General features: G+C 45.1%; 1 protein-coding gene and 1 long non-coding RNA gene across 3 annotated transcripts; both read right to left on the reverse strand.

The window, feature by feature from the left end:
* Positions 1–15276: 15276 nt before the first annotated feature.
* Positions 15277–23075, reverse strand: LOC120995391. The gene is made up of 3 exons (XR_005777585.1): positions 20639–23075; positions 19124–19272; positions 15277–15629 (listed from the first exon to the last, which is right to left on the reverse strand). It is a non-coding gene; the product is annotated as an uncharacterized LOC120995391 (long non-coding RNA).
* A 1093-nt stretch (positions 23076–24168) lies between these two features.
* KHDRBS1 (KH RNA binding domain containing, signal transduction associated 1) lies at positions 24169–43917 on the reverse strand. 2 transcript variants are annotated; one of them, XM_040424561.1, is made up of 9 exons: positions 43699–43917; positions 31716–31843; positions 30063–30179; positions 29827–29973; positions 28890–29029; positions 26831–27026; positions 26325–26392; positions 25726–25784; positions 24169–24743 (listed from the first exon to the last, which is right to left on the reverse strand). In XM_040424561.1, exons 1-9 carry the CDS (start codon positions 43790–43792, stop codon positions 24649–24651), a joined length of 1044 nt encoding a protein of 347 aa, XP_040280495.1. In that variant the 5' UTR covers positions 43793–43917; the 3' UTR covers positions 24169–24648. The 2 variants fall into 2 exon arrangements, with proteins under 2 accessions (XP_040280495.1, XP_040280496.1); XM_040424562.1 differs by having other exon boundaries at positions 28890–29005; positions 43699–43916.
* Between the last annotated feature and the right edge of the window lie 28172 nt (positions 43918–72089).

The following is a 72089-nucleotide window of genomic DNA, read 5'->3' on the forward strand; positions in this document are numbered from 1 at the left end:
GGGGAGAATGCATGGGGCGGACCGCATCAGGGACTACATGAATATGGATCGGGCGGGGGAACTGCATCAGGGGCAGGCGCGGACAGGGAGGTGTTGGAGGCGCACCAGATCGGGGGCCACAGAGACACTACCGTAGCGCAGATCAGAGCCTGAAACCGGCATTTTTTTCACTGCCGCGATCCGATTGGTTAGTCTGCACAGACTAACCAATCGGATCGATTGTCAGCAAGGGGCCACTCTGATTGGTCCCTTGCCGGCATTACTGCACTGTATGCTGTCCGTGACAGCAGCAGTGCAGGGGCAGAAGCTTTAATCCAGGCGCTTTGCAGCGCTTGGATTAAAGAGCTGGTTTGACGTTTATAGACGTGATAGCTGCACGGAGCATGTGCAAATATCACGTATATAAACGGATTGCAGTCGTGAAGGGGTTAAGGACCAGGCCATTTTTTGCAAATTTGACCAGTGTCACTTTAAGTGGTGATAACTTTAAAACGCTTTGACTTATCCAGGCCATTCTGAGATTGTTTTTTCGTCACATATTGTACTTCATGACAGTGGTAAAATGAAGTCAAAAAAATTAATTTTTATATATAAAAAAAATACCAAATTTACCCAAAATTTTTTAAAAATTGCTCATTTCCAAGTTTCAATTTCTCTACTTCTATAATACATAGTAATACCTACAAAAATAGTTATTACTTTACATTCCCCATATATCTACTTCATGTTTGGATAATTTTGGGAATGATATTTTATATTTTGGGGATGTTACAAGGCTTAGAAGTTTGGAAGCAAATCTTCAAAAACCCAATTTTTAGGGACCAGTTCAGGTCTGAAGTCACTTTATGAGGCTTATATAATAGAAACCACCCAAAAATGACCCCATTCTAGAAACTACACCCCTCAAGCGATTCAAAACTGATTTTACAAACGTTGTTAACCCTTTAGGTGTTCCACAAGAGTTAATGGCAAATGGAGATAAAATTTTAGAATTTAGATTTTTGGGCAAATTTTCCATTTTAATCAATTTTTTCCAGTAACAAAGCAAGGGTTAACAACCAAACAAAACTCAATATTTATTGCCCCGATTGTGTAGCTTGCAGAAACACCCCATATGTGGCCGTAAACTACTGTACAGGCACACAGTAGGGCGTAGAGGGAAAGGTGTGCCATACGGTTTTTGGACGGCAGATTTTGCTGGATTGGTTTTCTGAACGCCATATGTTTTTTATTTTTCTGCCGATCGTCTTGTGCAGGGGCTCGTTTTTTGCAGAAAGTGTTGAGGTTTTAATTGGTACCATTTTTGGGTACATAGGATTTTTTGATCATTAATTATTACACTTTATGGGGCAAGGTGACCAAAAAATTGGCTGTTTTGGAACAGTTTTCATTTAATTATTTTTACAGCGTTCATCTGAGGAGTTAGGTCATGTGATAGTTTTATAGAGAAGATCGTTATAGACGCGATGACACCTAATATGTGTATTTTATTTTTTAATTTTTTTTATAGGAAAAGGCAATTTATTTTCTTAATTTACATTTTTTTTTTCATTTTTATTATTTTCACTTTCTTTTTTTTTTATGGTGTTTATTGGACGGGGTCTATCATGTGATATATTTATAGAGACGGTCGTTACAGACGCGGTGACACCTAATATGTGTATTTTATTTTTTATTTTTTTTATAGGAAAAGGCAATTTCTTTTTTTAATTTACATTTTTTTTTTTTTTTTTTATTATTTTCACTTTCTTTTTTTATCAAGTCCCTCTTGGATCTTGAAGATCCAGTGGGGCTGATGACTGTACTATACTTTGCAATGCTCTTGTATTGCAAAGTATAATACTATTAGATGCCATGTAGGTGGCAGCACCGGACGCCTTTGCCATGGCAACCATCGGGCGCTGCCATCACAGCGCTGCAGCCCCGATGGTTGAGAGAGGGAGCTCCCTCCCTCTATTAACCCCATGGATGCCGCAACCGCGGCATCTATGGGGTTACAACAGAGTGTCAGCATAGAGCTGACACTCGCTGCTGATGGCGGCGGCTCAGGAATGGAGCCGCCGCCATCACACAGCAGGGGGACCGGGGGCAGCGCTGGAAAGGGGGGGGGGGAGGGGGGTACGGCCGTCAACTTTGAGGGAGGCTGGGGCACGAGGGGCGGGGAGAATGCATGGGGCGGACCGCATCAGGGACTACATGAATATGGATCGGGCGGGGGAACTGCATCAGGGGCAGGCGCGGACAGGGGGGTGTTGGAGGCGCACAGATCGGGGGCCACAGAGACACTACCGTAGCGCAGATCAGAGCCTGAAACTGGCATTTTTTTCACTGCCGCGATCCGATTGGTTAGTCTGCACAGACTAACCAATCGGATCAATTGTCGGCAAGGGGCCACTCTGATTGGTCCCTTGCCGGCATTACTGCACTGTATGCTGTCCGTGACAGCAGCAGTGCAGGGGCAGAATCTTTAATCCAAGCGCTTTGCAGCGCTTGGATTAAAGAGCTGGTTTGACGTTTATAGACGTGATAGCTGCACAGGGCATGTGCAAATATCACGTATATAAACGGATTGCAGTCGTGAAGGGGTTAAGGACCAGGCCATTTTTTGCAAATTTGACCAGTGTCACTTTAAGTGATGATAACTTTAAAACGCTTTGACTTATCCAGGCCATTCTGAGACTGTTTTTTCGTCACATATTGTACTTCATGACAGTGGTAAAATGAAGTAAAAAAAAAATATTTTTATATATAAAAAAAATACCAAATTTACCCAATTTTTTTTTAAAAATTGCTCATTTCCAAGTTTCAATTTCTCTACTTCTATAATACATAGTAATACCTACAAAAATAGTTATTACTTTACATTCCCCATATATCTACTTCATGTTTGGATAATTTTGGGAATGATATTTTATATTTTGGGGATGTTACAAGGCTTAGAAGCCCAATTTTTAGGGACCAGTTCAGGTCTGAAGTCAATTTATGAGGCTTATATAATAGAAACCACCCAAAAATGACCCCATTCTAGAAACTACACCCCTCAAGCGATTCAAAACTGATTTTACAAACGTTGTTAACCCTTTAGGTGTTCCACAAGAGTTAATGGCAAATGGAGATAAAATTTCAGAATTTAGATTTTTGGGCAAATTTTCCATTTTAATCTATTTTTTCCAGTAACAAAGCAAGGGTTAACAACCAAACAAAACTCAATATTTATTACCCCGATTGTGTAGTTTGCAGAAACACCCCATATGTGGCCGTAAACTACTGTACAGGCACACAGTAGGGCGTAGAGGGAAAGGTGCGCCATACGGTTTTTGGAAGGCAGATTTTGCTGGATTGGTTTTCTGAACGCCATATGTTTTTAATTTTTCTGCCGATCGTCTTGTGCAGGGGCTCGTTTTTTGCAGAAAGTGTTGAGGTTTTAATTGGTACCATTTTTGGGTACATAGGATTTTTTGATCATTAATTATTACACTTTATGGGGCAAGGTGACCAAAAAATTAGCTGTTTTGGAACAGTTTTCATTTATTTATTTTTACAGCGTTCATCTGAAGAGTTAGGTCATGTGATAGTTTTATAGAGAAGATCGTTACGGACGCGATGACACCTAATATGTGTATTTTATTTTTTTTATAGGAAAAGGCAATTTATTTTCTTAATTTACATTTTTTTTTTTTCATTTTTATTATTTTCACTTTCTTTTTTTTATGGTGTTTATCGGACGGGGTCTATCATGTGATATATTTATTTTTGGCAAATTTTCCATTTTAATCTATTTTTTCCAGTAACAAAGCAAGGGGTTAACAACCAAACAAAACTCACTATTTATTGCCCCGATTGTGTAGTTTGCAGAAACACCCCATATGTGGCCGTAAACTACTGTACAGGCACACAGTAGGGCGTAGAGGGAAAGGTGCGCCATATGGCTTTTGGAAGGCAGATTTTGCTGGACTGGTTTATTTACACCATGTCCCATTTGAAGCCCCCCTGATGCACCCCTAGAGTAGAAACTCCATAAAAGTGACCCCATCTAAGAAACTACACCCCTCAAGGTATTCAAAACTGATTTCACGAACTTTGTTAACCCTTCAGGTGTTGCACAAGAGTTATTGGCAAATGAAGATGTAATTTCAGAATTTAAATTTTTGGTAACCTTACCTCACAAAAATGTAATATAGAGCAACCAAAAATCATATGTACCCTAAAAGTAGTCCCAACAAAACTGCCACCTTATCACGTAGTTTCCAAAATGGGGTCAATAAAAAAGGCCATCAAAATCGGCCTTCCAGAAACCATGTCGGTTTACGTCCACAAATGTGGCGTTTCTGTAAATTGCAGTATCAGGGTAATAAATATTAAGTTTTGTTTGGTTGTTAACCCTTGCTTTGTTACCGGGAAAAACGGATTGAAATGGAAAAGTGCCAAAATCAAAGGACGGTTTTATTGGCACTATTTTGGGTGCTATATGACTTTTTGATCGCTTGCTATACTTTTGTTATTTAAAGGTGACAAAAAAAGTTCTTTTTTTGCACTTTTTTTTTGGACCGTGTTATTTTGGGGGGTTAGGTCATGGGGTATTTTTTTTACGGTTCAATCATTATTTTATTAAATCGTATAATTGAATAATGTATAAATACATCCAATGAGTATACACAACAGTAAAGTACACGGTCAAAAACTGAACATACCAATAAGTCTGAGGTAGTATTACATTCAATAATTAGTCTTATGGAACAAAATTTCAAGTATTAGTGCCGTTGGGGCTTCCATAAATGAATCTAAGAGCATACACGGCATTTATTCTCTAACTTCCAGACTAATAACCACATAAGACCGGGAAGACATCACAAGACATGACAGACCAAAACCAAGACATATACACAAGGGAAGGGGAGGGGGAGAGGTGTATAGGACAGGATAGGAGATTCTACTTAGTTTAGTATTTAGGAGCTATCACCGGGTACAATACCTGTTGTCAACCAATCATGGAAAGATGTGGAGGTACGAAATTGATTCCATGGGTCCCAAGTCCCCCTAAAGGCTGTAGCAGATCCTAAATCCCTAGCGCTTAATTCTTCCATATGAACTAGTGAGTCCAGGGCGTTAGACCAGGTCACTCTCAAAAGACTCTCTGTAGACCTCCATTGACGGGGAATTATCTGTCTCATAGCTAGGATAAATAATCGGAGGGCTCCCTTCTTAATCTGTGAGATCCGCCCTGAGAACATGGATAGAAGAGCTAACGCAGGTGAGGGTGTAATAGTAGCTTTGTATAAGAAATTATATAAGTCAAAGATCTCCTGCCACAGTGGGGCTACACCCGGGCAGTCCCACCAAATATGAGTCATGGATCCCCTTGCATTAAGACATCTCCAACATGCATCAGATACCTGAGGATAAAATTGGTGTAATCGCACTGGGGTCCTATACCATCTGCTAAGGATTTTATAGTTGAGTTCCTGTAAATTACAAGACACCGTTAATTTGTGAGTGAAGAGGAGAGATCTGGACCATTGGTCTACAGAGAAGGTGGCTCCCAGTTCCGATTCCCAATCAGACATGAATTTGAGTTTAGTTCCCTGGGTATCTGTGGAAGAGTCCTCTTTCTCCCCAGAGTTCAACATGGCATATAAATGAGAAATAGCATGATCAGGAGCTGACCTCGCTGTGCACATCTTTTCAAATTCAGTTAAGGGGGGACATGACCGCGATCCAGGTATCAGGGCTTTAATGAAGCTTCGCAACTGAAAGTAGAGGAGCCAACGCCCAGGGCTTGCAGGAATAATGTGGGAAAGATCCTCCAAAGGGAGTAAGCCATTCTGTTTATATATGTCTATTAATTTGATTGGTTGTCTATTATGGTCTCCTAAAGCTGGGAGTTGACTCAAGCCTGTGGGGAGATCTGTATGACCCGTGAGTGTCGTGAGAGGACCAGGAGAATGTATAAGGCCAAGTTTACCCGCAAATTTAGCCCAGGACCTAGCCAAGGAATATAGAAGCATCGGGGATTGCGAATTAGATAATGAATTCAAGGAGGTAGGGGACAACCAAAAGATTCCAGTGGCTAAATGTGGAGCCATTTCATGCTCAATTTCTACCCATAGTTTAGTAGAGCGGTTGTGACATAGATCAAGCACACAATTCATGATTGTCGCTTTATAGTATGAGCTAAAATTTGGTAGTCCCGTACCCCCCCGGGCTTTAGAACGAGATATTAAGCTATAACTTAGTCTAGCTCTGGGTGCTTTCCATACAAAAACCGATACCATTCTCCTGATCTTAGCGAAATAGGTTAAAGGGATTTTGCATGGGATCGTCTGACACAAGTATAGAAGACGCGGTAAAATGTCCATTTTCACCACATTAATCCTCCCAAACCAAGAAATCTGGAGTGAAGTCCATTTATGGAAACTGGATTCAATAGCTCTAAGCAAAGGTAGATAGTTAAGTTTAAAAACATGTGTCAAGTTGGCTGGGATATGTACTCCTAGATATTTAATATGTTGGGAGGTCCACTTAAAGGAGAAAGAGTCCCTTAAGGAATCTGCTTCCCGTTGGGGCATGTTTATGTTCAAAATCTCTGATTTCTGCACATTGACTTTGAAGTTACTAAGGCGCCCAAAAAGATCAAATTCGCGAAGAATCGAGGGCAGGCTAATCCTGGGAGAGGTTAAGTAGATAAGCAGGTCATCTGCGAACAGGGACAGTTTGTGCTCTTTATTGCCCAGCTTGAGACCCGCGATGGAGGGATTTGCCCGAAGAGCATTAGCCAGGGATTCCATCACAAGGGTGTATAAAAAGGGGGACAAGGGGCACCCTTGACGTGTTCCATTCCGGATCTCAAAAGGGGCAGAAAGAAGTCCATTAACACGGACACAGGCTGAAGGGGAGGAATAAAGAGCTAATATCCTATAGATCATTTTGTCTCCTAGGCCAACGTGGCGTAGGGTCTCCTCTAAGAACCGCCAGCTCACCCTATCAAACGCCTTCTCAGCGTCTACAGCGAGAAGGCATAGTGGAATTTTGGTTTGTTGTGCTCTCGCTATTAATCCTAGCGTTTTAAGTGTATTATCTCGGGCTTCTCGTCTAGGTACAAATCCTACTTGCTCTTTGTGTATGCAACCTGGAATGTGGGGATGGAGCCTCAGAGCCAAAAGCTTGGCATACATTTTGAGATCCACATTGAGCAAGGAGATAGGCCTGTAATTAGAGCATGACGCTGGGTCCCTGCCTGGTTTGGGGATGACTGTGATATGTGCCTGGAGTGCCTGTCGTGTAAATGGACAATCTGGTGCGATGGAATTAAAGGTTTCAACCAATAGGGGTGTAAGGTCTTCTCGGAGAATATTATAGAACCGTGAGGTCAATCCATCAGGGCCTGGGGATTTCCCATTCTTCAGGTTCTTGATCACTGACTCTAGCTCAGGGAGGGTGAAATCATCTTCCAACGTGGCTGTATCCTCGTCAGATATAGGTGTAGGGCCAAATTGGGTTATGTATTCACGAGTTTCATCACTAAGGGGTTCTCGTGAGAGAGCGGATGCTGGTAAATTATATAAGGATGCATAATAGGATTGAAATTCCGCTGTGATATCTACTGGGTTGTGTACAGAGCTTCCAGTACCTGTATTAATTGATGGCACGTGAGTCAGAGCAGTTCGGGGATGTAAGGCCCTAGCTAGCCAGCTTCCACATTTATTACCATACTCAAAGAACCCGTGTCTAATTTTATCTCTAAAACATAATGATTTTTGGTCTAGGATCTGCAATATTTGGTGTTGAACTAGAGAAATGTCTGATTTTAGGTTGTCAGTAGGGGAATTTTTGTTTAGGTTTTCTTTTATGGCCAGGTCAGATATAAGAGATTTCAATTTGTGGGACCGTTCCTTCTTCAGTCTGGATCCATGTGAAATAAACACCCCTCTAAGCACGCATTTGAGGGCCTCCCATTTAATAGGGGGGGCGGTCAAATCCGTTAGATGATCATTAGTAAAGTTGGTAATAGCTTTCCTAATGTCTGCTAGGCAGACTACATCTGATAACAGGTTATCATTCAGTCTCCATGAGAAAGGCCGGGTGTAAGAAGGTTGGGAGGAAATAATGCCACACACCGGTGCATGATCAGACCACAGGCGAGTGTCAATAGAGCATTTAGGCCCAGAGTCCAGCAGCTGTTGAGATATAAATATGTGATCGAGTCTACCATAGCTATTATGGATTGGAGAGTGGAAGCTATAATCCCTGACACCTGGATGCAAAATGCGCCATAGGTCCACCAGGCGAAGTGCCATGAGCTCGGATTTAAAACTGCGCAGAGAACTCGGGGAGATCGAGGACTTACCAGATGAGGAATCCAGCAGTGGGTCCATCACCAGGTTGAAATCACCTCCAAGTATGATTGGGGATCCATCTGCAAATTTGGATAGTTTTTTCAGGATCTTGGATCCAAAAGTTGTTTGTCCCTGGTTAGGAAAATAGACATTAGCTATAGTTATGACAGACTGATCCACAGAGAGCTTAATGAAAACAAACCTGCCCTTTAGGTCTATCTCAGAGGATAAAACTGTATAGCTGAATGATTTGTGGAGTCCTATAGAGACTCCCCCTGATCTGCTAGTGGGATTAGGACCATGAAACCAATTCTGATAATAACGGTTGGCATATTTGGGAACGGCGCCTGCTTTAAAGTGAGTCTCCTGTATCATAGCAATCATAACTCTCTTCTTATGGAGGTTGTATAGGATCTGACTCCGTTTCTCGGGTTTATTGAAACCCCTGACATTAAAAGTGCAAAACGATATGGGTGCCATTTTGAGGAATATTAGTGAGAGGGAAGCATAATCTCCCATGTTCTGCCAGTACTATCTGAGATGTAGTAGGAGTATGGGGAAGGACACATGAGGGAAGGAAGACAACAAGGGGAACAATTAAACACAGAGCAGTGCACATATAAAGCAAATAAATCTTATTTGGAAGAACCAACATCGTCGGTTCCAAGGGTGCTAGGTGACAACTGAGGTCTTTCGCAGCGGTGTGTGCTGCGGTCCCTAAGTGGGGTGGGGAGAAAGCAAGGACCAACCGTCTCCTTACTGGACTCCAACTTATAATAACGCAGAAATAACATTTGCTGAATATATAACAGGACAGGTGTGTGTATAGGTCTAGGAGACCTATACATAAGAAAATGATATGCATATAATTTCTATAACAGTATAGAACAATAAAGGCAACAGGAGGGTGTAGATCCCCTCAGGTGGGTGAGCGAGAATGTCCCAACAGTCAGTCGTTAGGGTTAGGCTCACGTCTAGAGGTCCTCTTCTGCTTAGGTGAGGTCGTCTGCCATCTTTCCCTCTGTGGGATGGGAATGGGTTGCTTCGGACTAGGCCAATCCGGCAACTCCAGCAGCGGGATATCAAACGCTGCACAGAGGTTGGCGAGGTCATCAAGGGATCTGAATACAGCTGACCTCCCTTCTTTAGTAGCGGACAATTGAAATGGATATCCCCATCTGTAAGGAATGTCCTTGGCTTTGAGTGCTGTCAGTAACGGTTTCAGTGCTTTGCGTAGCTGCAAGGTACGCCTGGCTAGATCCTGTAGAATGATGACTTCTTTGTCAGCATGCATGATTTTGCTTGCAGATCTGGCAGCTTTCAGGATGGCCTCTTTATCTTTAAAGAAATGTATACGGCATATGACATCTCTGGGGCGATTAGGATCGCTTAGTTTAGGACCAAGGGCTCTGTGGATACGATCTATTTCAAGAGATTGTCCTGGTTCTCTGGACATCAATGTATTGAAGAAGGAAGTGGCCCATTTCTCAAGATCTTGTGGTAAAATATCTTCAGGAAGGCCTCTAATGCGTAGGTTATTCCTCCTATTTCTATTTTCAATATCGTCTAAATGTGTGATGATATCTTGGATCTGCGCAGAGTGTGTCTGGATGACTTGTTGGTGTGACTCCAGGACCCCCAGCACTTGTTCCTGCATGGATTCTGCCTCCTCTACCCTCTGACCCACCTGCTTTAAGTCATGCTGCAGGGCCTCCATATCTCTTTTATGAGAAGTTTCCAGCCTGGAAAATAAGGCATCTATTTCATGCCTGGTGGGGAGGGATTTGAGGTGAACCTTCCAGTCCCAGTCCTCATCCTCTCTCTGTGGGGTTATGGATGCCCCTGACTCCAAGATCGAGGTCTGGGAGCAGCGGCCTCTAGAAGAATGTCCCTGAGGAGCTGCTGAGAACGACCCTGTGTATGGCGGGGATGAAGCCGCCGACGAGCCGGAGCTTGCTGCCGCAGCATAGGATACCGGCGAACCGGTAGGTGTACCCCTCAGCTGTTGTGGTGACCCTGGGGCTTGTGGGCCTGCATCTTCATGGTGCGTGGGGGACGCCGCTCTGACCTGTCTCGCCGCCATCTTGGGAGAGTTGTCTTCCCCTCGGTCAGCGTCTGTCTGGCTGGAGGGGACGAAGAAGCGGGAAATCGTTCCCGTTTTGCGGCGTGTCGGAGCGGGCGTCGATGAGGGTCTTCTCCTGCGACCTGTCATGTGGTCAGCGAGGCGGATGGTGTCCTGTCAGGCTTTAAAGTTGGAGTCGGTCGGGAGCCGAGGTAAAGCACGTCTTACCCGGCCATTGGTTAGCTCCGCCCCCCCCGGGGTATTTTTTTTAAAGGAGATTATTACCGACGCTGTGATACCTAATTTGTATACTTTTTTAAAATTATTTTAGTTTTTACAATTTTTTTTTTGGTGTCGCAAGTCTGAGAACAAGTTTTTTTTATCCGATTGTCAGTGGCTAAATTGGGATATAAATTTAGTACTCCATGGAAGTGTGGTATTCCCTGAAGCAACCGTCAATGCAGAGGCCGGGATGATCGGGGCACGTGTCGCACTGAGTAGTGGTGTCCTTCCGTATCCCCCTCCTGTAAAACACACCACTTTTTTTGGGTTCATCCCTTCTTTCCAGTATGGGGGACCACACCTGGAAAGTGTTGGCCAGGGACGATCCAGGCGCCTCCAGTTCCCGTACTCCATGGAAGAGCTGCTCGTACTAGGGTGGGCCACAGGGTCCCTAGCATGACGGTCCCCTGTCTCCGCCGCCTTGGGGACTCATCGCTAGATGACGCGGACAACAGGAAAGTGGGGTCATCCTCGTCCTCACTAGGACTCTCGGACTCAGAGGCAAGCTGGGCGTATGCCTCCTCGGCCGAGAACATCTGGCGGGCCATAGGGGAGTGTTTGTCTGCGTGTGTGTGTGCACGCGTGCGTGTAAATCTTTATTCAGTGTGTGGGGGCACAGGTGTTCATGTACTTATCCCTAAAACTAAAAAAAAGAAACGTGATTTTTTTTAAAACCGCTGATCAACCGTCCGAAGTTGATCAGCGGTGGGGTGTGCGATGCGCTAACAGTGGCCGGACGCTAAGAGTGCCGGCCACAGTCAGGGTATCCTCACACAAAAAAAAAAAGCATGCACCCCAAAAAAGTTGTGGGGGGGGGGGGGGGGGGGGGAGTCTAGGGTCACACAGCTGTGGACCCCAGACACCCTACTTAGGGCGATTCAATAAAAAAAATTCACACTAACTTACCCTTTATTATTCCTGCCTAGCCCAACCTTTCACTAGACTTTCCCTAATTACCTGCTGATCAGATGGGGGGTGCTTGGGCACAGATCGGGTCCTGGGGGCAGGGATGGGTGCTGGGGCACAGATGGGGTGATGCTGGCTCAGATCCACATGTGCAGCGGCAGCGCTCCTCTCTCCTCGGGCTCCGGACACAAAAGGAGGAGAGGAGCGCTGCTATGATTTGACTCTCCCGCCGGCCCGCCCACCTACCAATCAAAGGCGATCCTGAGAGGTGATGTCACCATCACCACTCAGGATCTAAGGATGGTGATTGGTGGGGTAAACACATACCACCAATCACCATCCTGTTCCAGGTTATCAGGTCCTCAGAGACCTGAATAACCTTGAAACGCAGCAAACCGCAGATCTGAAATAACCTGCAGTTTGCTGCGATCGCCTACACGGGGGGGGTCACAGGACGCCCCGGCACATTTGCCCCAGGTGCCTGCTCAATGATTTGAGCAGGCACCGGGTTCCGATCACCGCCCGCCGGAAGAGGTTAAAGATAAAAATGACTTAAGGCTCTTTCACACTTGCGTTGTTGGGTTCCGGCATAGAGTTCCGTCGTCGGGGCTCTATGCCGGAAGAATCCTGATCAGGATTATTCCAATGCATTCTGAATGGAGAGCAATCCGTTCAGGATGCCTTCAGTTCCGGAACGTTTTTTGGCCGGAGAAAATACTGCAGCATGCTGCGCTTTTTGCTCCGGCCAAAAATCCTGAACACTTGCCGCAAGGCCGGATCCGGAATTCATACCCATTGAAAGGCATTAATCCGGATCCGGCCTTAAGCTAAACGTCGTTTCGGCGCATTACCGGATCCGACGTTTAGCCTTTTCTGAATGGTTACCATGGCTTCCAGGACAATAAAGTCCTGTTTGCCATGGTAAAGTGTAGTGGGGAGCGGGGGAGCAGTATACTTACCGTCCGTGCGGCTCCCGGGGCGCTTCAGAGTGACGTCAGGGCGCCCCATGTGCATGGATGACGCGTCACATGGATCACGTCATCCATGCGCATGGGGCGCTCTGACGCCATTCTGGAGCGCCCCGGGAGCCGCACGGACTAAGTATACTGCTCCCCCGCTCCCCACTACTACTATGGCAACCAGGACTTTAATAGCGTCCTGGCTGCCATAGTAACACTGAACGCAATTTGAAGACGGATCAGTCTTCAAATGCTTTCAGTTCACTTGCGTTGTTACGCATCCGGCGGGCACCTGCGGCAAATGGAGTGCACGACGGATCAGGACATCGCAAGTGAAAGAGCCCTTAGCAGTGTTTCTATAATGTGGTGACTGTTTTTGCTGCCGTTTTTAATTGTCTTTATTCTTGGTGTCATCTGTGTAATTCGTGACGTAGCCGGTGTGGGAGTACTTGTGTGCACACCGACATTAAAGGCTTGAGAAAGCACAATTAGCACGAAATGGCTGTAGCCTCTGTCCTGTGCCCACATACCACTGGTTTTTATTATTAAATAAAGCTGCAAAGAACAACTGGTGAGCGCCGCATGTCTTTCCTTCTATTTTTTATGTTAGATGATACTTATGCTGAACACCACCGAAGATTGCATCTGATTAGTGCAGTACCAAGTCAAGTATTCACACTTACGGCAGTGCCGACCATTTTTGTCCTCTACTTTCCAAAATTGTATGATTATTAATCTTATGTTTTCATATACAGTAAGGGTGTCACCTCTAGTCTTTTTTAGGCTACTTTCACACGTGTTATAGCTTTGTTTGAGATCCATCATGGGCTCTCACAAGCGGTCCAAAAACAAATCAGTTTTACACTAATGCATTCTGAATGGAAAAGGCTCTGCTCAGAATGCATCAGTTTGCCTCCGTTCCATCTCCATTCCGCTCTGGAGGCAGACACCAAAACACTGCCTGCAGAAACTGAGCCAAATGGATCCGTCCTGGCACACAATGTTAGTCAATGGGGACGGATCAGTTCTATATGACACAACAGAAAACTGATCCGTCTTCCATTGGCTTTCAATGGAGTTCATGACGGATGCATCCGTCTTGGCTATGTTAAAGAGAATACAAACTGATCAGTTCACGACGGATGCATGTGGTTGTATTATTGTAACCGATCCGTTTTTACAGATCCGCCCAAAACACGTGAAAGTAGCCTTATATGTACAGTACAGACCAAAAGTTTGGACATCTTCTCATTCAAAGAGTTTTCTTTATTTTCAGGACTATGAAGGCATCAAAACTATGAATTAACACATGTGGAATTATATACATAACAAACAAGCGTGAAACAACTGAAAATATGTCATATTCTAGGTTCTTCAAAGTAGCCACCTTTTGCTTTGATTACCGCTTTGCACACTCTTGGCATTCTCTTGATGAGCTTCAAGAGGTAGTCCCCTGAAATGGTCTACCAACAGTCTTGAAGGAGTTCCCAGAGATGCTTAGCACTTGTTGGCCCTTTTGCCTTCACTCTGCAGTCCAGCTCACCCCAAACCATCTCGATTGGGTTCAGGTCCGGTGACTGGAGGCCAAGTCATCTGGCACAGCACCCCATCACTCTCCTTCATGGTCAAATAGCTCTTACTTTCAAAGTTTTCCCAATTTTTCGGCTGACTGACCATTTCTTAAAGTAATGATGGCCACTCGTTTTTCTTTACTTAGCTGCTTTTTTTCTTGCCATAATACAAATTCTAACAGTCTATTCAGTAGGACTATCAGCTGTGTATCCACCTGACTTCTCCAACGCCACTGATGGTCCCAACCCTATTTATAAGGCAAGAAATCCCACTTATTAAACCTGACAGGGCACAACTGAAGTGAAAACCATTTCAGGGGACTACCTCTTGAAGCTCATCAAGAGAATGCCAAGAGTGTGCAAAGCAGTAATCAAAGCAAAAGGTGGCTACTTTGAAGAACCTAGAATATGACATTTTCAGTTGTTTCACACTTGTTTGTTATGTATATAATTCCACATGTGTTAATTCATAGTTTTGATGCCTTCATAGTCATGAAAATAAAGAAAACTCTTTGAATGAGAAGGTGTGTCCAAACTTGGTCTGTACTGTACGTTGAGGTACCTTGGTTGTCATCTTAATACATTTTATTGCTTGTTTGTTGGAGCACAGTGTCCGAATCTTTCAGTAAAAGGATCCTTCTACTAGATAAACTGAGTTATGTTTGCCATTTTGAATGGCAATTAAGTCCTGCAGACAGTACATTTTTTTTTCTCCCATCAAAAAAAATAATGGATGTTTTTCTGTACTTTAATGGATCAGATCAGAAACCATCAGCAATGATGTGAACAAAGCCTAAGGGTCCGCAATTCTGCAGAATGGAATTGCAGACCCATTCATTTCTATGGGGCAATCGCGGACAAGATTAGGCATATTCTATTATAGTGCCGGCGATGCGCGGTCCGCAAAATGTGCAATGCACATTGCCAGTGTCTGTGTTTTGCAGAGCCGCAAAACACATACGGATGTGTGAATGGACCCTTATGCAGACATTAGATCTTCTAGAATGAGAGTTGCTCTCTAGCTTTAAGAAATGATTTAAAAAATGGAAGTCTGTGTACAAGATCCTTAACAGCATTTTTTCTCTTAATGTATATTCTAATCCAGATCATTTTTAATTATATTTGGCAGTATACCATTACAGTGAACCTCACATGACAGTGATTTGCAAAATGAATGAAAAGTAGAGACTGCTACCAATGTATACTTTTATTTCAGCATATGATTCTCACATTGCTACAGAAAGGAATTAGAATCAATACATCCTTCCTCTGATGTAATCTGCAATATTACAGTATGGTATATTACTAGAGCAGAAAGGAAATAGAAAGTGGCATCAGCCAACTGGGAACAAACTGAAATGAATAGATGCATTTTTGTCTAGAAGATCTTCATGATCAGATTTCACCAGGATCTCATCTACATGAACTATTCTTCAAATCCTTAAGTTGTAGAATTCCTCCATGATCCAGAGACTGAAGGAGGTAAAAACTTTGGTTGATGTTCCCATTGTGGCATCTAGGAAAGACACAGGATTTAGATTTGCAGAAGATATTAGAGTTTGTACAGCATTGCAAAATAGTGTTTACAATCTGGTTTTCCCTCCCTACATTCAATAGAAACTGCCCTTAAAGTGATAAACGACCTCTTGACAGCTAATTGTAACGGAGACTACTCTTTACTAATTCTCCTTGATCTCTAGGGTCCCTCCTGTGAAAAAAGTTTCGCGGCTATATTCTATGTTGGTCTCCCAGTCCAGACCCGACTCATATGGTTTCATCCGCAAATGGGAAAAGGATCTAGATATCCATTTTTCAGATAGGGAAATAACGCAGATCTGCTCTATCACACCAAGGGTATCTAGATGTGTCAAATTGCAGGAGAACCTTTACAAAGTGATTACAAGATGGTACTTCACACCTCAAAGATTGCATCATATATACCCAGAATGTGACTCAAGATGCTGGAGATGCTTTAACGCAGAGGGTTCGCTAGTGCACATATGGTGGACATGTCCTGATATTGCCAAGTATTGGACAAGGATCTGCACAATATGCTCACAGATTAGTGGTGTAAAGTTGGTTCCCTCAGCTAAAGGGTGTCTGTTGGGGTTATTGGGAGAATTTAAAGGGAATAGACATTATCTCCTTGCTGGGTCAATTGTTGGCGGCTGTAAGGGTTCTTATAGCCTTTAATTGGAAGAGTCGCAGGGCCCCTTCTGTCTCCCAGTGGACTGCGAAGTGTGATGCACTCTACAGATTGGAGCAGATTGCTGGGTGGGAATCCAAAAGGTCACAGGTGTTTGAAGCCACATGGTCCCCATGGAAAAAATAGAGGTTTCTCAACTTAATAGTCAGAGCTATATAGCATTCATGACTGGGATGTAGGAGTAACCCCCTTCCCCTCTTCCCCCCCCCCCTCCCTCTCCCCTACAATCTTGACCTTCATCATCCTTACTTTATTTCCTCCCCCCCTTTCCCCTGTATTGATGGTACTTAAATATGCTTTCATTTTTGGCTGTATGATTTGTATAAAAAGTACCCCAGTGTGGGGTGGATGTATCTTTTGTATTTTCTGCTCATGATTCAGAATAAAATTTCAAAACGAAAAAAAAAATATAAAAAAATAATTCTCCTTGCTCTCTGCAGCATTTGACACTGTACACCAACATCATCTACTGCTCACTATGCTCCAATCTATCGGCCTTTAGGACAACACTCTTGGTTTTCTTTGCATCTGACCTCTTTCAGTATCATTCTCTGGCTCTTGCTGTTGGTGTTCCTCAGGGTTCAACTTTAGGTCCTCTTCTCTCTATACAACCCCTATTGAACAGACTTAGCAGATTTGGTTTCCAGTACCATCTCTATGATTGTGACCCCCAACTATATACTTCTTTCCTGTGACATCACCCCTGCTATACTACAGAATGCCAGTGCCTGACTTCTGTCTAACATGCCCCATCTAAAACTCAAGCTCTTAGGGTCTATTCACACATCCGCAATTCCATTCCGCATTTTGCGGAACGGAATTGCGGACGCATACATTTCTATGGAGCCGCACGATGTGCATCCCCGATCGGAATTGCGGCCCTGCACTTCCAGGTCCGCAATTCCGATTCTGAAAAAGATAGAACATGTCCTGTTCTTGTCCACAATAGCGGACAATAGGCATATTCTCTTAGTGCTGGCAATGTGCGGTCCGCAAAATGCGGAACGCACATTACCGCTGTCCGTGTTTTTCTGATCCGCAAAACACACGAATGTGTGAATGGACCCTTAGACTGAACTACTTGTGTCTTCTTGATCTAGTAACCTACCTAAACCAAATATCTCCATCTCCGTGTGTGGCACCACCATCACACCTAAGCAGAATGCCCGCTGTGTTTGACATTGCTATTTCCTTCATCCTCTATATTCATCCTCTTGCCCACTCACTGCCTGCACCTCAAAAACATCTCTAGAATCCGCCCGACTGTGGAAAGAATCTCATCCATTCCCATCTCGATTACTGTAACTCATTACTAACTGGCCTCCATGTGCCAGTCATTGGACTCTTCCCTATACAGTACAGGATTTAATGTAAACTGCTCATTCCAACCCACAAAGCTCCCCACAGTGCTGCACCCCCCTACATCTCTTCCCTCATTTCTGTCTAACATCCTACCTGTGCTCTGTTCAGCTAATGTAATGACTTACAACTAACATCCACCATTATCTGAACCTGTCACTCCTGTCTCCAAGACTCCTCTCAAGCTGCACCACTTCTCTGGAATGCCCAAGCAATTATGAATAACCTAACAGCTACAGTTTTAGGCGCTCCCTAAAAACATTTTAGGTTAGCCTATTGCATGCCCTTATCTAAAACTTCTCCTTTCACCCCACAACCCCCTTCTAAACCTGAACCATCAGAATCCACCACACCCCATGCACTCAGAAGCATAACAGATATCGGATGGTTCCTGGCTCATGCAGCTTTGTATCTAATCCTTTTCTGTGTCACTGAAATCTCCTCAGATTGTAAGCTCTTGCAAGCAGGGCCCTCATGCCTCGTTTGCTGTTATTTATGACAGTTTGTACTTGAACCCCCTGATCATAAAATGCTGCTGTTTCCCCACCAGCCGGCCGTGAAACAGTGGAACACACCAATGCTTGCTATTTCAGCAACTACCATGGGAGTTACAGAAACGGCACAGCACCGTTAGCTAGGCTGTTTCAGTTATGGAAAGATAGCTGGCTGCTCTCATATCTCCTTGCACTCAGACAGAACGTGCTGGTGCAGTGATCAGTTAATCCACAGGCTCTTGCTGAGCACCTATGCTGGAGCCTGCTGGTACTGTGATCAGTGAGGCCTCTGACTCAGATTATCAGCTAGTCTGCTGGCTCTGGTTTAGGTGCTCAGCCTGCTGACTCACTGATCACTGCACCAGCAGGCCCTGGCTGAGTACCTAACACAGGGAGAACACAGGAGAGTTTAGCATCGTACTTTACATGCTGGTGTCAAGATTGCGAGAAGTATGATGACCTCTAGCCTGGCAGTCACCTCCTCACCTCTGATGTCAGCAGTCAGAAGAATTCAGGCACGCTGCACTCTAAGTGATCCCATTACCCCAGTGCAGAGCAAAGATCAGTGCTCTGCTATGTCCACCGCTCCCCAGACATCAGTTGGCCTCCCCATGGGCTGCTCTCCCGTCTTCATGGAGTCACTAGTTAGCCTACAGTGTCAGGGACTCTGGAGCAGCATGTAGAAGCAGCACGCCATGAAAGACTGCTAACTGATTGCAAGGTACCATATATAACTGTATATAAAACCTGAACATTTCTCAATCAAGTGGTTCTGCCACTTTTGGTAGTTGCAGACTGTCAGTATGTTGACAGTTTCGCACAAAAATTGTCCAAATCTGCCAGAAGATCTAATGTCAGACTACATAAAACGTAAGCATTCAGATTTAGTTTGAATGAAGTTTCAGAAACTACAAGCAGATTCTATTGTATGTAATTCTCAAAGCTTTGTACCTGTGTAAAAATGTCAGCGGTCCTCTGCATTATTGAGCTTGGTCTTGCATCTGATTTATTGCCTGAAATCTCCACTGAACCCACAGTTCTGCATGTCAGGCTTACAGAAGGGCCATCCCAGATGAATGTAGCACCGTTGCTCTACAATCCTATATAAAAATATAAATACATTTGATAAATCTACACAGAATGGATTTGAAAAAAAAAAATGAAAGACCGTATACAGTTTTATTAATCTCTGTAAATATTGCATAAAGATTCCATAGGGAATAAGGGTGACCGATCTGAGGGTGTAGGGATTCAACAAAATCCCCGGCGTCATGCATCACCTCAGGCCCTGCACCAAGCAGATCATCAAGAGTCCCATACACAACCCTTCAAGTGGTTTAATAATATTAGGGAGATTTTACACCAGTCATTGAATCCTCCTGCGCTGCCAGAGAACACTCCTAATGAATGACATTAATGCCTAGTCTTCTAAATTAGGCACATACTTTGGCAGCTCTTAGATGTCTTCATTTGCACCAGAACTTTCCTGCCCCATCCCGGCTTTGGAAAGTGGTGAGGGTGGCAAAAATCACCACTTAAGAAAATGTGAAAAGTTGCAAATTTTTCCCCCACCAGAAAAGTGTCTCCACTGTGATTGGACCGTGCAACAGCCAGGGAGAAGCAGATGCCCACTGAGTAAACAGGGCAGTCTCCCCCCTGTACCGATGCTATTCATTAGCATACAAGGCGGGAAAAGTGAAGGGGGGGTTCACAGCAGGGAAACGAAGCTGCGCCCAAACTAGCAAGTGATATTACATCCCTGCAATATGCCCTACATAAACCTGCTAGAAATGTCCTCTATAAAGCAGCCTATGTGTACAGCTATCAGTGAGATCTCTTGGTACAGGATTACCTGGGAATGCAATCAGTGATAAGATACCTCCCCCATGCACAATATAGTTCAGAAAGGAGAGAGAGTTATCATTGGCAGGCAGCATGTTCTAGAGCAGGAGGAGCTGAGCGATATATAGTTCTGTGGGAAAAGATACAGTAAAACTTGTAACTTACACATTTAAATCTCTGCCATTTCTGATTTCAGCTGTACACAGGGGGTGTTGTTATCAGTGATAATAGTCCCTATGTAAGTGTGTATAGATAGCTGCCAGTCAGTGATGGCTGTCCACAGGGGTTGCTCTAAGGCAGGGATCAGCAACCTCCAGCTGTTCTGAAACGACAACTCCCAAGAATCCTCCATTCATTTCTGAGGGAGTTACAAGAACAGCTAAGTCATTTTGTATGCGGGAGTAGTAGTTTTGCAGCAGCTGGAGTGCAGAAGGTTGCAGATCCCCGCTCTAAGGTAAGAAAGAGATTAAGTGAATAAAATACAAACTTTAAGGAATCTTTTCCCACAAAACCCTATCAACCTGCTCTGCGCCTCCTGCAGATTACACTGCATTTCATGGAGACAGGTTCCTATATAATGCAAATATTTCTTTTTAAATATTAATGGGGTGCAGCTTTGTTTACCTGCAAATCAAACTGTTCACATATGTCCAATCAACACCTGCAAAACAAGACAGAAGAGTCAGATTGTTAAAGCTGGGCAGGCTTTTCAAATAGTAAGTTGACCAAAGGAATACCCCACCTTGCCCCCCCCCACCCAAAAAAAAAACCAGCAAAATAAATTGTAGGAGCAGGGTGTGTTGAAGTTTTTTTTTTTCTTTTTCCTTTTAATACTTTCAATAACGGAGCAGATTATTATTAAAAAGGTAGCAGATTTAAAGGCTATTGTCATTAAAGGCAACTTGGAAACCTTTTTATGTCAACTTCCATTTAATGTAAAAACTGTTCCAGTTCTTTTTTTACATGGCTTTTAAAGCTTTTTGATAAATTCTGTAGATAACGTTCAATCTGCTATCAGTTTATATGGATATTAACATGAAATATTTACAGCCTGTACACTTTAACTAGCAAGCCTAGATAGTCACAAACCGATTCAGCTTTCTAGGCAGTTTCCCAGTTAGACTGCACAGGACGTTTGTCTTGATACATTAACGTGCGGAGAGCAGTATTAGGGAATTAGGTTACCTGGTTTGCGATGCATGATTTACACATCCTGAGTCTCTTGCATGATTTTTCTTTTCTTTAATAAGGTTAAGGAACCTTGGCATTTGTACGATGTCCGCAGCCCATGGGAACTGTCCAGTCTTTTTTTCCATTAGACTACAAATAACAAGTTTAATTTTGTCTCTCTATTATTGTGGCTTACACCATGCAGCCAGACCTCAACCTGCCATAGGAATTAACACTCCTAGGAAGGATAAAACGGACCGAAGTGATGAGACAACCATTTATATGTAAAACCTTCGAAACTTGCATTACAACTATTTTTTGTATGTTGTATTTAAAGACGTGGAGTTTCTCATGACAGCCTTAAGGCAGATCTGTAACCTAGTTAACGGCAGTATAAGAAATGTAGAGATATTATTTATCTGTGATGCCAAGTTTCAAAAACATTTCCGCTTTTTAGGTTACTTCACTAGGAGTGCTGCAATTCAATGCTTGTGTCTACTGGATTAGGGAGAACCCGTCGCCACTGCTGAAATGTCTTAGTAACTACTTGGGTTCCCCTTGTAATAATTTTGGAGTATCTTATGACTACATTATGTCATTCATTAGTCTCCCTGCTAGAAGTTATGTTTTTCAGGTAGTGGTGTGTCCCTGCAGTTTGCCATCAGCACTGCTTGGATGGTGTCACTGTGCAGGGCCACACACCCATCTGAACCTTCATGGCAAAATGCTAGTAATCAATAACTTCTAGCAGGAATAATAAAGGAATTGTCATATACGCCAAAACTACTACAAGGGGAATTCAAGTAGTTGCTAAACATGTCAGGAAAGGTTACAGGTCCTCCAACGCTGTCAAAAGCCTCATAATATACCGCAGCAGTTTCTGCTGTGGTTATTCATTTCAGATGACATTCCTGCTTGCGGCAGCTAGCCACAGGCCATGCCAAGAAGAGACATGTCTATTCTTTGTGTAGTCCCAGCTTTCATCTACCAGCCTGCGGAATGCAGCACTGCCTCCCACTGAAAACAAGAGGCTTCAGGACACCATGCAGCTGTCACCAGAATTTTGCTTGGTGTCCGCCCCAAAATTCTGTGGACAAAATCTGCTGCGTGAACGGCCCCCTAAGGAGAGCGTTATTTTCTGCCTTCACAAGCAGTGAACAAATGATTGCCACTGAGTAACAGTGCAGTGGATGAATACAGCGGACACAAGCTTGCATTAGCGGCTTGACTTCTAGTGTGATAACAGAAAACTTTTTTTCAGAGATATTTGGCACCAGAGACAAATATTCAACCTCTACTTATTGTTGCATCAGTTAAGGACAGAATATTTTATGAGACAGATCCAGTTGGAGTATTTTTACGATACTGTCCACCAGCAACATTTATAGTGGTCACATTTTATAGTATCATGACTGTTCTAGTAACATTGGTTAATACAATTATGATAATGTGGGATTTTAATGTTGCATATGGTTGTGTATGGAAAGCCAAGAGGGTCTCTCTGAAAAAATGGCTAGTCACCGGTGTCCATCTTTTTAGGTTTTAATAGAGAATAATTAAAACCTGGATCCAGTCTTTTTTTAATCACTAAAACTAAGAACAAGGTTAGTTTATTATAAAGCAATGTACATGTTCATACAGATAAATTGTATATCTGAAAAAGGCAATTATGGACCTTGTGTTCTAGAAAACACAAGAAAAAAAAAAAAGTATTTTGCTAAACAAAATTACTGCAGCAAAAACTTGATCTTACACAGGTGAATCTCGAAAAATTAGAATATCGTGCAAAAATTCATTTCAGTAATGCAAATTAAAAGGAATTGCATTAATGCAGCTTAAAATTAGAATTGTGAAAAGGTTTAATATTCTAGGCTCAAAGTGTCACACTCTAGTCAGCTAATTAATCCATACCCCCTGAGCAAAGGGTACCTCAAAATTGAGACTTTGGGGTTTCATAAGCTGTAAGCCATAATCATTTAAATTATAACAAAGGCTTGAAATATCTCACTTTGCATGTAATGAGTCTCTCATATGTTAGTTTCACCTTTTAAGTTGCATTAATGAAATAAATAAACTTCACACATCATTCTAAGTTTGAGTTCCACCAGTATATTCATGGATGAAACCAAATAGCATAGTATGCTTTGATTCTAAGGTCAGTCATGCACAGATCACCAGCCTACCTCATTTGTAAAAAAAAAAAAAAAAGTTCAATGTAAAGAGATTCAATTTGCCTGCGTAGAGGCCACCAGGAAGCAGAAACTATTGGCTTAAATCAATTGCATTTGCAAGACCCACAGGGGAACTGAAGCGTGTTACATAGGTTAGGTGCAATCTGTATTGTGCATATCACCCTTTGTTAGATACAGGGAAACTGCTTTATAGAGTAGACCCCGATCTTGGCTCTGTGCACACCACCACTCAGGTTTAGTAGTTCTGCATCAAGAATCTAGTGCAGTTTAGAGTGCTATTCTTGCCATCAAAAATATTAAAAACCCCAATGGATTGAAGAGGTTGTGCAAGCACACTCCTAAGCAGACATCTAATATAAGCTTGGAGACAACTGCAGTTGGCCAGCTATTACTGGGGATAGGTTTTTATTCTAACTTTGGAAATCTGGGCCATTATCTACCACATTCCAAAAAGGCTATTTAAACTTCATACAGTCAGCCAGGGATTTGGTGGAGAGTATAAACCATTAGATTATTCTATTTGTACTGAAATGCAACACTGCTGTATGAACCTATGACTACCATTTTAAAGCGATAACCAGTCATCTCTCAGACATAAGTCTGAGAAGTCATACCTCCTTGGAGGTGGGAAGTTTCACCATCTAGGAGAATAAAAAATAAAAAAACACTACATAGAATTCATAAGGCTTGGCTACATCGGCCAAAGCCAGAATGCATGATTTAGCTTTTTAAAAATTAATAATTTAACACCCTATTTGAGTACAAGTGAATTAAGACAACACTAACAAGAGATTTGTCCATAAGGTTTAATAACATAAAGTGGAGAATAATTACAAAGTCAACTGCTAGGATTTTTTTTTAAACAGCAAACATTACAGCTAATGACTGTTTAGCTCAAATAAAAAAAATGGAATATTGAAATGCAGCTTGGTTCAGGACAGAGTCTACAGCTAACACTAAAGTTCTTGTTAGAAACCTTCAAACAAAGTCACTTTGCATACTACTATTTAACTCAATTTACATGAAAAGCATTTACGGTTGAAAGTTTTTTTTTTTTTTTTGGTTTTGTATTTTGTTAACAACGAAAATAAAATGGGTATTTTGTGTTCACCAGTTTTAAAAGCGGTCCGAGGGACAGGTCAGGTTAGATTCAGGGAGTATGGATGGGAGAGGAAAGGAGTCACAGAGCACAGAGATTTACTTGTGTTGTGGGATAAGGTACAGGAAGTCCTTGGACACAAGATATCAGTAATAAGTAGAGGCGTAGCAATCTTAGAAGCGTCTGTATGGGTGGTCTCTGTAGCTACTGCCTTTAGGTGCTGATGGTACTTTCAAAGAGGGCCGAGCACCATTCCAATTGTCTTGTCCTACAACAAAAACACAAGGTACAAAATATGGTATAAGCTTATAAAGATTTTATAGCGTACACCATTTCAAAACCTGTTCATCAAAATATAGAATTACACACCAAAAATATCAGTCGCCAAAGAGAGAGGGGGAAGGGGTAGGGGAGTCCCAACCTTCACCTCAGGGGCTGGATGATTTATGGGTAATAAAAATGCAAACATTTACAAAACTCATAAGAAACAGATTTATGCTATGGTTTAGACTACTGCATCTAACACAGATTTATTCCAGCATGACCTACTATTGCCAATTAAACGGGTTGTCCTATTCAAACAACTGGATACACCGTATAGAGCAGGGGTGCACAATGTTTTCTGGGTGGGGGCCACATTGTCAGACTGAAGGAATAACAAGGGCCGAAAATAAAAGTTAAAGGGGTATTAACAAGTGAAATACTGTATTTATTGCATATTGTACACACAGTTATATATAATAAATGTCTAGTTATACCTCCAGGACTCCCATCTAATGGGAGAATACATGGAAAATGCATGTGAGCAGCCACAAGACATAGGCATTCGTGTCTGTTACCAGATGGTTGGGGGCCGCACAGAATGGTATCAAGGGCCGCATGTGGCCCCCGGGCCGCAGGTTGTGCACCCCTGGTATAGAGGATAAGTGTCTGATTGGCAAGGGATTGACCACTGGGACCCCAACCAAAACATAAGTGACTTTTTGAATCAAGCGGCAGTCACGCATGTGCGCTGCCGCCCTGTTCAGCTTATAGGGATGCCAGAGATGGCAAAGTACAAGCGCAGGGCTACCTCTGGCAGTTCCACAGAGTTGAATGGAGCAGCAGATACGCATACATGCCTGCCATTCCATTCATGTGAGGAGCACAGGCTAGTGACAGGTGGGGGCCCCGGCAGTCACTAATTTACTATAATGGGACAATGCCTATGTTTGGAAAGACCTGTTTGAAACACAGGAGAACAGACTTACCATAACTTTCATACGCTTCTGGCCCCTCTCCGTGCCCATAGTCATAGTACTCTGTATCTCTAAACACAAAAAAGACATTTCACATTCATTTCTTGATTTTGAAAAGAAATCCTACAGCAGTACTTCAAAAACTGCTCTGGCATACAGTTTACCGCCATTTCCCCACAAAAGGATAAGCTTGAACGGAAACATATGTAGACTTCAGAAATACTATGATAATTGGTTCTGACCAGAAGTCTACAGAATTTTAGCAAGGGCGTGATCCTTTACATCACATGGCTGCATTAACCAATGATGCTGTACTCATAACTAGCCACTAGTAGGAATCATACTAGACCCTACATCAGGGTCTTAAAGAGTGGGATCCTAGACAAACCCACCTCTAACAAAGTCTGGCTTTGTTACACAAGCAGATTTGACCAACCAAGTATCAGCCTAAAGAACACAATGAAGTGTGAGAAAACTTGACACGACTGCAGAAATTCTGTATTAAGACTACTTAAACTTTAGTTCACAGCCTTTACAGTTAAAAATAATCTGTAATACTCCCTGAAAAACCCATCCACTAATCATGCATCATTGGCTTGTATTAAGCTTACCCTGGACTTTGACTGTAGTAACTCTCATAAGCTTCGTAGCTTTGCTCTGCATATGGATCCTCATAGCCCTGCAAATGGAAAAAAAGACTTAGGGTCCATTCACACGTCTGTAGTGTATTGCGGATCCACAATACACCCGTCTGGCAACCCCATAGAACTGCCTATTCTTGTCCACAATTATGGACAAGAATAGGACATGTTCTATTTTTTCTGGAGCCGCGTACCGGAAGTTCCATTCCTGCCCCATAGAGAATGAATGGGTCCATACCCGCTCCGGATAACTGCGGAACGGGTGCGAACACATTCTACGGACGTGTGAATGGACCCTTAGACAAAATAGTACAAAACACCAATAACCACTTCAACAGCACATGGACCAAGTAAAAGAATAGACAGACCACAAATCCACTTTTGTACTGAGATAAGTCTTAGTTTCTAATAGGTTTCTCACTATATAATCCATGCAACGTAACCTAAAATGAGTGACATCTTAATCATCTACTTACATATTCATCATAGGCCTCAGCTGCAGGTGGTGGCAGAGAAATCCTTTGAATTGAAGCAGCCCGAGCCCTTGCAGAAGGTGCTCCTCTCGATGCAGATGCTGGTGCAACACTTCGGCTAACACTGGCACCACGTGAAAGGGATCCTCTTCCTGGGGCTCCCCTTGGAACAAGAGGACGTATAGCTCCAGCCCTGCCTCTAAAAAAGGACAAAAATAAATAAATATATAATTTATATATATATGCACTATGACATTACTTCGAAGAAGCTCACAGGCTGGAGTGCTTTGGCTTTAACCCTCTAACATACAGAAAATGCCAGCTGAGTTACTCCGACCTGCCCGCAGCAGCCAGGATCAAACATCACAGTAACCTGGGCCATTAAAGGAGTTGTCAGAGCTTTTTTTTGTTCTTTGTATGTTTCTAACCAGGCAAATGAAAGGACTTTACAACTGACTAGGGGTCCATTCACACATCCGTAGAATGGGTCCGCAATTTGTGGAACAGGTGCGGTCCCATTCATTCTCTGTGGGGCAGGAATGGATGCGGACAGCACACAGTGTGCTGTCCGAATTTCTGGAGCACGCCCCTGAATGTCCGGTCTGCGGCTATGGAAAAGAAATAGAGCATGTCCTATTGTAGTCCGCAATTGCATAGGCAGTTCTATGGGGGTGCCGGTCGGGTGTATTGCGGATCCCCAATACACTATGGACTTGTGAATGGACCCTTGATCTCCAGTTGCTGGTTTCTCAGATTTCACCGAGGGTCACATAACGTTAGGTCACCTTCTCTCAATGCTCTGATGTTTCATGCAAAGCCTGAGATCAGATAAGTCTGTACACTGGCCATGCTCCTCTGCACTGGCTGAGCTGCTGCTCTGCCCTGTGCCTCCCTCCCACTGGATACTTCAAGCAAGATTAACTCCTTCAGGAGCACAGACCGGGGCTGAAGGCTTTACCGAGTAGCTGCAGGTAGTGAGGAGACAAATGCTGGGCACAGGAGCTCACAGACTAGAGGAGTTCTGCACAGGTAGGGAGAAGATCCTGTGTGTATCAGCAGTGTCATTGTACAGCTGGGACTTTTAGTCCTACACATACAACATGCTGCCGAGTCTCCTAGCAGGCAGACATGTCACTCAGGGCAAACTTATTCACTCCCTTTGCAGAGCAGTGGGAGGGGCAGAGATCGTTGTTACTGCAGGTAAACAGAGCCAGAAGAGAACCGGGGAAATGAGGGGGGAAAAAAAATTATACCAAAAACTTGCTTAACTCAGTTAGATATTGCTGCCCATCAGATTTAGGCCGAATGCACACGGCAGTGTTCCGTGGCCGTGAACGGTCCGTGGTATGCTGGCCTGGATTCCTGCTTACAGCATGAGCGCACGGAGTCATTGGTTGCTATGACGCCGTGCGCTTCATGCTGCCGCACTACAGTAACACACTGTAGTACACTGTCAGCAGGAATCCAGGTCGGCATACCACGGAACACAGCCGTGTGCATTTGGCCTTACAGTGCTCTTTTATTCATAACTCAGACAACCCCTTTAAGTGGTATTCAAGTTGTTACAATACCCCCACCATTCCCCTTGGAGCCCCCTGAAATGAACAGTGGCATGTCAAACATGTGAACTGCCTCTCCATTCCTTTCTAGCCGAGTTGTGCTCTGCCACTTGAGGAAATCCCATAGATATGAATGGAGCGGCAGTGCGCATCCTTGACCTGCTATTCAACTTCAGGAGGCTTCTGAGGGTACAGGGTTCCTGTTCTTGTGACTGGTGAGAGCCCCAGCAGTTGGACCCCCACTGATCTAATAGTTCTCCTATCCTGCAGTCAAGGCAGACAGGGGTCTACAGAAGACCTTCTCAGGCCTGCATTCTTAGGACCAGTCACCAGTTTTTATTTTCTTTCACATATCTTTTGTTGTCCTCTGTCCCAAGTCCTCATTGTCCTGGAGGGAAATCAGCCTCAAAACCTCCAAAAAAAGCTGTTTGAACCTACCCTAAAAATCCCAAAATCTGCTTCAGACCATACAACAAATAGATGGTATATACAATATACATTACCTTGATGGCGGAGCTGATGCAGTTGGGACTCCTCTACCACGACCTGGACCAACTCTTCCTCCACGGGCCGTCTCTGGTGGGGCTCCATTCAGATAGGACAACTCCAAAAACTGCTCCTGACAAATATCATCCATCATATCCTGTGAGTAATGTGAACATATACACGGGGTTTTGACAATTAAAATACGGTACTTTTAAGAAAAAGGACAAATCAGCAAGCACGCCCAGATCTGTACTATTCATTATAGAGGTATTCCCACCTAAAACATTTATGGCATATCCACAGGATGTGTCAAACGTCTGAAAAAGTGATGGACCTGCACCTCCCTTCACAACATGAGTGATTGGACCCCCATACCCTGGCAGAGAACGAATGAGGCGTCCATGCATGTGCACATCTCTCTCCATTTACATTTCTGGCAGCATACTTGCTTGGCCAGTACTGTAAATGGAGATAGTAGGAAAAACCCCAGCTCAGAAGATAGGTGCAAGTCCAGCATCTATCAGATCTTTATGGCATATCCACAGGATATAGGTGGGAATACCTGCTCCAGTGTAGGAAAACTGTAGTTCAGACAGTGGGATTGCTAGCTTTGCAATGAATACTTCTGCTTGGGAAAGTTGTGACACACCAGCACAAGCATTAAGGCAAAAGGATTGTTCAAGCAACTGTCCTATATACTTAAACAGTACCCATTAAAAAAGGTCAAAAACCACCTCATTCACAAAACGTCTGATATTATACAGTACATAAAATGCATGGAGGAGAGGAAAGCAGCAGCTCTCTGGTGTCAGACAGCAAGCATCAGAGAGCTCATATCACAAGAAAAGCCCACTTACTACATTACTGAAGGACAGTAAGGATCAGATCAAACTAGTTGTCAGACAACAGTCAATCAGGGTCAAACAGAACGTCAGAGTATGAACATCTACTTACCGGTACCAAGAACTTCTTAACTTCCTCCATGGCATGCGCCATGCGAGTATAAGCCTCACAAGGTGGACCAAAAACTTCAATGAAAACATGAAGGTCCATGTTTAAGTGATTGTATTTTGGGTCTCCACCTTTTCGCAGTTCCTCCTCCTTAAAAATAAATTAAATTAAATTTCAGGTACTGTACCAGAGTAATTACTGATCACAGATAGCAGGTACCGGAACACATGGAAACGTACCTTGGCCTTATCCCTCATTGAACCTTTCCCCAGTACAGAAATTTTCGCTCCAGTGTCTTCCTGCAGCCTCTTGATGGTATTGCCTTGTGGACCCAATATCTTGCCAACAAAGTTAAACTAGGAACAGAAATACAAAGCAAAAAAAGATTTCAGTAAGAAACCAAAAAAAATAATGCAGATAGCCGCTTCAGTAGAAAAGACTAAAATGTGAGTTTCTGTGTAGAATAAAGAGATCAATAAAGTAAGGCTCTGCATCAGATCAGGAGTTCTCACATACCGATCTGTTACATAGGTACCCAGGAGTTAGTCAACGGAGACTTTATAACTATGTATAAGTGGTTCTTGTCTCTGACAAATACAGGAGGCCCCGAGTGAAGTCTCCCCATGGAGTCCTTAAAGCACAAACCCCTTTAGGGTCCATTCACACGTCCGTAGTGTATTGCAGATCCGCAATACACCCAGCTGGCACCCCCAAAGAACTGCCTATTCTTGCACGCAATTGCAGAGAATATGACATGTTTTTTGCAGAGCCGCAGCCCGGAAGCTTGGGCCAAGCTCTGGAAATGCAGCGAGCACAGTGTGCTCTCCAGAACTCTTCATTCCCCATAGAGAATGAATGGGCCCGCACCCATTCCAAATATTGCGGAACGGATGCGTGAATGGACCCTTAAATTTTAATTAGGGGAGCCGCACTGGCCCCCAATGAGTTAAATACAGGGGAGGGGGGCCGCACTGGCCACCAATAAATTTAAAACTGGGGAGGGAGGGGGGTCTGCCCCCTGCTGCCTGGCAGCACCTGATCTCTTACAGGGGGCTATGATACGCACAATTAACCCCTCAGGTGCAGCACCTGAGGGGTTAATTGTGCGGATCACAGCCCCCTGTAAGAGATCGGGTGCTGCCAGGGGGCAGTCATGTACACAGTTCTTTTAGTATATTCTAACTTGAAGCGTCCCCATCACCATGGGAACGCCTCTGTGTTAGAATATACTGTCAGATCTGAGTTTCACGATTCAACTCAAATCCGATGGTATATTCTAACAGAGGCGTTCCCATGGTGATGGACTCTTCAAGTTAAAATATACCATCGTATTGGAGAAAACTCCGATCCGATGGTATATTAATAGGGACTCCTGACTTTACATTGAAAGTCAATGGGGGACGGATCCGTTTGCAATTGCACCATATTGTGTCAACGTCAAACGGATCCGTCCCCATTGACTTGCATTGTAAGTCAGGACGGATCCGTTTGGCTCCGCACAGCCAGGCGGACACCAAAACGCTGCAAGCTGCGGTCGGGTGTCCGCCTGCTAAGTGGAACGGAGGCTGAACGCTGCCAGACAGGCATTCTGAGCGGATCCGCATCCACTCAGAATGCATTGGGGCTGTACGGATCCGTTCGGGGCCGCTTGTGAGAGCCTTCAAACGAAACTCACAAGCGGAACCCCGAACGCAAGTGTGAAAGTAGCCTTAGATGAAGCATGTACCTTCGAGAGAAATGGGAGTGGACAACATGGACCTTCTCTTGACTACTAGCAGCCCCCCTCCCCCCCTTAATTTTGAGTGTGTGTACAGGAAACATCTGTAAATATGTATGCAAAATGCTTTACGTCATTTGTAACCCAGCAAAATGCAAGTCTCCACATCACTCACTCTAGGGTACAGTTTCACTGGAATCAAAATGCGCTCCTTCAGTTTCATGTTCTTGTGAGAAAATAAGTCCAAATATGTGTCCTCTTCATCCTTTCTGGGTTCGCCTCCTTTCTTTAGTCTTTCAATTTCTGCAAATAAAAAGGAACCAATTAAGCTGACACTACTGGACATATGGTAACACTGCAGAAAGGACTTAAAAAGCGGACAACCCCATTAACTTACTACTGATGTCCCATCCTCTAGACGGGTGTTTCATTTTGTAATGTAACATTTTTGCAGACTTTGCTTACGCCCCGAGTCTGTGATGTAAAAGATATATATGCCAAATTGCAAGAAGATTGGATAATATTTAGAGGTTGCACACTTTGATCAGTTTTGTAAAAGTAGCAAAAAAATAAGATTTTTTCAATGTTAATTACTTTTATTAGGCAAACAATCAAACTTAAAATATTAAAACTAGACACTAAGATTAATAGGTAGTATGACAGATTCAGTAAACTTTTATCAGAGCAATTCCTCTTTCTGCGGTATCATTGACCACCTTAAAGGGAATCTGTCACCGGGATTTTGTGTATAGAGCTGAGGACATGGGTTACTAGATGGCCGCTAGCACATCCACAATATCCATTCCCCATAGCTCTGTGTGCTTTTATTGTGTAAAAATAACGATTTGATAGATATGCAAAGTAACCTGAGATGAGTCCTGTCCCCGACTCCTCTCACGTACAGGACTCATCTCAGGTTACTTTGCATATGTATCAAATCGGGGGTCGGGTACAGAGCACTACCTTCCCTTCATTATTTACCTGCACACCATCTACACTGCAGCAGTGACCAGGTGTAATTACAATCACTTCTATGGGACGACTCGTTCATTTTCAAGTGAATGGTATGGCTTGTGATTACACCTACTCACCGCTGTGATGTCGACGGCAAACAATGAGGGGAGCGCAACCTTCTCTTCAAACAGCTAATCGGTGGGAGTGCCAGGTGGGACCCCTACCGATCCAATATTGATGCCCTGTCTTAATAGGTCATCAATATTAAAGTATCAGAAAACCACTTTAATTAAAAGGGGTTGTCCGGGTTCAGCCAGGCAGTCTCCCCCTGACAATAGCATCGGAGCAGTTCATGCTCTGGTGCTCCCTTGCCCTGCACAGCTGTTTACAATAACACTGCCGAGCAGAGGCTTCCGCCCAGCAGTGTGTATGGTGACGTCACCGGCTCTGATGGGTGGGCTTTAGCGCTGCCCTAGCTGTTTTACTGGGTGAAATTCTGGAGTTTGGAGATAACACTAGAAGTTATAAAATCAGCCTACACTCACCCTTTACACTCCCGTTCTCTGTGGGGGAGAAAGACTAGTATAGGCTATTCAGCAGCATCACCAAAGTTTATAAACCCCTTTAAAAAGGAGTCTGTCACCACATTGACATTATAGACCTCTTACATAGCGCTGTAGCACAACTGTAGATGATTCAAAAAGTACCTTTGTGGTGTTCTTGTGAAGCTCACCCAAGGCAAAAACTGACTTATTCGTATGTAAATGAGGGCTCGCAAGTGCACAGGGGCAGCGTTTACTTCGTTGGAGCAGAGGCTGCTCTGCCTTTTGCTCATATCCCTGCCCCAGCCTCTGCCCATCCTTCTCTTCCAGGAGGATCTCGCACCTGCGCTCCCTTGCTGGGCTGGGGCATGCGCCCTGCGATGCCCAGCGAGGGAGAGCGCAGGATCTCGCTTGGAGAGAAGGACGGGCAGAGGCTGGGATATGAGCAAAAGAGGCAGAGCAGCCTGGGCTCCAATGAAGTGAACGCTGCCCCTGGGCACTTGCGAGCCCTCATTTACATATGAATAAAAAAGTCAGTTTTTGCCTCGGATGAACTTCACAAGAACACAACAAAGGTACCATTTGAATCATCTACAGTTGTGCTACAGCGCTATGTAAGCGGCCTATAATGTCAAAATGTGGTGACAGACTCCCTTTAAAAAGAAGTTTATAACCACCCTACAAGGTTCTCCAATGGCAATTGCAGAAAAATAAAGGGATCCGGGAAAACGCTTTTTTTATATACCATAAACAACAAAAATTGATTCCTTTCAAAATGTAAACTGACAAGGTACCTGCATATGAAAAGCAATTCAGGGAACAATCAATGCTATGTCCATCTAAAGTCAGTACATTTCTCCGCTTTAAAGAGGACCTTTCATCAGCCTAGCTCTAGTCTAATTATCGTACCTTATAGGGCGGCCCCCACTGATGCCATGGCACTTTCTTCTACAGAACCCGAACCACCCCCCCGTTCGTCTTTTGATGGCCCCATATATTTTTGCGCCTTATATTCTACTAGGCGGAGACTTGTATTTTCCCTGGCTGTGAGCGCATCCAATCACAGCACCCCGCTCTTAACCAGGGAGAACGAGCTCAAGTTCTCGCGAGAACTTGTGTAAACATCCTTAAGCTCATTGTCCCTGGCTAAGAGAGGGGTGCTCTGATTGGATGCGCTCACAGCCAGGGGTTCTGTAGAAGAAAAAAAAAAAAAAAAAAAGAAGAAGTGCCATGGCATCAGTGGGGGCTGCCTTATAATAAAGGTATGATAATTAGACTAGAGCTAGCCTGATGGAAGGTCATCCAAGTCTAAACAAAATGGATATCAGAAGCAAACCAGAAAATGCCACACCCCCCAAACCAAAAACCATCACTTCATTTTGTATCTGTAAACACCATAGAAATATATCGGGGGACACAAAGTTTGAAGAAATAACCCCATAATATTTCAACCCGGCAGGGAACAATGGCACCAAGAATCGTCCAGCGTAGAGAATTCATTATGCAAGACTGGCAGACGTGACTAATTGAAGATTGAGCGTTATAAAAGCCTATACCAACATGTTCAATTCTATGCATCAAACAATTCCTCACTAACCCAACATAGTCCACACAGTCCTGAGAAACCAGTATGACGCAGTCACCCAGCAATTGAGCAACACTCAAGTGTACCCACACCACAGCAACTAGAAAACCAGCCCCCGAGACAAGGTTCTGCATGTGGTGGCTGATCTCCATCCCTACAGAACAGGTCCGAGATCCTGCAGGGCAGGAAGGACACACTGCCCAAAGATGCCCCATCAGATTCAGAGGGGCGTCCAAGATCCTCAAAAGCAGACGTGTTAAAGTTCTGATACTACAATAAAAAATAAGGTTTTAGTGGGTTTTTTTCCCCCCACACTTTAATTCATTTTTGGGGTAAAAATGCCAACTCCAAATGTTAGCTAAAAGGTCTCTGGAAAATATGAAACAGGACACACAAGTGCTTCTAAAAAGCCAGAGCCAAGTTCATACATATGGAGACCCCAATAGAGGGAATGTATCACCTATACACAGTATTTTTATGTAACCATTTTTTTCTGAAGCTGCCAGAGGAATCTGGAAGTGGCGTGCACCCATCTGCACACTGGTCCACTCAAGAGGGCTAGCTGCTGGCCAAACCAGCGTTCAGCAGACACCCCCCCCCCCCACAGAACAGTTAGAATGGCTCATTTTGTTCTCAGCACTAACAGATCGAGGTCTCCGTACGCAGTCACTTTAAGTGACGAAATAACTGCGTGCAAAGCTAAGGACTCCTCAATAGTGATCTCAAAAATACAATTTGCTAAGGGAGTGTATGAGGATGTGGATTGTGTAGAGAAAGCACAAGTAAATCAATGGCAGTCTCCAAAATGGTCACTAGCTGCGAACGCGTCCTCCCACACGCCGGCAGACAAAGCAGCTGCTGAGGGAGGGAGGGGGTGTATCATGGAGGCTCCATGGGCCTTCCACACACAGAACACGGTGCTGCGAGCACCGCAGGCACACACTAGGAGATCTGGGCTGGCAGGAGCAGACGTCAGAAATAACAGCGCACATCTTAGACACGGCATGTAAGGATGAGGCTACAAATACTGCCCTGATCCGATCAGAAACAGATGCGATTAAACGGACACTGCCTCCATTAAAAATCTCAGTAGCAGCTCTGTCATGCGGCACACATAATGAGCAATGTGGCACAACCAGCAGAATCCCAGTTCCTCCTAGGAGAGGAGACTAACTACAGACCACCTCACCATGGTTGGTGATCACCGCTACAATGCAGCCAACAGATCCGCTACAAGCCACCATCACAACTGTCTATACAAACCATGGATTTGATGTGTCAAAAACGGCACTACCATCACAGATCCTCTGCCCACAGGAAGGAGAGACTCCAAGGGTGGCACATGGCACAACCATGCACCACTGCAGCAGCCTTACCAGCCACAGAGGATTATAGCAATTTAAATGGAATGTCTCATATGACCCATTTAAACTTTTAATCCAAAGTGATTTTATTTTACATTTCCCACGTCACCGTCTAGATTTAGATTCTTAAATTCTACAATGTTCCAATTCTGTACAGGTAATATATATCACCTACATATCGTCAAGTCCATAAATATTGGGACATCAACACAATTCTAACATTTTTGTCTCCATACACCACCACAATGGATTTGAAATGAAACTAACAAGATGTGCTTTAACTGGAGACTGTCAGCTTTAATTTGAGGGTATTTACATCCAAATCAGGTGAACGGTGTAGGAATTACAACAGTTTGCATATGTGCCTCCCACTTGTTAAGGAACCAAAAGTAATGGGACAATTGGCTTCTCAGGTGTTCCATGGCCAGGTGTGTGTTATTCCCTCATAATCCCAATTGCACTGAGCAGATAAAAGGTCCAGAGTTCATTTCAAGTGTGCTATTTGCATTTGGAATCTGTTGCTGTCAACTCTCAAGATGAGATCCAAAGAGCTGTTACTATCAGTGAAGCAAGCCATCATTAGGCTGAAAAAACCAAACAAACCCATCAGAGAGATAGCAAAAACATTAGGCATGGCCAAAACAACTGTTTGGAACATTCTTAAAAAGAAGGAACGCACCGGTGAGATCAGCAACACCAAAAGCCCCGGAAAACAACTGTGGTGGATGACCAAAGAATTCTTTCCCTGGTGAAGAAAACACCCTTTACAACAGTTGGCCAGATCAAGAACACTCTCCAGGAGGTAGGAAGGTGGAATAATCCAGCTTTATCGATAAACGTAGTGCATTAAAAACCAGACAGTCCATGTCAACGCGTTTCAGATCCCCTTAATGCTGATCCTTAATCATGACCACATGATCTTAAGGGGATCCGAAACGTGTTGACATGGACTGTCTGTATGGTTTTTAATGCACTACGTTTATCATTTAAAGCTGCTACGTTGAAGATAAAGCTGGATTATTCTTTTTTTTATGATTAAGAATTTTTCCGGCCGGTTCCTGAAAGCAATCCGTGCTTCCATGAGCATTCACAAACAGGTGAGCACACCCAACCCTTATTTACTTGGACTCTCCAGGAGGTAGGTGTATGTGTGTCAAAGTCAACAATCAAGAGAAGACTTCAGAATGAATACAGAGGGTTCATCACAAGATGTAAACCATTGGTGAGCCTCAAAAACAGGAAGGCCAGATTAGAGTTTGCCAAACGACATCTAAAGCCTTCACAGTTCTGGAACAACATCCTATGGACAGATGAGACCAAGATCTACTTGTACCAGAGTGATAGGAAGAGAAGAGTATGGAGAAGGAAAGGAACTGCTGATGATCCTAAGCATACCACCTCATCAGTGAAGTATGGTGGTGGTAGTGTCATGGCGTGGGCATATATGGCTGCCATTGGAACTGGTTCTCTTGTATTTATTGATTATGTGACTGCTGACAAAAGCAGCAGGATGAATTCTGAAGTGTTTCGGGCAATATTATCTGCTCATATTTAGCCAAATGCTTCAGAACTCATTGGATGGCGCTTCACAGTGCAGATGCACAATGACCCAAAGCATACTGCAAAAGCAACCAAAGAGTTTTTTAAGGGAAAGAAGTGGAATGTTATGCAATGGCCAAGTCAATCACCAGACCCGAATCCGATTGAGCATGGATTTCACTTGCTGAAGACAAAACTGAAGGGAAAATGCCCCAAGAACAAGCAGGAACTGAAGACAGTTGCAGTAGAGGCCTGGCAGAGCATCACCAGGGATGAAACCCAGCGTCTGGTGATGTCTATGCATTCCAGACTTCAGGCTGTAATTGACTGCAAAGGATTTGCAACCAAGTATTAAAAAGTGAAAGTTTGAATTATGATTATTATTCAGTCCCATTACTTTTGGTTCCTTAACAAGTGGGAGGCACATATGCAAACTGTTGTAATTCCTGCACCGTTCACCTGGTTTGGATGTAAATACCCTCAAATTAAAGCTGACAGTCTGCAGTTAAAGCACATCTTGTGCGTTTTATTTCAAATCCATTGTGGTGGTGTATGGAGCCAAAAAAGTTAGAATTGTGTCGATGTCCCAATATTTATGGACCTGGCTGTACATCATAAAAAACCTTGCCTGCGCTTAGTCATAAATTAAGTGCATCCTCCTGAGCAGCATTAAACGCTGGTCTGATAAATTCCCTCCTTGATTTGGGCACACCTCACCCTGTTCAGCTCCTTTTAGCAGCATTATTTTGTGTAAATACTCCCCAGTAAATGGGAACAGAAAATACAGAAATTTAATAAAAATGTAAAATAAATTAAAAAGCTTGGAATTGCACTATGCAAGTTAGGTTGTGTTCACACCAGTTATTTGTCAGGGACTTCCATCAGTAACCAGGTCCGGGTGAGGGTCAAACACAGAAGAGAAATCTTTACATTATCTATACGTTGTCTTTCTCAGCATACATGTTACTGTATTTTGGGTCCACATCCAACTTTTTTGCAGATTGCTCATGGACCCATTTATTTCTATGGGTCAGCAAGATAAACACACTCAAGTCCTCTGTGAGCTTGTCAGCAACCGTATGCCTGTCCTCCAAATCACACAATGCGTACTAATCTCGTCCGTTTTGCAGACTATAGCCATTTCTATAATGGGAAATGCGGTTTGCATATCTATCTACATTTAGTGGATCCATGGTTTGATTTGTTTGTGTGCCTTGGATGTAACCAGCATAGAACCCCCATACACGAGCCTGCTGCCCTTTAGACCTACAGGGCCATCTACATATATTAGGAGAAACCTTTGCTATAGGGAATAGAAATCGCATTGAAATGATAATTAAAAGACATACAGTGCAAGTCACCATACTGCAGACATTATGTAGACCGTGGAGGAGAGCGGCCCCATCCTGTGAAATCAATGAAGGACCACAATGTAACGCTTCTTCCTACATGGCAATGCAGCTCCAGAGGCCAGGGCTGGGATTGTCCTAATGGCCCAACATTCCCCATGTGCTAATATTCTTCTAGTTCAGACATAACCGCAAAATGACTGGGAAACAGCCGCCTCCACCTGCGTGTTCTACCGCACGAAAACTACTGGAATACAGTGAAGCAGGAGCACACTGCCCGAGTCAGCGGCCATAGTTATCCATGTGATTAATGACCAACAGACCCATAAACTAACTACATATAAGGCCGCCCATGACCTGTCCCCTCCTCACCTGCCCCAGATCTCAGGTACCCCCCACCTCTGGGACTCACTACCCCACCACCTGCAATAGGCATGCTGCCACCACCCCGCCAGATGAGCAGCCTTTACCCTCACCTACTGTCTTCTTCCCTTGTAGATTGTAAGCTCTTATGGGCAGGGTCCGCACTCCTTGTGCACCATAGCACTTATGTTTTATATTATGTGTAAGCCCTCAGATGTACAGCGCCATGGAATTAACCCCTTAATGACCAAGCATCACAGCCATGCCAAATGCATTTGTTTCACTACTATTGCACATTAAAACCCTTTTGAAATAAAGAAAAGTTTTTCCCATCACCAACACCCATAGCCTTCTTCCTACAGAGCTGTGTGAGGGACTGATGTGTGCAGGACAACTTGTAGCTCTCATCATCCTTTTGATACATACCACTTTTTGATCACTTTCGGTGGTGAATATGCAAAGATAAGAAGAATTCTAGCATTTTTGTGGTTTTACGGTGGTTAACACGTGGAAAATATTACATATGACATTTTCAGTTGTTTCACACTTGTTATGTATATAATTCTAGGGATCGACCGTTTATCGGTTTGGCCGATATTATCGGCCGATATTGAGGATTTTGAACGTTATCGGTATCGGCATCTATTTTGCCGATATTGTATTGGGAACACAGAACGCGCTGCTCTCAGCGCGTTCTGTGTTCCCTCCGCAGCACAGGGGAGAAGGAAGCAGTGTCTCCTCCCCCTGTGCTGCTGCTGCCGCCAATGAGAGGAGAGAACATAAGAGGAGGGGAGGGGCTGTGGCCAGCGCTCCACCAATGAAGATAAGCCTTTCATTTATTCATATACAGGAGGCGGGAGCTGGCTGCAGAATCACATAGCCGGCTGCCGACCTCTATGAACTGTAGCTGCGATCTGCGGTAGTTAACTCCTCAGGTGCCGCGGATCGCAGCTACCGCTCATAGAGGTCGGGAGCCGGCTATGTGATTCTGCAGCCAGCTCCCGCCTCCTGTATATGATTGAGAGACTTCTCTTCATTGGTGGCGCAGTGCGCCCGCCCCCCAAGCCCCCCAGTATTAATCATTGGTGGCGCAGTGCGCCCCCCACCCCCATCCCAATAGTAAAAACATTGGTGGCGCAGTGCGCCCCCCCCCCCACCCAGTAAGCCTGGGGCTCCGATCGGTTACCATGGCAGCCAGGACGCTATTGAAGCCCTGGCTGCCATGATAAGCTCCATGCTGCTGTGTGCACTATGCACAGAGCAGCAGGGACAGTGTGAGCTCCTATTCACCCTGATAGAGATCTATCAGGGGGAATAGGACAAGGGTTCTAGTCCCTAAGGGGGCTAAAAGTTAGAAAAAAATAAAATATTAAGTATAAATGAAAAAGATTTAAAAAAAACAAAAATACACATTAACAATAAACATTAAATTTCAGCAGATTTGTGTAGGAATTTTTTTTTACTCAAAAATGAAAATTCCCAGAATATCGGTATAAATTATCGGCTATCGGCCTGAAAGTTCACAAATTATCGGTATCGGCCCTAAAAAATCAATATCGGTCGATCCCTATATAATTCCACATGTGTTAATTCATAGTTTTGATGCCTTCATAGTCATGAAAATAAAGAAAACTCTTTGAATGAGAAGGTGTGTCCAAACTTTTGGTGTATGTATGTATATTGACAGAAAAAAAAAAAAATTTAACTGCGCGAGTCGCCTTTTTTTGTCACCTTGTCCCCCAAAAAATAGGATCGGACTGTTCTATTATGGGTTGGACATTCCATAAAATGTGGAACGCACTAGGGATCGACCAATATTGATTTTTTAAGGCCGATACCGATACTTTGAGAACTTTCAGGCCGATATTTATACCGATATTCTGGGTATTTTTATTTTTGAGAAAAAAAAATGTTCCTACACAAATCTGCTGAAAATTATTATGTTTATTGTTAACTTGTGTATTTTATTTTTGTAAATCTTTTTCATTTATACTTAATATTTTTGTGGTTTTTTTTTTTTACTAACTTTTAGGCCCCTTAGGGACTAGACCCCTTGTCCTATTCCCCCTGATAGATCTGTATCAGGGTGAATAGGAGCTCACACTGTCCCTGCTGCTCTGTGCTTTGTGCACACAGCAGCATGGAGCTTACTATAGCAGCCAGGGCTTCAATAGCGTCCTGGCTGCCATGGTAACCGATCGGAGCCCCAGGATTACATTGCTGGGGCTCCGATCAGAGGAGGAGGGGACCCTGTGGCCACTTCCACCAATGATTAATACTGGGTGGGGGAGGGGGGGGCACTGCGCCACCAATGTTTTTACTATTGGGGTGGGGGGCGCACTGCGCCACCAATGATTAATACTGGGGGGCTTGGGGGGGGGGGGGGGGGGGCGCACTGCGCCTCCAATGAAGATAACTCTCTCATTCATATACAGGAGGCGGGAGCTGGCTGCAGAATCACATAGCCGGCTCCTGACCTCTATGAGCGGTAGCTGCGATCCGCGGCACCTAAAGGGGTTAACTACCGCGGACCGTAGCTACCGTTCATAGAGGTCGGGAGCCGGCTATGTGATTCTGCAGCCAGCTCCCGCCTCCTGTATATGAATAAATGAAAGGCTTATCTTCATTGGTGGAGCGCTGGCCACAGCCCCTCCCCTCCTCTTATGTTCTCTCCTCTCATTGGCGGCAGCAGCAGCACAGGGGGAGGAGACACTGCTTCCTTCTCCCCTGTGCTGCGGAGGGAACACAGAGCGCTGAGAGCAGCGCGTTCTGTGTTCCCAATACGTTATCGGTATATCGGCAAAATAGATGCCGATAACGTTCAAAATCCTCAATATCGGCAAAACCGATAATCGGTCGATCCCTAGAACGCACACTGACTTTTTTGGAGTTTTATTTTTTTTCGTGTGGTATCTAGTATCGCAATACTTTATGGTATCGAAACCGAATCAAAATGTCATCGAAAGAGCCCTAATATATTAGGGGGAAAACGACAGTGCGTCTTATGGGGCAAATGCTGCCATTTTTAGTGGGGAGGGACTGGAGGCAACTCGTGGCAGGGCCTGGTGCAGTCACTGTACTCCTACACCAGGCCCTGCACACACATTCAGATGTAAACTGTAGGCAATCCATATTTAAGCTACAAGGTAGCGCAATCCGCGTACCTTAGTACTCACTATTGAACGCCCGTACTTGCAGGCAGGCCACTAACTTCCACACGGCACATGCTCCGCCCACTTTATTAATCAAGCAGGCGGAGCATCCACCTTGAGAAGTGTGTGAACAAACAGCCTGTCTGCAAGTACTAAGGTACGCGGATTGCGCTACCTTGTAGTTTAAATCTGGATTGCCTACAGTTTACATCTGAATATGTGTGTGCAGGGCCCGGTTTAAGCACAGTGACTGCATCGGGCCACGCAGCGATTTTAACACCAGTTGCCGGCCCCCACTTATATTCGGGTCACTATTTACTGTACACAGGGACACTGTTATGGAGGATATCTGTGGATAACACATATATAGCATAAGATGCCACCATTAGAGTGCCATCCACAGACCACCATTAGTTGAAAATGCAACAAAAATGTACATATATATTTCCAAAATATAGAAAACTGGGCAGCACCGCAATCAAAACTAAATGGAAGTGCCAGCAGCTATAGGTGCGATTCACCAACCAAAAATAATGCAACCTAGTTCCAAAGTGATGAAGTATAAAAACTTGTAGTCACTGATGTGTACATCTACCGTGAATAAAAGTTATTACTTGGTCATCATTTTGGAACACTACTATTTCCTCTCTTTCTATATAAAGACCCTACACCGAGGACGTGTGCTGCTTTCTTCATATAGACAGAAATCCCAGCAGTGACCACATAAAACCCGCCATGTATAACCGGCTGTTACCACCAGGGGGAGATCGCGGGGCTTTCCCTTTCTCCTCCAGCAATCCCCAGTGGCACGGTCCTGAGGAGCCAGTCACGTGACCCACCCCGGTTTACACAAAGCACTCACATACAGGCCTGCACTGGGGGAGGGGAATGCGCGCTCAGGCATGGGGGCCTTGGGGGGCTCTATATCCACTCCAGTGGGTCACACTGAAGGCAGAGCAGATAAGGCCTACAGCCTCCAATAGTAATCGGACCACTAAAAGCTTGAGAACCTGAGCACGATGGGGACAGCACGATGCCGATGTCTGCTGCGCTGCGGAATACGTCTGCGACATATAAGAGCGTATAATAAAAAACACATACATAAAAAATAAATAAAAAAATCCTGCTAGAGATAAAGGGTTAATTGAGCCGGGCTATCGCCTCATGGGTCGGGGGACTATGATAACACTGCCTGCCCAGCCCTCAGGACCGCGCCTCCCGCCACCACACCCCTTCCTCGCCGCGCACCGCCATGTCCTCCCCAATACGCGTTTCCCGCCCGGCCGCCACATCCTCCCAGGCGTACTAACCGCTCGACAGCAGGCTCATGGCGTGTGTGAACGACGGGTCCAGGCTGTCCTTCTCCGCCATCAGCTCCGGCAGGTACTTGGTTTCGGACTCCATCGTGTTCTTCTAAGCGACCAAACACGTAACTTCAGCCGAATGTAATTCTAAGTCCGAACGAGCAGCTCCGTCTCCGCAGATAAAAGCAACGAGGATGACCCGCCCTACGGAAGTGACGTCAAGAACCGCCTAGGATCTGGGTGGGAGGACTTAATTCCATTCACACAGAGAGCGAGCTTCCCAGTCTCAAGGACGGGTGCCATTTTGGGGAGGCCATTTGTGCCCGCTGTTGTGCATTTTATATGCATCTGGTCTCCTTCTATGCTGACTGCAAAAGAGACATTTATAAATACCACAACTTTACGCCATTCACCCCCTCGCCTAAACGGACAATTCCGGTCCTGGCCATGGCCATTGCTAGGGACGTCATACCACGCGGTAACGCATTGTTCGAAGGGAAGGTGTGCGCTAAGGAGGCCTTCTCCAATAAAACCCATTACACGACGTGTCCTATTAATAAAATAACGCTACTGACAAGTCTATACACACACGGGACGGTAACCTGTGTGCAGACTGGGAAGGTCAATGCAGTGGAAGGCAAAATGGAGACGTGCACGCAATCATTTTCACCAGAAACTGGCATGAAAAAGTCTTTTTACACCTCACTGCAACTAAATTTACTCACAATTGACATCGTCCTCACCATTTTCAGAAAAGGGGATTTGATTTTATTATTGGTGCAGGGACTGAAGGATGATGGGGGGATATAAACGCCAGCATGATAAATGAGCCCCAATGGGTTTATGTACATGGGCTTTTTTTTTTGCTCATGCAAGATCGTGCTTTGGGAGGAAAAAATGCAATATATTCAGTATTTTAGTTTTTCGCACAGGACTGACCATTCAAATCAATGGGGCAGTGAAAAAACTGAACCACACTGAATGACTGGATTTCACTGATGTTTGGTAGAAGATGCTATGTGTTATTCTTCACTTTTTTTCATGTGTGAAAAATGCATGAAGACAGTTTGACATCGGTGTAGAAAAACCCCTGCAAGCTGAAGTAAAAACTAGGGGGGTCATTTATTAGCTTACTTTCACACTTGCGTTGTTGGATTCCAGCAGACAGTTCCATTGCCGGAAATGCCTGCTGGATCCGTCTAAGCGCATGAAAACGGATTGTTTTCCCCCCCACGGATCCGTTAGTCCTTTGCCGGAAATAACAACCGGATCCGGCAAACCGTATGTAAACGGAGATCATTTTTAACGGATCCGTCCGACGGATTCGGTGAAATAATGGATCCGTCTTATCTGTTTTCAGATGGAATAACGGATCCGGTATTTAAATTTTCAAAAATCAAAAGAAACAATTTCATATGCAAATTCTACAGTGGCTATAAAAGCCAACCGAAGGTCACATACCCCTTACTTACATGCTGCCTCAGAAGATAACAAAGATGATGCCGGACCACATTCGCTTTGGATTTCAGGCTCTAATCCTTGTTTCCTGCTGGAGAAGACGTCTTCGAGCCAAACGGTGTCATCGCTATTGGGAGCATCTGATTACTTCTGCCAGAATGAGAAGGGGAGCATTCAATGTTCTGTTTCCCGAAATGCGGAATTATCTGGACAAGTTTCATAACTACTTACGGACGAGCGTCGACAGTTTTGACGATCTGTTACAAAGGGTGTCACATCTCATCAAAAGACAGGACACCACTTTCCGTCAAAGTGTTTCACCTGCAGAACGCCTAATGCTTACCATAAGGTAATTCATTTTTATATTTTAGTTTTGTCTAATTTTTTATCGTTGCTTTTTATGGTTCAAAGCTGAACCCAGACATATTTCCCTACCCCATGGTACAAAAATTTGCTGTATTTGATACTGTACTCTACCTAGCGCAGGCCAAGGGCTTAGGAGGCTCTGCATTAGTATTATTCACTGTGACTTCACCGGCTCCTATGGTCAGGTTTTACCCCCATCTCGACCATTAGAGACGTTGACTTCACTGTGATCAAAGCTAGCCAGAAGCATATGCCTATTTTTCTCCATGGAGAGCCGGTTCCATCACTGGATTTCCAAAAAATGTCCTTTGCCCTGTCAGAATGACCACAGAAAGAAGGAAAGCATTTGAGCATTTAACAATGCTATGGCCAGTTTAAGGTCCCAAACAAGGCCATCCAAATGATATAGCTTGTATTGTTTTTTTTTTTGTAATTTATTTTACATATTTGCTCATTTCTATTTACACTTATATTTTTTTCTTCTGATAGATTTTGGGCAACAGGAGAAAGTTTTACGTCCCTCCATTATCAATTTCGCCTTGGAATATCCACAGTTTCCTTGATTGTTAAAGGGGTTCTGCAGTTTTTTTTTTTTAAACTGATGATCTATCCTCGAACCAATGATTCCATGGTCTTAAAAAATTCTTACATGGGGCGAAGGCTATACAATAGACAATTCGATTTTCCACCACCTCAACCACTACCAGATACAGATGCTCCCCCCATGCCCTTCGTGTTGGTTGCTGATGAGGCCTTTCAGATGTGTGGCAATCTAATTAAACCGTATTCCAGCCGCGGATTACCAAGGACAGAAGTTGTCAGACTAACCTGATTTGTTTTTATGAGGAGGTGAGAAGTAGGGCGGCTGTGGATGTAGTGTTTCTGGATTTTGCAAAGGCTTTTGATACCGTCCCTCATAGATGTTTAATAGGTAAAGTAAGGTCTATTGGCTTGGAAAGTATAGTCTGTAATTGGATTGAAAACTGGCTTAAAGGGTTTCTACCACTTTGTTTTTACATATTTAGCTGTCAGACACTAGCGATCCGCTAGTGTCTGCTCTACCAAACGATCCTAATATAATTGCTTTTTGGGGCAGCCGTTTCGCTAAAAAAAGAACTTTTATTGATATGCTAATGAGCCTCTAGGTGCTATGGGGGCCTCATTAGCACCTAGAGGCTCGGTCTACCTTCACAAACTGCCGCTGCCCAGCGCGTCCCTCCAGCCCGCCCATCCCTGCCGCCGCCGTGCGCGTATGTATTCGGCGCATGCGCAGTGAATGTCTGACCGCTTTCTGCACAGACATCTCCACTGCGCCTGTTCCTCGGAGCACTATGACGTCATCGGCGCAGGCGCAGTGGAGATGTCTGAGCAGGGAAGCGGTCAGACATTCACTGCACATGCGCCGAATACAGACGTGCACGGGGAGGATCGCATTCCGGAGGAGATGGGCGGGCTGGTGGGACGCGCTGGGCGGCGGCAGTTTCTGAAGGTAGACGGAGCCTCTAGGTGCTAATGACGCCCCCATAGCACCTAGAGGCTCATTAGCATATCAATAAAAAGTTCTTTTTTTAGCGAAACGGCTGCCCCAAAAGCAATTATATTAGGATGGTTGGGCAGAGCAGACACTAGCGGATCGCTAGTGTCTGACAGCTAAATATGTAAAAACAAAGTGGTAGAAACCCTTTAAGGACCGTGTCCAGAGAGTTGTGGTCAATGATTCCTATTCAGAATGGTCCCGGTTATTAGTGATATCGAGGACGAGATTAATAGCACCATATCTATTTTTTCAGATGACACTAAGCTGTGTAGAACTGTACGGTCTATGGAAGATGTACACAAACTACAAGCTGACTTGGACACTCGGAATGATTGGGCATCAACTTGGCAAATGAGGTTCAATGTGGATAAATGTAAAGTTATGCACCTTGGTAGTAATAATCTCTGTGCTTCATATGTCCTAGGTGATGTAACACTGGGGGAGTCACTTATAGAGAAGGATTTGGGTGTCCTTGTAGATGGTAGATTAAATAACAGTAAAACATGTCAATCAGCTGCTTCTAAGGCCACCAGGTTATTGTCATGCATTAAACGAGGCATGGACTCGCGGGGCAGGGATGTAATATTACCACTTTACAAAGCGTTGGTGCGGCCTCATCTGGAATATGCCGTTCAGTTCTGGGCACCAGTCCATAGAAAGGACGCACTACAGCTGGAAAAAGTACAGAGGAGAGCGACTAAACTGATAAGGGGCATGGAGGGTCTTAGTTAAAGATTAAAAGAATTGAATTTATTTAGTCTTGAGAAGAGACGTCTAAGGGGGAACATGATTAACCCATACAAATATATAAATGGGCCATACAAAACATACTGTGAAAAGCTGTTCCATGTAAAATGCGCCCTAAAAGACAAGGGGGCACTGCCTCCGACTGGAGAAGAAATAGTTCAGTCTCCGGAAGCGTCAAAGCTGTAAGAACGGTGAAGCTGTGGAATAGACTTCCTCAGGTCGTGGTCATAGCAGGAGCAGTAGACAGTTTCAAAAAGGGTTTAGATGAATTCTTAAAAGTAAAAAACATTAATGCTTATGAAAACGTATAGAAATCTGAGTCTCAATTCCTTTTGGGATTCGCATCCCCACCTATCCCTTGGTTGAACTTGATGGACGTATGTCTTTTTTTCAACCGTATTAACGTTATGTAACTATGGATTAAATCGGAGCAAATGCATATTTAACTACCGCCTGACCAGCGCTCGAAGAATGGTTGAATGCACATTTGGCATTTTGGTGGCCAAATGGCAAATTTCCACCATACCAATTCAACTGAAAATAGAAACTGTCGATGAGGTAGTAAAGTCAGCTGTCATGTTACACAACTACCTCCTCATAAAAGAACCGCTACATGTCGAGAAGATACCTGAAGACAGCGAGTTGGCCAGTATAGAAAATTTTGGACCGCGGACCAGTGTAGCAGTTTCAAGGATGAGAGACTCATTTGCTGAATATTTATGCTCCAATGCAGAAAGAGTGGACTGGCAGGACAAAATTATTAAAATGATTTGTGGGGTTTTTTTAAAGTAAAAATTCATCGAATTTGAATTTATTCTTGATGCGGTTTTGTTGCGTGGTTATGTGGGTGGGTACAGTAGGGTGTATTGATTTTGAAAACCTGTTTTGTAAAATTAGTTTGTTTCTTAAACTTTTTTTAAAACAATACTTTGAGTCTTGTTGCATATATTGATCTCCCCACACTGGAGTAGCGACAAATACGTGTGTCGCCTCTGCCAGCGCTGGAAGATTATTTCAGGCCTCTAATCTACACACTACTCCTTGTCAACATAATCTCCCCATGCTGGAGGAACGACAAATACGTGTGTCGCCTCTGCCAGCGCTGGAAGATTATTTCAGGCCTCTAATCTACACACTACTCCTTGTCAACATAATCTCCCCATGCTGGAGGAACGACAAATACCTGTGTCGCTCTGCCAGCGCTGGGAGATTATGTCAGGCCTCTAATCTACACACTACTCCTTGTCAACATAATCTCCCCATGCTGGAGGAACGACAAATACCTGTGTCGCTCCTCCAGCGCTGGAAGATTATTTCAGGCCTCTAATCTACACACTACTCCTTATAATCTCCCCACGCTGGAGGAACGACAAATACCTGTGTCGCTCTGCCAGCGCTGGGAGATTATGTCAGACCTCTAATCTACACACTACTCTGTGTCAACATAATCTCCCCACGCTGGCGGAGTGACAACTACTAGTGTCGCTCCTCCAGCGCTGGAAGATTATTTTAGGCCTCTAATCTACACACTACTCCTTATAATCTCCCCACGCTGGAGGAACGACAAATACCTGTGTCGCTCTGCCAGCGCTGGGAGATTATGTCAGACCTCTAATCTACACACTACTCTGTGTCAACATAATCTCCCCACGCTGGAGGGACGACAACTACTAGTGTCGCTCCTCCAGCGCTGGAAGATTATTTCAGGCCTCTAATCTACACACTACTCCTTATAATCTCCCCACGCTGGAGGAGTGACAACTACTTGTGTCGCTCCGCCAGCGCTGGGAGATTGTGTCAGGCCTCTAATCTACACACTACTCCGTGTCAACATAATTTCCCCACGCTGGCGGAGCGACAACTACTTGTGTCGCTCCGCCAGTGCTGAAAAATTTTAAGTGTTCCAAAATAAGACATTTTGGATCCACTTTTTAGAAAAACCCTTTAAAAAAAAAAACACTAAAATGTTCAAAAACAAATAACATTTATTAAGAATAAATCCAATAAAAAAAAAATAATATAAAAAAATCAAATTTTTTAAAACTTAAGTTATAATTACCTATAAAAAGGTGTAGGTGAAGTAGAAGGGTGGGGGTGGAGGGCAGTGAACGGTTTGGGGCCCCTCTGTCCGTTTTTTCTCCTGCCACTGTGGACAAATAAGTGCGTGTTGGGGGAGGTGCAACAGAGGGAGTATTTAACGTGGAGGATGAACATTGAGGTCCTGGGTCCAGTTGCTTGAGATGGACGAGAGGGACCCGCGGTGGCCGGCTCTTCAGGGACCGCCTCTTGGAGAACTTCGGGCGCCCGAGTACTGCTTGCTGTTCTGTAAAAGCAACGGAAAAAAAACACAATTAGCAATTGTATTTTGGTGGAGATCATATGGATAGAGGTGAGCAAAGCGACTTCTGATGCTACAAAGGAAGTTGCATTCCAAAAAAATGTCATACAAATACTGTACATAGACTCCATACATTATATTAGTGTATAGAGAAGTGTCTATGTACAGTATGATTATTTTTTTTTTTTGGAAAGCGACCTCCGAAGTATAATATGAAGCACGCTTCACTCATCTCTACTCCACAAAATACTATGTGGATGTCCAAGACAGAGTGCCAAATGACAGTCTGCCTGGGCCATACACATAGATTGGAGAACATAATTCATAGTCTGTATACACATCATATCTTACCTTCGCAGCTCCAAGGCGGCAGAATAGCCATATGTCCACCTTGAGGGACCTCGAGAACCACTTGGGCGCCAAAGTTCCTCGTTATAATCTTTTTTGTAGCGGTCCCTGATTGACGACTATTGTCGACCCTGGAACAAAAAAAATAAAAAGATTAGTCTTTAAAATACATGATTTGTTGACATCAAAAATGGTTTACTATTTAATTGAACCAGACACAAAAACAATAAAAACAAATTTGTTGTAAAACTATTGGTGGCAGTGACCCACATCAACTAGACGGTAAACCACTTTTGAGCAATAAAACATACGTGTATGCTATCTACAAATTAAACACTGTATACTTATGGCACTCATCCCGTTGCCTGTCTCTGAGGTTCTCCCAATTTGGCACAGTGGCCTCACAAATCTCGTGCCAGAGGAGCCGGGTCGCTTGGTGGTCTGCGTGGCGGCGGTCCGTTTGGTCCCACAACGGTGGTCGTTCCTCCACCATCTCGATGAGGAGGTCATTGTCGGATAAAAAAAAACTGCTGATGTCCTCCTCATCCATTCTGGTGGAGACTCGGGAACCCTAAAAAAATAAATAGACTTTGATTGAAAATACTGACACGACCCCGACTGCCGTGTGCTCCCCGACTTCCTCTGGCAGAGGCTCGACGACCTCTCTGAAAGGCAACGGGACGAGATGGCTGCAAAATTCAAAAAATAAATTCTAATTTAAGAACATACAATAACATGTATCTTTGAGAAAAAAATTTAAACACCTTTTGCTGTCCTCCACCCCCGACTTCCTCCTCTGTCGGACTTTCATGGCCGGGAGGCATCTCTTCCAAAGATGATGACTGAGGAAAAAAATAATAATTTGAATAATTACAAAAAAATTACAGTTGGTAATGCTACCCAACTTGACATACTATATCATGTCGGCGAGGAGGAGAGCTCCGGCCTCACTTGAAGATGATGTGCCTATAGAAAAAAAAATGTATATTTGCACTTTACAAAAGACGACAGACCCACGAAAATATTACTAACTTGACATTTTTTGGAAAAAAAATAATAAAGCTGTCTGGCAGGTAGGCGGGCTGGCGGCCGTGTGACCATCTGTCGGGCTGTCTAGCCGGTTTGTATTTATTTTTTTTCTAAAAAATTAATAAAAGGATTGCCAATTATAATCTTCTACTTAAGCACTCAACCGTAAATAAATTGGCATCACTTTTTTACAGTCTGTGTGCTTAGCAGCTTTCTCAGGGAACAATGGTAAAAAAAAAAATATCTATCTACACAAAGCATGACACATAGCATGAGAAACTATTCATCTTTCAGAATATCCCAAATAAACTGTGACATACGCTGTACTGCTAAGGGTACTTTCACACTAGCGGCAAGGAACTCCGGCATGTCGTAGTTTTATTCCGGCCGCCTCTCGGCATGTTTGCTGTGCTGCTGCCGGAACTCCGGCCCGCCCCCATTATAGTCAATAGGGCCGGAGCAGTAGCTGTTCACCCGCCGGAACAGCCTTCTGGAGTTCCTTGCCGCTAGTGTGAAAGTAGCCTAAAACTGGAAAATGAACAGCACTGTCCACATAGTGTATCGGGAAAAGATCGCAGATCGAGGGGGGCTACTTCCAAAACTTTTAATACAAAGTGCATAAAATAAGCATCAACAGTACAATTGTGAGGTGTTTTGTCGGTGTGCCACCACCTTCATCAGGCAAATATCATTTTGGTGTCCTTATGTCAGATTTAAAACACTTACACCAGAAGAGATACGTAGGTTAATTGCACAGTAATCCTGAAGAGAAAGAATGTGTTGTGAATAAATAGCTAATTATCTAATAAGTGAGCTAATGTCATATTTATAGATAATTACAAAAAAATAGTCTTGTATAAAGGTCTACCTTGTTTGCTTTACCATTCACATAATAAATAAACCAACCTACCACACTTATACAACAACTAAATGAAGAATACCTTTTATAGTGCCATTAAAGAGGACCTTTCACTAGATTAAAAAATCTAAACTAACTATACAGACATGGAGAGCGGCGCCCAGGGATCCCCCTGCACTTACTGTTATACCTGGGCGCCGCTCCGTTCTCCCGGTATAGGCTCCGGTATCTTCATAGTTAGGCTCCACCCAGGGGAACCTCCAGGCTTCTCATCTGCCATGCTGTAGCGCTGGCCAATCACAGCGCTCAGCTCATAGCCTGAGAGTTTTTTTTTTCTAAGGCTATGAGCTGAGCGCTGCGATTGCCCAGCGCTACAGTATGGGAGAATGAGACGCCGGCAGGTTCCACTGGGTGGAGCCTAACATATGAAGATACCAGAGCCTATACCGCGAGAACGGAGCGGCGCCCAGGGATAATAGTAAGTGCAGGGGGATCCCTGGGAGCCGCTCTCTATGTCTGTATGCTTAGTTTAGATTTTTTAATCTAGTGAAAGGTCCTCTTTAAAGGGCATCTGTCAGCAGATTTGTACCTTTAACACTGGCTGACCTGTTACATGTGCTCTTGGTAGAGCTGTGTTGGTCCCGTGTTCATATGTGATCGGATTGCAGAGAAAAATTATGTTTTGATATATGCAAATGAGCCTCTAGGAGCAACAGGGGCGTTGTCATTACACCTAGAGGCTGTGCTTTCTCTGCAGCTGACGCTCCCTCTGCACTTTGATTGACAGGGTAGGCATGATCATGTTTACACTGCCTGGTCCTGTCAATCAAACAATTGTGAAAACCATGTATCATTTTCTTTTCACTTTACACATACCTGGTACTTTGTGTTGGTCTATCACATAAAATCCCAATAAAATACATTTAAGTTTGTCGGTGTAGTGTGGAAAAGTTCAAGGTATATGAATATTTTTTCAAGGCACTGTATATATTCAATTCCTGTTCTGAAACATTAGGGGCGAGGGCCTGCTGCTGAGCTGACTATCTAAAACATTAGGGGCGAGTGCCTGCTGCTGATCTGACCATCGAAAACAGCGGCGAGGGCCTGCTGCTGATCTGACCTAAAACATTAGGGGCGAGAGCCTGCTGGTGACACTCTAAAACATTAAGAACAAGGGCCTGCTGGTGACCCTCTAAAACATTATGGGTGAGGGCCTGCTGCCGAGCTGACTCTCTAAAACATTAGGAGCGAGGGCAGCCTAATAAGCATGTTGATATGATGGAGGAGGACTAGAAAAGGGAGATTGAACCATATACCCTTTTTAGTTGTGAAAGGGGTGCATGGGAATACACCATAAAGCCTTTATGTTCAGCCGCTTTCCTCTGGTGGAGTAAAGAAGTCAGGGGCAATCAAGGCCTTGTTCATTTTTATAAGAGTCAACCGGTCAGCATTTTCAGTTGACAGGCGGATGCGCTTATCAGTTATTTTGCCCCCAGCAGCACTAAAAACACGCTCTGACAAAACGCTGGCGGCGGGGCAGGCCAGCACCTCCAAGGCGTAGAGCGCCAGTTCGTGCCAAGTGTCCAGCTTGGACACTCAATAGTTGTAAGACACAGAGGGATCACATAAAACTGTCCCAGGCCTTGGAGAGTGTTGCCCTGCGTCTGTTGGACCTGCTGTGTGTTCCCCTCGTCTCCGCTTCTCGGTTGTCCAAGGATCTACGTACTCTGCAGCCAGCGTTGTCAGCTGGAAATTTTTGGAGCAATTTTTCCACAAGGACCTTCTGGTATTGCACCATTTTGCTTGTCCTCTCCACCAGAGGAATGAGAAATGAGAAGTTCTCTTTGTAGCGGGGGTCGAAAAGGCTGAACAACCAGTAATCGGTGTTGGCCAAAATGTGTACAATGCAAGCGTCACGGGAAAGGCAGCCTAACATAAAGTCAGCCATGTGTGCCAGAGTTCCAACAGACAAGACTTCGCTGTCCTCATCAGGAGGATGACTCTCAATCTCCTCATCCTCTTCTACCCATCCACGCTGAACAGATGGAATAAAACTTCCATGGGTACTACCCTCTGTAGCGGAGGCAACCATCTCCTGCTCATCCTCATCATCCAATTCGCGCTGAGAAGACGAACTAAGGGTGGTCTGGCTATCACCCTGTGTACTGTCTTCCCCCATTTCCACCTCTTCCACATGCAAAGCGTCCGCCTTAATTGTGAGCAGCGAGCGTTTGAGTAGACACAGAAGTGGGATGGTTATGCTGATAATAGCGCTATCACCGCTCACCATCTGTGTTGATTCCTTAAAGTTGCGTAAAACCTCAGAGGTCAGACATCAATGCCCACTCATCGCTTGTGAAGAGCGGAAGCTGACTGGAAAGGGGACGACCATGTTGCAGCTGGTATTCCACTACTGCCCTCTGCTGCTCACAAAGCTTGGCCAACATGTGGAACGTGGAGTTCCAGCAAATATGCACACACGAGGCGCACCTTCACCAGTAGCTGCAACATGATAATTCAGAGGTGGAAGTAGAGAAGGGGGGGTTGCAGCCACAAACGTAGGTGGTGGATGAAACCCTGATGGAAGTAGGGCCTGCAATCCTTGGCGTTGGTAGCACCTGTGCCATCCCAGGGTACGACTCGCTCCCGGCCTCCACAACAGTCACCCAGTGTGGCGTCAGGGAAATGTAGTGTCCCTGGCCAAAAGCACTTGTCCATGTGTCAGTCGTTAAGTGGACCTTCCTAATAACTGCGTTGGTCAGGGCACTTGTGATGTTACGGGACACATGCTGGTGTAAGGCTGGGACTGCACACCGTGAGAAATATTGGCGGCTGGGGACAGAATAACGCGGGATGGCCACCGCCATCAGGCTGCGGAAAACCTCAGTGTCCACAAGCCTAAATGGCAACATTTACAGGGCCAGCAATTTGGAAAGGTGCGCATTTAGTGCTATAGCCTGTGGGTGGGTGGCTCGGTATTTGCGCTTTCGTTCAAAGCCCTGCAGTACGCTGTGCTGGGACACAGAAGTGTCACGGTCCCTCAGGTGACTGATGTCAGGGAATCAAAGAGATTGGCTGAGCGTGGAGGAATCTAACAGCCTCCTTGATTTCTCTTGATTCAGTATTGATAGGGTTAATGGCCACTTCCCTTTTCTCAGCTGTTGCTCAGTGGTCATCACTTCTACCCTTTATAGTCTGACCCCACCCTTCTGTCTATGCGGTAGATAGCTTCATTTGGGTTTGGCTGAGCTGGTGTGAGTTTGTCTCTGGTGTCCCTGTGTCGCATTTGTGTTTGTTATATTCCCTGTTGTTTGTATCTGGGCCTAAGACAAAGACTTCCATTCGTCCATCTGGGGAGGAATGGGTTGTCTCTGGTCCTAACCTTTTCCAGGGCTTTATAGGGATATAAAGGCCTAGGTATCCTGCATATGAATATTCCTACCTTCAAGGTCTTTTCATATTGATAGATAGTTAGGGCCCAGATTAGGGTTGTCTAGGAGGTGACCTGTTTCGTCCCTAGTTTCCAGGCCCAGTTACTGTTCCCCTTCCCTCCTGTGTTCAGTGTGGAGTTTCCCCCCCACACTGATCGTGACATTATCTACTGCCTTATAAACCGCCATTTGTTCAGGTCAGTGCAGCTATGGATCCTATGTCTGTACTGGTCGAACAGCTGCAGGGACTGTCTTTGGAGGTAGCTTACCTCCGCGCGACAGTCTTACGGATTCAGAGACTACAGGCGGCTGGTTCCGATGTTGGGTACCAGGCAGGACCTGAACATAAGGTTGCCCTCCCGGACAGATTTTCTGGGGGTAGTGACAATTTAATTCGCTTCATGGAATCCTGTAAGTTTTACTTTAAGCTGCGTCCATACTCTTCTGTGGATGAGTGTCAACATGTGTCACAACTAGACAGCTGAGAAGCTCTGACAGGAGCTTTCCAGATCCTCCTCCTTGAGTTTCTTTGTTTTGGTTAAGTTCCTCATCTCGTTAGTCTATCTCAGCTGTCATGCAGTTGGACTGATTGCTTCCCTTTAAGTTTCTCCCCATGATGCATTAGGTTGCGGCTTATACAACTTCCTGGAGTGTGTGTGCATGCTGTTTCTATTCCTCAGTCCTCTGCAAGATAAGTGCTGTTCCTTTATTTGTGATTTTCTGTCTGCTGGATTTTCAGGTGACCCTGACTCCCTCCGTGTCTTGTGTAGGGAGCCGGTGGTCGTGTCCCCTCACTATTGTAGGGTCTTCAGGTATTAGATAGCCGAGGTACGTGGATATGCGCCCATCCACCTTTGGGAGATATGCGCCCACCGCATTAGGGAGAGTGGCAGGTCTCATGTAGGGGTCTCCCTTTTGTTCCTTAGTTGTGGATCCAGTGAGTCATTAATTGTATTGCATTGTCTTGTTTCCTGTACACCATCCGTGACATTATAAGCCGCCAAAACCGTCTCAAGCATGGATCCGGTTTCACTTTTGGCTGAGCGCTTCCAGGGTCTTTCATTGGAGGTAGCTGATCTCCGTAAGACTTTTTCTCAGTTTCAAGTGACCGGTTCAGCTTGCGTTCATGGAGTTTGTTCTGAGCCTAAGATCTCGCTCCCGGATACGTTCTCCGGGGGTAGTGAGTATTTTGTGCGTTTTAGAGAGGCTTGCAAACTCCATTTTCGCCTTCTTCCCCATTCCTCTGGTGATGAAGAACGGAGGGTGGGGATCATTATATCGCTGCTCAGGGGTAACGCTCAATCCTGGGCCTTTTCGCTGCCAGAGGGGGCACGGCCCCTCCGTTCAGTGGATGAATTCTTTTTAGCCCTGGGTCAGATATATGATGATCCGGATCGTATTGCTCTGGCTGAGTCTAGACTACGTCTGTTATGCCAGGGTAAACAATCCGCAGAGATATACTGCTCAGAATTTCGGAGATGGGCAGCTGATACTGGTTGGAATGATGCTGCACTCCGAAGTCAATTTTGCCATGGTCTTTCAGAGGGATTGAAAGATGCATTTGCCTTTCATGAGAGACCTACCTCCTTGGATTCTGCTATGTCTCAGGCCGTTCGTATTGACAGGCGTCTTAGAGAGAGAGGAGAGATCTCTCCTTCCTGTCATACTCAGTCCCGGGACAGTGCAGCGGTCTCTTTCTGTGCGCAGGGGTCTCAGTCGCTGTCAGCCCCTTCTGAGCAGGAGCCCATGCAGCTGGGGTTGATTGCCTCTGACAATAGAAGATTCAGCCCGCATGGGAGGGTTTGTTTTTGTTGTGGAGGTATAAATCATTTGGCAAATGTTTGTCCCTCTAGGAGATTAAGGCAGTCTTCTGGGAGTAATAAAGAAACAAAAAGGAAAAAATCTTTTAAAAATGTTCCGTCTGTTACTATTGGCAGGGTTGAGGCGGAAATTGAAGGTTTTCCGTTTGCTTGTAGTTCCCGTTTTGTCCTGTTGCTTGTAGTTCCCGTTTTTGTGAGATTTTTGTGGATAGTGGAGCAGCTGTCAATCTCATTGATAATCAATTTGCAATAACTCATGGTTTCCAGGTATGCACTTTGGGAAAGGATATTCCTGTTTTTGCTATTGATTCCGTTCCACTTTCTCAGAAATCATTAAAGGGCATAGTTCACAATATTCGTTTAATTGTGAGTGATGCTCATGTTGAGGATGTGTCATGTTTCGTCCTTAGCGGTTTGCCTACTCCTCTAGTGTTGGGGCTACCCTGGCTCACTACACATAACCCCACCATTGATTGGCAAGTGAGGCAAATAAATGGTTGGAGTGACTTTTGCAGAGAGAATTGCCTCATGACATCTGTTTCTGAGGTTTCTACTAAGACTGTACCACCTTTCCTCTCTGAATTTTCGGATGTCTTCTCTGAGAGTGGAGTTCAGGATTTGCCCCCGCACAGGGAGTACGATTGCCCTATTAATCTCATCCCAGGCGCCAAACTGCCTAAATCTCGTTTATACAATCTTTCCCAACCTGAGAGGGTCGCTATGCGTGCTTATATCTCTGAGAGTCTGAGAAAAGGACACATACGACCCTCGAAGTCACCTGTTGCCGCTGTTTTTTTCTTTGTTAAGAAAAAAGATGGTTCTTTAAGACCTTATCTGGATTTCAGGGAGCTGAACAGTATCACTATTCGTGACCCTTATCCGCTTCCTCTGATCCCGGACCTGTTTAACCAGGTTGTTGGGGCTAAAGTCTTTTCCAAATTAGACCTAAGAGGGGCATACAACCTGGTCAGGGTCAGAGAAGGAGACGAATGGAAGACGGCTTTCAATACCCCTGAGGGCCATTTTGAGAATTTGGTTATGCCTTTTGGTTTGATGAATGCCCCAGCCGTTTTTCAGCATTTCGTGAACAGCATTTTTTATCATTTAATGGGAAAATTTGTATTAGTGTATTTGGATGACATTTTGATTTTTTCTCCTGATTTCAAGACTCATAAGGAACACTTACGTCAGGTCTTGCTCATCCTGCGGGAGAATTAATTATACGCGAAACTGGAAAAATGTGTGTTTGTGGTTCCAGAAATTCAATTTCTGGGGTTTCTTCTCTCCGCTTCTGGTTTTCGTATGGACCCCGAGAAGGTCCGCGCTGTGCTTGAGTGGGAGCATCCTGAGAATCAGAAGGCGCTGATGCGTTTTTTGGGCTTTGCCAATTATTACAGGAAATTTATTTTGAATTATTCCTCTGTTGTTAAACCACTCACTGATATGACCAGAAAGGGGGTAGATTTTTCTTCCTGGTCGGTAGAGGCGTGTAAGGCCTTTTCTAATATCAAGGAGAGTTTTGCTTCCGCTCCCATCCTGGTACAACCTGATATTTCGTTACCCTTCATAGTTGAGGTTGATGCTTCTGAGGTGGGGGTGGGTGCGGTCTTGTCTCAGGGTTCCTCTCCTGCCAAATGGCAACCATGTGCCTTTTTCTCGAAGAAACTCTCCTCCACAGAGAGAAATTATGATGTGGGAGAAAGGGAATTGTTGGCCATCAAGTTGGCTTTGGAGGAATGGCGCCATTGGCTAGAGGGAGCCAGACATCCTATTACCGTGTTTACTGACCATAAAAATCTTGCCTACTTGGAGTCAGCCAAGCGTCTGAACGCGAGACAGGCCAGATGGTCTTTGTTCTTTTCAAGGTTTAATTTTGTTGTCACGTTCCACCCTGGGGTTAAGAATGTGAAGGCAGATGCCCTGTCACGTTGTTTTCTGGGAGGTGGGAATTTTGAAGACCCGGGTCCCATTTTGGCTGAAGGTGTGGTGGTCTCTGCTCTTTTTCCTGAATTGGAGGCAGAGGTGCAGGCAGCCCAGTCAGAGGCTCCTGATCTTTGTCCTCCTGGGAGGTTGTTTGTGCCTCTCGCTTTGAGACACAAGATTTTTAAGGAACACCACGATACGGTCCTTGCTGGGCACCCGGGGGCAAGAGCCACACTGGATCTCATCGCTCGGAGATTCTGGTGGCCTGCGCTTCGTAAGTCGGTTGAGGGTTTTGTGGCAGCTTGCGAGACTTGCGCTCGTGCCAAAGTCCCTCATTCACGGCCATCAGGTCCTCTCCTTCCCTTACCCATTCCTTCCCGTCCTTGGACACATCTGTCCATGGACTTCATAACGGACTTGCCTCGTTCCTCGGGGAAGACTGTGATTCTGGTGGTGGTGGACCGTTTTAGCAAAATGGTGCATTTCATCCCTTTTCCTGGTTTGCCCAATGCTAAGACGCTGGCGCAGGCATTTATTGACCACATTGTCAAATTGCATGGTATTCCTTCAGACATAGTCTCTGATAGGGGCACGCAGTTTGTTTCCAGATTCTGGAAGGCTTTCTGTTCTCGCTTGGGGGTTCGGTTGTCATTCTCTTCTGCTTTCCACCCGCAGTCGAATGGCCAGACAGAGCGCGTCAATCAGAATCTGGAGACATATCTGCGCTGTTTTGTGGCGGAGAATCAGGAGGATTGGTGTTCTTTTTTGCCCCTTGCTGAGTTTGCTTTAAATAACCGTTGTCAGGAGTCCTCTGATAAGTCACCATTTTTTGGTGCATATGGGTTTCATCCGCAGTTTGGGACTTTCTCGGGAGAGGGGTCTTCTGGTTTACCTGATGAGGACAGATTCTCCTCGTCTTTGTCATCTATTTGGCAAAAGATTCAGGATAATCTAAAGAGCATGAGTGAGAGATATAAGCGTGTGGCAGATAAGAGACGTGTGCCTGGTTCGGACCTGAATGTTGGTGATCTGGTGTGGTTGTCTACCAAGAATATCAAATTGAAGGTTCCCTCCTGGAAGTTGGGTCCTAGGTTTATTGGGCCTTACAAGATCCTGTCTGTCATCAATCCTGTTGCCTACCGTCTTGATCTTCCTCAGACTTGGAAGATCCATAATGTTTTTCATAAGTCCTTATTGAAACCTTATGTTCAACCTATTGTACCCTCGCCTTTGCCTCCTCCTCCGATTATGGTTGATGGAAATCTTGAATTTCAGGTCTCTAGGATTGTGGATTCTCGTCTTGTCCGCGGTTCCCTCCAGTACCTCGTTCATTGGGAGGGTTATGGTCCTGAGGAGAGGATGTGGGTCCCAGTGACGGACATTAAGGCCACTCGTCTCATCAGGGCTTTCCATAGGTCCCATCCTGAGAAGGTGGGCCCTGAGTGTCCGGAGTCCACTCGTAGAGGGAGGGGTACTGTCACAACTAGACAGCCGAGAAGCTCTGACAGGAGCTTTCCAGATCCTCCTTCTTGAGTTTCTTTGTTTTGGTTAAGTTCCTAATCTCGTTAGTCTATCTCAGCTGTCATGCAGTTGGACTGATTGCTTCCCTTTAAGTTTCTCCCCATGATGCATTAGGTTGCGGCTTATACAACTTCCTGGAGTGTGTGTGCATGCTGTTTCTATTCCTCAGTCCTCTGCAAGATAAGTGCTGTTCCTTTATTTGTGATTTTCTGTCTGCTGGATTTTCAGGTGACCCTGACTCCCTCCGTGTCTTGTGTAGGGAGCCGGTGGTCGTGTCCCCTCACTATTGTAGGGTCTTCAGGTATTAGATAGCCGAGGTACGTGGATATGCGCCCATCCACCTTTGGGGTGTTCGCATAGGCTGAGCAATTAGGGAGAGTGGCAGGTCTCATGTAGGGGTCTCCCTTTTGTTCCTTAGTTGTGGATCCAGTGAGTCATTAATTATATTGCATTGTCTTTTTTCCTGTACACCATCCGTGACAACATGTGGGTATGATCATTTCTTTGCTCAAGGATGATGCACAGTCTTGGGCTTTTTCTCTGCCGACCAGATCACCGTCCCTCTAGCTGGTAGATGAATGTTTTAGAGCCTTGGGTCTTATTTATGATGACCTGGATCAGATCTCTCAGGCTGAGACCAAGTTACTTGGTTTACGACAGGGAGAACGCTCCGTGGAAATCTATTGCTCTGAATTTAGGAGATGGGCTACGGATACGGAGTGGAATGATCCTGCTCTCCATAGCCAGTTCTGTCAGGGTCTATCTGAGAGGCTGCAGGACGCGTTGGCTTTTCATTAAAAACCTGAGTCATTGGAAGCAGCTATGTCCTTTGCTGTACATCTGGATAGACGCTTGAGGGGGAGATCTAAGGGTCCTCATCCTCAGGATGTACTGTCAAATAAGGTGGCGGCTTCCTTTGACACTTATGGTAAAGAGACACCTGTGGTTACGCCTTGTGACGAGCCTATGCAGTTGGGGGGGAGCTACTCCTGGGACTGCTGGTAAGAGCTCTGGTCATATGAATGGAGTCTGTTTTTGTTGTGGAAAGAAGGGACATTTTGTGAATATTTATCCGTACATTCAGCGTCAAGGTGTAAAAAAAAAAGGAGCAAGAAAACGTACTTTTGTCATTTACTGGTAGTACCCGATTTCTCCTGTCTTCCGAGGTTGCGCTAGAGTCCAAAACTGTGGAAATCTAAATATTTATCGACAGTGGGGCTGGGGTTAACCTGATTGATGGACAGTTTGTTCTGAGTTGACTACCAGTGCACTAGAGAAAAGCATTTCTGTCTTTGCAATTGATTCTGCACCTCTTACCTAAAAATGCCTGTCGCAGGTGGTTAAATGACATCCATTTAAGATTGTGTTATGTGTTGGAGGGTCTGCCTGCTCCGATGGTTTTGGGCTTACCATGGTTAAGCAAACATAACCCTACCATCGACTGGCAAGCGAGACAGATTCTCGATTGGAGTGATTTTTGCATGGACAATTGTCTTAATGCGTCTTTCTCTGTGGTCACCACTAAAACTGTACCCTCGTTAATTTCCGAATGTTCTGATGTGTTTTCTGAGAGTGGTAACCAGGAGTTACCCCCGCATCGGGAGTATGATTGTCCCGTCAATCTTATTCCTGGAGCTAAACTGCCCAAATCTCGGTTGTATAATCTTTCAGAGCCCAAAAGAAAGGTTATGCGAGAGTATATCACCGAGAGCTTGACAAAGGGTCATATCAGAGTTTCCCCTCACACTGATCGTGACAAGAAGTGGATGTGCTACCTGATGGTGCTTGCAAAGGTCCAGGTGCATGGCAGGAGGCATTCGGGCCTGTGTCTTGGACAGGGGATTGGCCAGCATGTAACACAGGGGAAGAGGAGGCAGTGGTGTGACCCGCAGACACTGATTCTGGACCCAGGCTGAACGCCTGTGTCCACAATCAGTGTCTGCGGGTCACACCACTGCCACCTATTAGGGTGCTTTGATGCCATATGGCGGATCATGGTGGTGGAGGTGAGGTTGCTAGTGTTCACGCCCCTGCTCATTTTGGTACGGCACAGGTTGCAAATGACAATTCTTTTATCGTCCGCACTTTCCTCAAAGAAGCGCCAGACTGTGGAACACCTACCCCTTGGCAAGGGAGATTGCCGCAAGGGGGTGCTCCGGGGAACAGTTGCGGGCCTGTTTGGTGTGGCCCGCCTTCTCCCTTTTGCCACCACACTGCCTCTTCCAGCCTGTTGCGGTGCTGCGGATCCCTCCCCCTCTGTACTGCTGACCTTGCTCGGCTTTCGACCTTCCCAGGTTGGGTCAGTGACTTCATCGTCCACCACATCCTCTTCCACTTCCTCACTCTGGTTATCCTCCTGACGTGTTGACCTAATAACAACCTCGGTTATTGACAACTATGTCTCATCCCCATCATCAACCTCTTGAGACACTAATTGAGGTTGACATATCGGCAACTGTGTCTCATCATCATCATCCACCTCGTGAAACACTAATTGCCGTTCCCCACCGTCATCTTCTTGTGACTGTGGATGTTCAAGAGTTTGGCAATCAGGCCACAGGATCTCCTCATGTACCTCTTCAAGCGGCCTTGGCGAGAGGGCCAAATCAAGGAATGGCGCTGAAAAGAGCTTCTCGGAATATCCGAGTGTGGGATCACTTGTTTGCCAAGACTCTCCATGGTGGGAGAAAGGAGATTCAGGGTGAGGCTTCTGTTGACCAGACTCTTGGCTACTGAGACTGGAATTTGTGGAAGACAGGGTGGTGCTTAACCGACTGGAAGCATTATCTGCTGCAATCCAACCGGCCACCTGGTCGCACTGGTCTGACTGGTGGTGTCCTGCGCCGCCCTGCAAACTGGGACATGAAGCTAGGTATCATGGATGAGTGTGTTTCTTGTGATCTGGCAGCAGGCACAGTTTCGCCATGGCCTCTGCATGCACCATCAGCAGCACGACCACTTCCCCGTCCCTTACTGCTCGCCTTGCGCATATTAAATGGTATATATGCTTGCAAGTATGTCACACATACAGTAGCGCAGGTTTTGTAAGTGCATGCGCAAATAAAGTACACAGAATGTCACAGATATTTTTAGGATGCGCACATGTTAAACAGGAGATGTAGCACAGATAATGTCGCTGTCCGCAGCGTCTATGTAAAAAGTACACTGAATGTCACAGATAATTTTAGGATGCGCAAACGTTATACGGGAGGTATAGCGCAAGTAATGTCGCTGTCACCACTGCCTAATAAAAATGACACTGAATGAATGTCACTGATATTTAGGTTCCACAAGTGTTATACAGGAGGTATAGCACAAGTAATGTCGCTGTCACCACCGCCTAATAAAAAATTACACTGAATGAATGTCACTGATATTTAGGATGCACACACATTATACCGAAGGTATAGTACAAGTAATGTTGCTGTCACCACCGCCTAATAAAAAATTACACTGAATTAATGTCACTGATATTTAGGATGCACAAACGTTATACAGGAGGTATAGCGCAAGTAATGTCGCTGTCACCACCGGCTAATAAAAAATTACACAATTAATGTCACTGATATTTAGGTTGCACAAATGTTATACAGGAGGTATAGTGCAAGTAATGTCGCTGTCACCACCAGCTAATAAAAAATTACACTGAATTAATGTCACTGATATTTAGGTTGCACAAATGTTATACAGGAGATGTAGTGCAGGTAATGTCGCTGTTACCACCGGCTAATAAAAAATTACACTGAATGAATGTCATTTAGGATGGGCAAACGTTATACAGGAGATGTAGTGCAGGTAATGTAACTGTCCGCAGTGTATACCATCTACGGAAAAAGTACACTGGATGTCACAGATATTTTTAGGCTGCGCACACGTTACACAGGAGATGTTGCGCAGATAATGTTGCTGTCACCAGCGGCGAAAAAAATTACACTGAATGTCACTGATATTTCGGATGCGCTAACATTATACTGGAGATGTAGTGCAGGTAATGTGGCTGCCACCAGCAGCAAAAAAATTTGACTGAATGTCACTGATATTTCGGACATGCAAACGTTATACTGGAGATGTAGAGCAGGTAATGTAACTGTCCGCAGCTGACACAGTCTACGGAAAAAGTACACTGGATGTCACAGATATTTTTAGGCTGCGCACACGTTAGACAGGAGATGTAGCGCAGATAATGTCGCTGTCACCAGGAGCAACAAAATTTGACTGAATGTCACTGATATTTCGGATAAGCAAACGTTATACAGGAGATGTAGCGCAGGTAATGTAACTGTCTGCAGCGGACACCTTCTACGATAAAAGTACACTGGATGTGACAGATATTTTTAGGCTGTGCACACATTAGACAGGAGATGTAGCGCAGATAATGTCGCTGTCACCAGCAGCAAAAAAATTGGACTGAATGTCACTGATATTTCGGATGCGCAAAAGTTATACAGGAGATGTAGTGCAGGTAATGTAACTGTCCGCAGTGGACACCGTCTACGGAAAAAGTACACTGAATGTCACAGATATTTTTAGGCTGCGCACACGTTAGACAGAAGATGTAACGCAGATAACGTCGCTGTCTGCAGCGGCACTAACAATTGCAAGCTATTTAGCGTAGGTTGCGCTAAAAATATATATTGCTGCCAGATACAACTATAGTCCTTAAAAGGACTTTTGGGTCTCTAACAATTCCACGCAATTTAGCGCAGGTTGCGCTAATAATTATATTGCTGCCAGATATAACAATAGTCCTTAAAATTACTTTTGGGTCTCTCACAAGTTTTTTCAATAAAAATATTAGTATTTCACTCCCTACACTATCTGTCCCTTCCTTAGCACAGCTCTCCTTGACTAACACTGAGCCGAACACATGTTATCGCGTTCCGGCCAGCCAATCACTGTAATGCCAGTAACCAACATGGCTAAGGCATTACAGTGAATGGCAGTACTTACCTGCACGTTTATTGGCTGTGCAGCAGCCAACAAACGTGCGGGGAGGAGACTTCTCGCCCAACACTAATCGAGACCCATTCAACTTGAATGGGCCTGTAATCCGTCTGCGCCTCAAAAAAATAGAACAAGTTCTATTTTTTTATCGGTGCAGAGGCACTGACAGAAACACCATGGAAGCACAGTAGTGCTTCCGATCCGTGCTTCCGTTCCACATCTCTGTGATTGCGGACCCATTCAAGTGAACGGGTCCGCATCCGTGATGCAGAGTGCGCACGGGCTGGTGCGGCCCGCAATATGGCCACGGGCACACAACGTTAGTGTGCAAGAGGCCTTAGGCCTCATTCACGTTTCTATTTTTCATGGACATGTGCTATCTGCATTTTTCATGGACACCACACGTACCCATTGATTTGAATGTGTTTGTTCACAAGCGCTGTCACGTTAGATGGTCAGCTCACCCTGCTAAAATCATCGGGTTCAGCTGACATTGCTCCAACGTGTGGTCTGTAGATTAATACAGTAGTAGCACAGTAGTAGATTAATACAGTAGTAGCACAGTTTCACCTGTATATTTACAGATTGGCAATAGGAAGAGTTAAAAAGCAATACTCTAATAAAGTGTTATAAATTAAACTGCTCCAGTGTACAGCTGTATCAATCCAAGAATAGAGTAGCGGTACTAGAGAAATCTTAAAATTTCCCAGTTTCCATGCTGCTAGCAGGCAATAGGCTGTCAATTCTGCACACTATTAACCTCTTAATGACACACACAGTTTTGGTCTATTGGACTCTGTGATTTATTTTCCGTCTTTTCATAGTCAAATGAAATCCAACAGGCCCGCAACTGTTCCACGGAATGGCGCTTTTTTGAGGAAAGTGCGGACGACAAAAGAATAGTAGTTTGCAACCAAATGAGCCGGGGCGTGAAGACTAGCAACCTCATCACCACGATCCGCCACATGGCATCCAAGCATAGTAATAAGTGGGACAAATGCCTGGGTCCACAATCTGTGTCTGCAGGTCACACTACTTCCTCCTCTTCCCCTGTGTTACAAGCTGGCCAATCCCCTGTCGAAGGTGCAGGCCCGGATGCCTCCCGCCGTGCACCTGGACCTCCGCAAGCACCATCAGCGACCACATCCACTTCCGTGTCCCAGCGCAGCGTCCAAATGTCCTTACCGCAGGCGTTTGAATGCAAGCGCAAATACCCAGCCACCCACCCACCCACAGGCCATAGCACTAAATGCGCAGCTTTCCAAATTACAGGCCCTGGAAATGTTGCCATTTAGGCTTGTGGACACTCAAGCCTTCCGCAGCCTGATGTCGGCGGCCGCCCCGCGTTACGCAGTCCCCAGCCGCCAATATTTTTCAAGGTGTGCCGTGCCCGCCTTACACCAACATGTGTCCCGTAACATCACACGTGCCCTGACCAACGCAGTTACTGGGAAGGTCCACTTAACCACAGACACATGGACAAGTGCATTCGGCCAGGGACGCTACATTTACCTGACGACACACTGGGTGAATTATGTGGAGGCCGTGAGCGAATTATACCCTGGGATGGCACACTGGCACGTTAGTGGCTCCAACCTCCACTTCTCCTCCTCCTCCACTTCCACCTCCGAATTATCCGCGTGCAGCACCAGTCAGTCATCAGCTGGAAGCAGTGTAGCACTGCAGTGGTGAAGCGGCAACAGGCCGCGCTGAAGCTGATATGCTTAGGGGACAAACGGCACACCGCCGCAGAGCTGTGGCAGGGGATAAGAGACCAGACTGTTGTGTGGCTCTCGCCACTCAACCTAGAACCAGGCATAATGGCCGTAACTTGGTGGCAGCTTTGGAGCTCGGGAAGCTCACACACATCCCATGCTTAGCCCACGTCTTAAACTGGTTCAGCAGTTTCTCAAAACCTACCCCAATTTGCCTGAGCTACTGGTGAAGGTGTGCCGCGTGTGTGCATATATTTCCGAAAGTCATCGACAGCTTCAGCCGGTCTGTCAACGCTGCAGCAGTGCTTGAAATTGCCAACTCACTGGCTGTTGTGCGACGTCAGCACGCATTGGAACTCTACGTTCCACATGTTGGCCAGGCTTTGTGAGCAGCAGAGGGCAGTAGTGGAATACCAGCTGCAATATGGTCGTTGCCTTTCCAATCATCTTCCGCTATTCACAAGCGAGGAGTGGGTATGGATGTCTGACCTCTGTAAGGTTTTAAGAAACTTTGAGGAATCAACACAGATGGTGAGCGGCGATAACGCTATTATCAGCGTAACCATCCCACTTCTGTGTCTACTCAAACGCTCGCTGCTCACGATTTGCATGTGGAAGAGGTGGAAATGGGGGAAGACATTACACAGGGTGAAAGCCAGACCACCCTCAGTTTGTCTTCTCAGTGCGAATTGGACGATGAAGAGGGGGAGGAGGAGGAGCAGGAGATGGTTGCCTCCACTACAGAGGGTAGTACCCATGGAATTTTAATTCCACCTGTTCTGCGTGGGTGGGCAGAAGAGGAGGAAGAAGATGAGGAGATTAAAAGTGATCCTCCTGATGACGACAGCGAAGTCTTGCCTGTTGGTACTTTGGCACACATGGCTGACTTCATGTTAGGCTGCCTTTCCCGCGACCCGCACGTTATACACATTTTAGACTACACGGATTACTGGTTGTTCACCCTTCTCGACCCCCGCTACAAAGATAATTTCTCATCTCTCATTCCTCTGGTGGAGAGGACAAGCAAAACGGTGCAATACCAGCAGATCCTTGTGGAAAAATTGCTCCAAAAATTTTAATCTGACAACGCTGGTGGCAGAGTCCGTAGTTCCTTGGCCAACCGAGGAGGGGAGACAAGGGGAACACACAGCAGTTCCAACAGAGGCAGGGCAACACTCTCTAAAGCCTGGGACAGTTTCATGACACCCCGCCAGCACCCTCACCCTTGCATATAATTTTTTAGAGGGTCAGCTCACCAGCAGGCCCTTGCATATAATGTTTTACAGGGTTAGCTCACCAGCAGGCCCTCACCTACAATGTTTTAGAGGGTCAGCTTACCAGCAGGCCCTCGCATATAGTTTTTTAGAGGGTCAGCCAGGGGCGTTGCTAGGCTAAAACATTCAGGGCCTGGGCCACTGATGTTTTGTCCCAGGGCCCGAATATACTGCCTGCCAGGCAGATACAACTGTATTGCCATCCTCAGGACGGCAATACAATTGAATCTAATGCACTGCAAGATCTGAGGGACCTGTGATGACATCAAAGGTCATGTGATCAGTGCAGAAGGCAGGGGTTAAGAAGGACCTGCATTGATGTCACCATCATGTGACCAGTGCAGGAGAGAATGGCAGTGAAGAGGAGAAGAAGCTGTGGTGATGTCTGTATATGAGGAGAGGTAAGTGAAGGGAGAGGCAGAGCAATGCTGGGAGTTGTGGTTATTTAACTGGGACTGTATGTTAGGGCTAAAGGGAGGGATGTTAGTTACATGGGATTGTGTGTTGGAGGTGGCTGGGGAGGGGGTCATGTTATTTACATGGGACTGTATGTTAGAGGAGGCTGAGGGAGGGAGTGATGTTATTTACATGGGACTGTATGTTGATGGGGGCTGTGGTAGGGAGTGATGTTATTTACATGGGACTGAATGTTGAGGGGGCGATTTTATTTACATGGGACTGTATGTTGAAGGTGGCTGGTGGGGGGGAATGATGTTATTTACATGGGGCTGTATGTTGATTGCGGCTGTGGGAGGGAGTGATGTTATTTACATGGGTCTGTATATTAGAGGTGGCTGGGGAGGTAGTGATGTTACTTACATGGGACTGTATATTGGTGGTGGCTGGGGGAGGGAGTGATGTTATTTACATGGGACTGTATGTTGATGGCGGCTGTGGGAGGAAGTGTTTACATGGGACTGTATGTTGATGGTGGCTGTGGGAGGGAGTGATGTTATTTACATGGGACTGTATATTGATGGCTGGGGGAGGGAGTGATGTTATTTATATGGGACTGTATGTTGGAGGAGGCTGGGGAGGGGGCGATGTTATTTACATGGGACTGTATATTAGAGGTGGCTGTGGGAGGGAGTGATGTTATTTACATGGGATTGTATGTTGGAGGAGGCTGGAAAAGGAGTGATGTTATTTACATGGGACTGTATGTTGATGGCGGCTGTGGAAGGGAGTGATGTTTACATGGGACTGTATATTGATGGTGGCTGGGGGAGGGAGTGATGTTATTTATACGGGACTGTATGTTGGAGGAGGCTGGGGAGGGGGCGATGTTATTTACATGAGGCTGTATGTTGAAGGCAGCTGTGGGAGGGAGTGATGTTATTTACATGGGACTGTATATTGATGGTGGCTGTGGGAGGAAGTGATGTTATTTACATGGGACTGTATATTGATGGTGGCTGGGGAGGGAGTGATGTTATTTACATGGGACTGTATGCTGATGGCGGCTGTGGGAGGGAGTGAAGTTTACATGGGACTGTATGTTGATGCTGGTTGTGGGAGGGAGTGGTGTTATTTACATGGGACTGGATATTGATGGTGGCTGGGGGAGTGGGTGATGTTATTTACATGGAACTGTAAGTTGAAGGTGGCTGTGGGAGGGAGTGATGTTATTTACATGGGACTGTATATTGATAGTGGCTGGGGGAGGGAGTGATGTTATTTACATGGCACTGTATGTTGATGGCAGCTGTTGGAGGGAGTGATGTTATTTACATGGGACTGTATGTTGGAGGAGACTGGGGAGGGGGTGATGTTATTTACATGGGACTGTATTTTGGAGGGGGCTGTAGACAGAGAGGGATGGTATTTACATGGGACTGTATATTGTAGGGGGCTGGAGAGATGGTGTGATGTTATTTACATGGGACTCTATGGCGGAGGGAGGGAAACAGTGTTATTTACATGGGAATGTATGGTGGAGGCGCTGAGGAATTACAATTTGTGTGGACACTAAGAGGAGGAATATAACTACAGGGGGCACTTCAGGGGAGAGCATTATAACAGGAGGGGGCAATATAAATACTGGGGGCACTGAAGGAGCATTTTAAATCCAGGGGACATTAGGCGTTCTTATTACTACTGGGGGCTCTAAAGGAGGGTCTTATAGATCCACCTTATTTCTACAAAGAGCACTTGGGGGGGGGGGGGGCCTTATTAGAACTGAGGGGTCTGTGAGGGCATTATTAATACTGGAGGGCTCTTCTACTCGTCTACTAATGGAGGCACTCTTGGGGAGCATTATCACTGTAGGGGGCAGTATTACTAAAGAAGGCATTCTAGAAGACAATTACTATTGGTGGGATTACGAGGAGCAGTATTACTATAGGGGGGGGGGGTCTATCTGTACAGCACTCATTTTTCTTCAGGATAGTATTTGGGGGTATTGGGGAGCACAGTGAGCAGCATGAGAACACTGTGGGAACTCCAGGTTGGGGGATGATGATAGAAAAGTGAGGAAGCTAAGATGTCTGTGTGTCACACTCTGCAGAGACGAGGCGGCTGAGAGAAGTTGTCTGGACCGAGTGGAGAAGATGATGACAGAGAAGATCTACATCAAAGGAGATGTCACCTGGGAGGCCCTGGATGTGAGAGGTACTGTATGTATTTAGCAAGTACAGCAAACCTCTGGTCCGCCCTATTATAGTGAATGGGGCCAGAGTGGACTTCCGGTGGCACGGTGCACTAGCGGTAGCACGCATCCAGCAGGCTGTTACCCTGCCGGAAGAGCCTGCAGGAGAACAAGTGAGAAAGTAGCCTTAGAGAATTGGGCCATATTCATTGGGGCTTGGGCCCCGGATCCTTTGAGACCCTAGCAACGCCCCTGGGGTCAGCTCACCAGCAGGCCCTCGCATATAATTTTTTACAGGGTCACCTCACCAGCAGGCCCTCACCTACAATCTTTTACAGGGTCAGCTCACCAGCAGGCCCTCGCATATAATTTTTTAAAGGGTCAGCTCACTAGCAGGCCCTCGCATATAATTTTTTACAGGGTCAGCTCACCAGCAGGCCTTCACCTTCAATCTTTTACAGGGTCAGCTAACCTGAAGGCCCTTGCATATAATTTTTTAG

The sequence above is a fragment of the Bufo bufo genome, chromosome 3 (genome assembly GCF_905171765.1).
Source record: "Bufo bufo chromosome 3, aBufBuf1.1, whole genome shotgun sequence".
Taxonomy (NCBI): Eukaryota; Metazoa; Chordata; class Amphibia; order Anura; family Bufonidae; genus Bufo; species Bufo bufo.

What these genes read in the sequence shown, in the direction of transcription:
- KHDRBS1 (XM_040424561.1), bottom strand. Translation starts at nt 43,792, where the DNA reads ATGGAGTCCGAAACCAAGTACCTGCCGGAGCTGATGGCGGAGAAGGAC. An exon ending in GCATCAGCTCCGCCATCAAG is followed by an intron (nt 27,027 to 28,889) that starts GTAATGTATATT and finishes GTCCTTTTTTAG; the next exon opens with AGGCAGGGCTGGAGCTATAC. An exon ending in AGAAGCGTATGAAAGTTATG is followed by an intron (nt 24,744 to 25,725) that starts GTAAGTCTGTTC and finishes TTTTTGTTGTAG; the next exon opens with GACAAGACAATTGGAATGGT.